The 72,089-nt window shown below is 29.2% G+C and overlaps 2 protein-coding genes across 2 annotated transcripts in view; both read left to right on the plus strand.

The window, feature by feature from the left end:
* The first annotated feature begins 10,457 nt into the window (after positions 1 to 10,457).
* LOC107454530 (uncharacterized) lies at positions 10,458 to 46,394 on the plus strand. Its single transcript, XM_087162867.1, has 4 exons — positions 10,458 to 10,659; positions 29,578 to 31,461; positions 41,903 to 41,954; positions 43,678 to 46,394. Exons 2-4 carry the CDS (start codon positions 29,669 to 29,671, stop codon positions 45,553 to 45,555), a joined length of 3,723 nt encoding a protein of 1,240 aa, XP_087018993.1. The 5' UTR covers positions 10,458 to 10,659; positions 29,578 to 29,668; the 3' UTR covers positions 45,556 to 46,394.
* Positions 46,395 to 63,233: 16,839 nt separating this feature from the next.
* Positions 63,234 to 72,089, plus strand: part of LOC147809533 (uncharacterized) — a 12,622-nt gene continuing 3,766 nt past the window's right edge. The window contains exon 1 of the mRNA XM_087164327.1: positions 63,234 to 63,420. The gene's annotated coding sequence lies outside the window, so the exon portion shown is untranslated. The remainder of the gene's footprint in view (positions 63,421 to 72,089) is intronic.

Raw genomic sequence — 72,089 nt, forward strand, 5'->3', positions numbered from 1 at the left:
TTCTTGAAGCTATTCGTATCATTCAAAAGGCGTGGTCAGAAGTCACACAGCGACAGTTGATTTTTGCTTGGCGGAAGCTGTATCCATCCTTCGTTCAAGGTGACGGAGGTGATCAGGGAGACACCCCTGAAATTATGGATAAAATTTTGACAACTGCTAGAGATCTTGAATTGGAGGTGAACGAGGATGACATAGAAGAGCTCATAATGGGACATGTAGATAGACTAACGACAGAAGAACTCCAAGAAATTTTAAATGAAGAACACCAAGAAACACAGCGAAATGTGTCTCCTTCTGAGCAAAAGGAAGATGAAAGAGGATACCAATGCCGACATCTGCCGTTAAAGATCTTTTGAAAAAAAGGGAGGATGTCAGAGCAATGGTCTTAGAATGGCACCCAAACTAAGCTGATGTCAGTAAGATTGGGGATTTTTACAACGACAATGCTATTAATTACTTCCGGAAAATCCTGAAAGAGAGAGAAAAGCAATCGCCATTGGACATGTTCTTCAACGCCCCATAAGCAAAAAATGAAAAGGACTGATTAATATGCATGACTATATGTATGTATTCTTTTTTAAAAAAACATAATAAGAAATTATACATTTCTTTAAATTTAATTTTTAGGGTCTCCAGAACGAATTAATCGATTTCACATAGAAGTCTATGGTAAATCGATGATCGGTTAACGAACAATTCGGATAGCGAACATAGTCTTGGAACGAATTATGTTCGTTAACCGATCACCCAGTGTATATATATATATATATATATATATATATATATATATATATATATATATATATATATATATATATATATATATAACGTCGTTGCCGAGTGGAAGGATTAAAACAGGTCATAGGTCGGGAAGGAGGGTACAAATTTTATTTATTAATTATTAGACAAGAGCAGTCATGAGAATGAGTGAAAGTGCACATGAAAAGTTGCGCTCCTTGGTTATATGTTAGGGAAAATCTTGCAAAGTAAAATCCGTAAAATGTCTTAATTTAGGGAAAGAGGGAAATCTTAGTAGTTGCTATTGGTTTATGAGATAGATCGAACGTTTCCCACACAAGAGCAAAGGGGAAAATGTCCTGCTCTTAATTACATGCATACTTGAGCCAAAAATAGATTTAAGAACAGGATGTGGCTTTTAAAAGTGTGAGAAAGTATTTCGTTTAGAATAATTAATTAGTAATAAAGTAAGAGTTGTTTTATAGCAAAGAAACTAACGTAAAAAGATTAATTGAAGATTTTTATGTTACATCCCCCCTCGCCAAAAATGTTTAGTTAGAATCCCAAAATTTTGAAATTATCCATTTGCAAAATCTTCCCTATGGTAGAAGTACAAATAAAATAACCAAATTTGTAATGGTAACAATATATAAAAGTAATATAAATTATATAACATTTACATATGTTCTCACTGTAAAAATTTTAGCACAATCAAAAATCTGTAGTAGCATTATCAGCAATTTCAAGATTTTAATTTTCAAAAAGTTTTTTTTTTGACTTAACAGTTTTTTCAGTTTTATAAGTATTTCGTTTAAATATCACATTACAGTTTTTTCGCTATAAGAAGTATTCTTCATAAAAACACTATTTCAGTTAACTCTTCAATCATGATGACAAAAATTTATAAACATTTGCTAGAAATGTGTAATTTAAAATGTAAAACACAAAAAACATTTTTACAGGAAAAATTTCATTCTGGAATTAGACTTGAGTATTGTTTACCTTGTTTGAAAACAAAAAATAAAAAAATGACACAGTGATTGTTATTGTCAAGTCCAAGATTTCAGTATTGTTTTTATTTCACTTTATTTACCTTTCATTTTTTGACCCTTTAATAGCAAAATATTTGAAATTTTTTTTTTTTTTTTCAAAATCACCTGAAGTTAGGAATTTATTAATTTTCTTGGATTTGCACAATTCTGTCAACATAATTTTGACAATGTTACGCACCATTATCATATTTAGTCTCAAGAATATTAGAAAACACAAGATAATTTTCAATTCTGCTATTTGAATTTTTTGTTTTTTTGTTTTTTTTTTTTTTTTTTTATGTCCAAAATTTACTTTCTGTTAAAAATTTTTCTTTTCCTTTTCTCTTTTATTTTTCTTTCTACTTTCTTTCTTTTTTTTCTCTACATTTATTTATACTTTTTCTTTATTGGTATTTTTATTGCAATTATTAACCCGGATTTCAGGAAATATGTAAAGACAAATTGCTTTTATAATCAGAAAAGGTAATCAGTCTTCTCAGATTTTGCATTACAACCTGTTTAACACAATCACTAATTGAAATCCAAAACAAAGCTTTCAAATTTAATATGGTATTAAGGTAAATCAGTTTTTAATTTTTGACTGATCTAGCTATTTTCCTTATTTTTAATCTGTAGTGCAAGTTTGGTTAATTTGCAAATTACCTTTTTTTTTTTTTTTTATTTCTTTTTTTTTTTTTTTCATTTATACCTTTCTTTTTGGACATAATTTTTTTTTTTCTTCAAAAATTTTAGTTCGGATATTTTTTAAAGTAATTTTTGTGCAGAGATCTTAATTAGTAATTTAATTTGTCACAATTGTGTGTTAGAAAATTCAAATATTTTTATTTCTATTTCTTACGTGTTTTTGAAGTGAATTTGGTTACTAATACTTTTCAATTTTTGTTTGATCATTTTCCTATCTTTATGTTGTTTGTCTATGGAAATGTCTGAGCTAGAACTGAGCTATGAACTATTTACCAACGTTGAACTAAAGCATTAATGTCTAGTTGTACTTCAATTTAAATTCTAACAACAAGTATTTTATTCATTTTTCCAAACTATTTGCATTAGTTTTAACATTTCTTGATTTAATTTTTGCCACACCGTAATAGCATTCATATATCTAAATTAAATTTCAATAATTATTGCAGTTGCATTACGAAGAGAAAAAAAAATTTAAATGGCATTTTCATTTAAACCCTAATCACTGTAAAACAAAAATATAATTTCTACTGTTCAAAAAATCATAGAAGCTGTAACACATAAAACAATATGAAAATAATTTCTCGAAACACTTTTCAATCAAATAAATCAATTAACTGAAAATAAAAATTTAAAGAAATAAAAATTTCAACAGTAAATTCTATCAATATATAAAAAGTAGTTTCACTTTGAAACATCAAATATGGGAAAAATTTTAAATCATAATCATTTAAGAAATTGATTTATGAGAAATGTAAAAAACTTTAACTCAAAGGATACCTGAAAAAGTTCGAATTAGTCCGAGATATTTTGAAAACCACAACAGAGATGGGAATGCTTTGAAATTCCGTAAACACAATTCCAAAACCAAAGACGTGAGCTGCTAGGGAAAAAATTTGTTTCTTCGTTAAGATGAATCGTAAATTAACACCAATAGTGACGGAGAAATTGAAGCTTATTTTTCTTTTGAATGTCGAATATTTAAGTAGACCATCGTGGGTGTGAGAACAATTATTCATCGACGATAAGATCCAGCTCAGCACTTAAGAGTGGCAAAATCAACGCTTTCTCAAAGGGATAGTTTCAATAAAACATTTTAATTAACAGGAATTCGATGCAGTTTTTCTTTTTAGTTCAAGGAAGGAATTGAAGCTCAGCTTTCTAGTATTCTCAGGAACGTAGACAAAATATGCAGCATAGACATGGAAAACGGATGATCGTTTAGTTCCACTGTGCGTAGGTATCATTTATAATAAACAAAAAGTTTTGAAGAGTTTATTTTTTTGATGAAGATACTGGGTGAATTAATTATTGTCATAAGTTGAAAAAGAATTAGACTGCTTATTTACCAAATGTCCATTTGAATAAATGATTTGAAGTTATTCCATATTTTTTAAGTACCCTCTTCCGAAGTTGATTTATTTAATTTTAAATGAGATATTAAATATCTTTAATGTACCGTACGAACTGTACCCCTTCCCGACCGTTCAATCCTGGCGACTTATAACGTCGTTGCCGAGTGGAAGGATTAAAACAGGTCATAGGTCGGGAAGGAGGGTACAAATTTTATTTATTAATTATTAGACAAGAGCAGTCATGAGAATGAGTGAAAGTGCACATGAAAAGTTGCGCTCCTTGGTTATATGTTAGGGAAAATCTTGCAAAGTAAAATCCGTAAAATGTCTTAATTTAGGGAAAGAGGGAAATCTTAGTAGTTGCTATTGGTTTATGAGATAGATCGAACGTTTCCCACACAAGAGCAAAGGGGAAAATGTCCTGCTCTTAATTACATGCATACTTGAGCCAAAAATAGATTTAAGAACAGGATGTGGCTTTTAAAAGTGTGAGAAAGTATTTCGTTTAGAATAATTAATTAGTAATAAAGTAAGAGTTGTTTTATAGCAAAGAAACTAACGTAAAAAGATTAATTGAAGATTTTTATGTTACATATATATATATATATATATATATATATATATATATATATATATATATATATATATATATATATATATATATATATATATATAGAGAGAGAGAGAGAGAGAGAGAGAGACGTATGTGTGTGTGTCAGACCGGCCTGTGTAAGGATCAGAGTACTGGCCTTGCATCAGAAAGGTTCCGGGTTCGAATCCAGGGCAAGGCATGTGTGTTCTTTCATTCTCTGTCTCCTTACTGTGGGAGCAACGATAGCCCACCTAATATGGTGCCCCTGAAAGAGTGGCCAACAAATCTGCCCTGAAGATGCCTGTATGACGAAAAATCAATCTCCAGGTTTGCATTGAAAAAAAATATTGAAATAACTTATTGATATATGAGTCATTCTCACAAAAACAGTCATTTTCATGTCCCCAGTATATTTTATGTTTGTTTTACAGCTTACGAAAAAAAAAATTTCAGGGAAAGTGTCCTTCAGAATGCAAGCTAACAAAAGAATAAAAATAAAATTATCAATTTTTATTTTTTATTTATTTTAGGTAATTAAAATATACCAATATGTCACTCCCTCACTTGTCCCCACTGCTGATCTAAAAAAAGAAAAAAATTGTTTCCGAAAAAAATTTTTTTTTTTTACAAATTCGTGTTTTTTATTTCAGAATACTGAAATATAGAATTCAGAAAATCAATTTTAAATTTAATTTCTGATAAAAATATTAACACAGCACTATTTTAAATTTTGTCCCCAGTGTTTCGCGTCATTCCCTCACAACAATGTTCTTATCACCTGCAATTTTCTTAGAATAAAAATATTTTAATAAAAACTTCAGAAGTTAACAACTGGCATCATAGAATAAAATTGCAGTATGTTTCCATCTTCAATTTAAAGAAGCTTTGCTGTGGAATAAATTTGAATGTATCAAAACAGGTAAAATTTTTTACATTTGTCATTCCCTCATGTCATTTTTTAGAGTAAAATAAATTACAACTTCATCGAGAAAGTGGATAATTATATGTTGCTTTCTTGTATGAATATAATTGTATGTGATTGACTTCAGAAATTAATTAGGCCTAACTGTTATTTTTAAATTTTATTGAATTCGTCATTCCCTCACTAGTGTATAAAGTGAGGGAATGACGCTGAAGTGAGGGAATGATTCAAGATGAGTATATTATTAAAATTTTTTGTTCAATCTTGCCAGCCATTTTTTTTTCCCAAACCTGTAAAAACTATTAAATATATAAGACTAAATTATAATAAATATTAGATATACTTAGTATGTTATCATTTTCAAACTTTAGGTAGATGTAACTTAGATAAAAACATGTATTAAAATAAAATATCATTCTCTCACTATTAGTGTCATTCCCTCACTTTTTAAATAGTGAAAATAATTAATTTACTTATTAATTAATTTGAAAAATGAATTAAAAAATTAATAAATTATATTATTAAATTAATTAATTTATTTATAAATTAATTAATTAATTTTTAATTATTATAAATTAATTATTTAAAAAATTAATTAATTTAAATATTAAGTGTAATTTATAGGATATATACTTTCTTTATAATGCCATTACATATTTCTATTAATATAAAAAGTTTAAGAGCTTTTTATTCACTTTACTTTTTTGGGATTTTATGAACTGAAAAATCACAGTTTTCGTGAGAATGACCCATATATAAAAGACATCTTAAGTATGTTTAAAAATAATAGTCTATTTAATAATTATTTTATAATCACTTTAAACATTGTGTAGATCTTGAATTTCCGGACTGATTATTCAACAACTGTGTTATGGTTATATTATAAACTTGTTTTTGAACTGAAATGGTAACATTGACATAATAGTTATTTGTCTTAACTGTTCATTAAATATTTATAACATCCGCAATTGTTAATGTCTATTAAGGCTTAACCTTGAACTTACCAAGGAATAAAATATCTGTGGTTTCTAGTGACAAGTAACTAAAGTATAGAAAGAGATAATAAAATGTTTCTTATGGGAAAACGTGCTAAGTAAGGATCACGTGGTATGTTTTTTTTTTTAATCTGTCTTTAGAAGACTGATATTTAACAGCAGCAACTTGTCTACTGTACTCTCTTTGTTTTCTGTTCATCTAATAAATGTAATAACTAATATTTCAGATTAAATAATAATTACATATGAATTTTTGTATTTTTTTAAAAATTGATCTTTATAAGTTTCATTCGTTTTTACTACTCTGGTAAGTGATATTATTTTATATATAAATATAGCATTTTCATTTTTAAGTGCTTTCTCTTTTATTATTACCACGCTTATATCAACTTGCCTTCGTGTATGTCTGTTCGGGTGGAATTTTGTAATCGATTTTAAACTAACTTCCCGAGTAGCTACAAATTTGGCACATAGTTCAGAATTGGATGACAATGCATGAAAATGAAGAGAAAAAAGACTTACAAAGTAAAATAAAATTAGAATTAAAGAAAAATTAATATTTTCGTGATTGTCTTTTGTTGTCGATTCAATTATTTCAAATTAGTGTCACTTGTCAGTTGAAAAGTTTTGTGTTCAGTGAGTGAAAAAATTGAGATTTTGGAAGTGAGTACAAAAAATGAAATAAGAATAATATTTTTAAAAACCACGTTTTTGTAGTGGAGAATAATAATTAAAAAACAAAAATTTGAAAAACGAAAAAACGTGGGGAGCATGAAATACATAACAGTAACAATAAGTGCGCTCATGAGAATATGTGTATGTATATCTGTAATTGTATTTGAATGTGAATGTGTATGTGGTTGTGCATGTGTATGAGTAAGAAAATGTGTATATATATATATATATATATATATATATATGTACTGTTATGTATTTCATGCACCCCACGTTTTTCGTTTTTCAAATTTTTGTCTTTTAATTATTATTCTCCACTACAAAAGCGTGGCTTTTAAAAATATTTTTATTTTGATTTTTTTTAATATCACCCTGAGAAATATCAGATTTGTTAAAATAATCATAATTAAAAAACGATAAATTGTAAGCTTAATTAATAAATTTTAATAGTGGTAAATTCAGATGAATTAATATAATTTTATTCGTATAGTTGAAAAATATCATAAAGAAAGGATTAAGAAGTACAGTGCAGTAGTTTATTTAGGGCAAAAATTTCAAGTAGTCAGTACTTGAAGTAGTAAAGCAACACATTTGCACCCAAATTCATAATCTATCTATATACAGTCGAACCTCGCTAACTCGAACCTCGATTTCACGAATTATACGATATCTCGAAGAAAAAAAAATTTCCTTCAAATTTCCTATACACTCAATGTTAAAAAAACCTTGATTTCTCGAATTTTTTTTCTAATCCCTCGATAACTTGAATTTTTTTCCCATGAATAGCGTAGATTTTTTTTCCGAAAATAAAAAAATATTCCAAAAAAATAATTTTTAAGAATGGAAAACTAATTCTCATAATCATAACCAATTCTCAAACAAGCACTTTCTGCAGTAGACACTGTAAGGAGATTTATTGAGAGACAGCCGAATATGTCAGAGGAGACATTTAAAGCTAAAGTCTACTTAGAAAGTGTTATAGACAAACTTTCTTACACATCTCTAAAGCAAACAATTGAATCTTTTTAAGTGTAAAAGGTGTTCTTAGAATAAATATGGAATAGTAAATAAGGTATGTAAAGAGCAGTTTTCTTTATTCTAACATCGATAACATGCGATTTTCGACAATTCGAATTTTCGATATCTCGAATTTTTTCTCCTCTCCCTTCAAGTTCGAGATATCGAGATTTGACTGTATTTATCTCATGGGGAAACATACACTCGGCTCTATGTATTGGAAACACTATAGTTATTATTCATTTTGTTAATAATTTAAGCAGTCTTAATTAATGATTTAATTAGTATTGTTTTTAATTAATAATTTAAACAGTGCCATCAGACATGAAAGTCTTGAAAATGGGCACCTATTTTTATTGCTAGTCTTGAGGTAGGCATTCACGTCTGACAAGCCTTGAAAATGGATATAAGTCGGATATATTGGATATAAGTCGACTCTTATATCCAATATATATATTTCTGAAGCAAGTTTTTTTTTAATCAATGTTTTACCGCCACAGTTTCTTGGGATTATTCATTTAATAGCTTTATAATCTTAAAATACTGTTCAAATATAATAAATATAACCTACAGGAATAGGTCATACATATTATATTTGAACAGTATTATATTAGAATAGTCGCTCCTGAAAATTGTTTTCAAAAGTTCGAATAAAACCAAGTTCTGATAATTTAAGAAGGGCTGAATGATTTTTTCCGGTCTTCTTTTATAAAATAAAAAGAAAATTAAAACAAAAATTTATTTTTATTTCAATAGGTTTATCCTCAAAATATTTTTCAATGAAGCGAGAATGTAAATGATCATAAAAATGAAACTTTGAAAAAATCGTTTAAGGGCCACCCACACTTTTGAGTAAAAAATATGCCATCAGTAAGTGGCGGATCCAGCGGGGAGGGGGGGGGGTCATAGGGGTCATGACCCCCCCCCCCAAAAAAAAAATTTAATAATATATAAATAATATTTTTTTTAATAGTTCACAAAAGAAATAACATATTTTAAAATTTATTTAAGGGGGCATAAGGGAAATCTGAGTCTATGACCCTCCCCCAGAAAAAATTTCTGGATCCTTCCCTGCCATCAATCCAAAATACTGATCTTACGGGTTCGCGATTATACACTGAAATATTTTTCAGGGCATTCGTTAAAATGGGTTTCGTAGACGATTAAATAAGTTTAAAGAAAAATCTGAAGTGCGACAAAAATTTAATAAATTAAGGAAACATTTAATGATGATTTATAATTATTTTCATCAAGTTAGATGGGATTAAATATTATTCAAATTCAAATAAAAATTACCGCTCTTAAGAGACATTCGTTCGTCATTCCGTTGATTTTTTAATTTTCTTTTCTTACACAATATTGACCTATTAATTTCATTAACTTCATTTTTAATCTAAAATGTCAAAGAGTAAGTTAATAATAGCAAATTAAAATATTCCTATTATATAAAATTTCTTAAAGTAAAAAGGGGGATCTCCCTTTAAACTTAATATATTTATTCGGTAGTTTGCTTTATTCCGTATGCTTTTGATCACCTGCTTCCAAGTCAACAACGTAAATATTATGCCTCGTTTATCTTTCAGTATAAAAAGCAATAAATCGAGTGAATTTTTATTCCATTTCTCGGTATTCATTTCTAAGTTAAGATTTCTAAAAAGACAAAATTAAAAAACGGGTGAGTATTAAATTATTATTTATTTTATTATTAGATAATTAATTCTATTTTAAAAATATATGAAACTAATCTGAAAAATAAATAGTATTTATTAGTGATTATCTCACGAGCGTTTTCTTCAGCTGTAACAGGCCTATTTTATCTATATGTCTACTACTTATATTCAACATGTTGTGAACCTAGATTTTTTTTACTTAAAACTGTTACATTGCAACAGTAAACTAAGTAAACCGAGTAAAAACGTCTGGGTTATAACTCATATTTCGGTATAACTCATATTGACATTTTCACGTTTATTGGTTAAATATAACAAAATCTAGGTTCATTGCATTATTAAGAAAATAAAATGTAATTTACTAAATTTTGTATTCTCCACTTGACTCGTAATGTAATTGGCGATACAAAAATTTTAATTTCAAAGGGGCAGCAAAAAAAAAAAAAAAAAAAGAAATTCGTAACTTCTACATTAGATTATTAGCAACCATTTTTAAATTTTCTAAAGACCATTCAAACCCTGTACAATAGAGTGAAATTTGATAATTTGAAAGTGATTATACAATAAAGTGTTCATTTTTAATAATTTAAGAGCATATCAATGCTTTGAAAAAGTTATGCTAATAAATACATGTGTTTGAATTTTGTTACTTTTACATAAATCGCGTTTCGTTTATTTTTTTTTTGCATGATCCTCAAATATATTAATAATATAAAAATTAATTATTAAATTAATACTATTACCTTTTTTTGCATCACCGTCATCATTTCATCATCTACTTCCTCATTGGAAGGCGCCAGCCCCGCCTGCCAGGCCAGAAGGGAAACCCCCGATACTAACGGTGCCATCGAGTCCAGACGGGACAAGTCCCGAATTTATAGTTAACTCTAACTCTTTTCCATAGAGCATTCCAATTTCACAATCATACTTGATCCGGCACTGCAAGTAGACAACTCTCACTGGTAATGAAACTGTTGTTAAACTTATTTCCTTATTTCTATTAAATGTTAAGTTTGATTATTAAACTATTGTCTTTATGTCCTCTTATGCTCCACAAACCTCCTATATATATATATATATATATATATATATATATATATATATATATATATACCATCATGCTTGAAACTTTGAGAAAAAGTTGGTTCTTTTAACCCAAGTGAAATTTCCGAAGTTATAAGCTTTTTTTTTCCTTTTTCAATGCCACTATGACTAAAAAGGCATTATAATAAAGTATTGTAATCCTACGGAATAATTATAAAATAACTGATAATAAAACTAGAAAGATGGTATTATTTTTCTCATTTTGGATGATCCAAATATTGCATAGGTAAAAATGACAAATTTTTTAAAATGGTTCAAAGCATGAACTTTCAAGTTGTACCAATAGTTTTAACATGTAAAACTTTCCAAAATGTAAGTTACATGAAAGATTGTTCACAAAGAGTTAGTATTTTTTTTATTCCCCTGTTTGACTCAATACTTTCTAAACAGAATCCGTAATAAATGTGGATAAATTTGTGGGGATGATGCACGTTGAGACATTTATCAAGTTGCATAATGAATTAAATATAACTATTCAGAAGTAAGAAAATTTATTTTAGTTCTAGAGCTTAATCCTATAAGAGCTTATTTTTTAGAAATGTTTGATTATAATATTTTTCAACGATGAATCATCAGAGTAAAAAGGAAAGAAATGAAAAATAAAAATATTTTTGATAAGTGATCTGTGTTATATCTTGATATATTCATCTCATTCAAACGATATTTATTGCCAGTTAAAAACATAATTTATTCACTAAGAAAGAATCAAAAACTTATGATGATGAAAACATAAATCAAATAATCGTCCATTTAAGTACACTTAAATAAACTTTTAAATATCGTTTTATTGACTTAATGTTGTGCAGGTGGTTTCTTAGAAATTATCCAGAATTAGTGTCGAATGTGAAAAAGAAAACTATTTTCCTGGTGTCTCTGAAACTGGCACATGATTTAAAGGTTTTATTTTCATTAAATATCTCAACGGAATCGGAGCTGTCGCCAAAAGGATTAAATTTTTATCACAGTCCAAGAACATTTTGGTAAAGTTGAAAAACCGTTATTTTAATAAAAATAGGTAAGTAATTAAGGCAGAGATGTAATTTAAAAATTTAATGATGTAATTAATTAATTGAAGTATTAATATTGTTATTCAAATTTATAATTCTACTGCTATTTGCATTATAAAATGAACACGTTTTACGGTAAATACATTTTATCAATTTCATTTAATGTTATCCCATGTTTTTGAAATGATAAAAAAAAAAACTAAATTTCTTGTTTCGTTTTTACTCTCTTCTAAGAATTTGGGGGAAAAACTATTTTATTTGTCGGTCTAATGACACTAATTGTAATATCTATGTTCATACACATATTGTATTTAATGAAATTGTATTTGCATAATTATATATTTAGAAGTTCTTTCAAACTAATTAATTCTTTCAAACTTTTCAAACTAATTAATAAATATTGTTAAATGACAAAATAAAAAAAGGAATCAATTTATACACTTTAATAATTATTTATAGAGAATGATTACTTTGGTTTGAATATTTGAAATATTTTTTTATTGGACACTTGCACTTCAAAAAGAAAAAGATAACGGATACTTACTCATGTGACTTATGATATCAGCTCCAGCTGATTGTTTATAAGTAAAATGATGTGTTTGAGTTGAGCTAAATTTTGGCACTTGAAGTTAGTTTCTTAATTGAATTTAATTAAAGACTGTATCTATTATTGAATTTTTCGAAATGTAGGCTCCTATGCTATCAGAGCTGACCTATCAAGCAATATTGGAGCAAACAAGTTCGCAAGTTAACGTTATGTTAGTATTAGTTATGTCGGACTGTCTAATTCATGGGCTCTATCTAAATGTAATTCTTCGTCTACGTCGTCTACTTAACTTAGATTTATTATTTGTTAATGTATTTTATTGTTTGTTTATGTACTATTTTATTGTAATTGTGATATATTTTTGTTTTGTGTACCTGGCAATTTCGTTGCGTATCTAGTTTGTTTATGTTCTACATTGCTTCAAGCCTGTTTTCGTGTTAAGCAAGCAGGGTTGCCACAGGAGACTAAAATGCAACTATTTTTGGCATGAGGCGACTATGGCAACTTTTTTTGCCTGAAAAGGCTTAAAAAGCAACTATTTTCAGGAAAAGAAAACTATTGGGAGACTTTTCTGTACTCCTAGCGATATATATATATATATATATTTTTTTTAAAGCAAAAATTGGGTGGAAAATCTGTACCCCACAAGATAGTTTTGGAACATGCTGAACTTTTTTTTTCTTAAAAAAATAAAAAATTTTGAAAATTTTGAATTTCAAATTTGTGTCTTCACTTTTTAATTAATTCAATCTGCACAGACTCCATTGTAAGTCTATTTCATTTCTCGATCCCCTTTCTAATGATTATTGCTACGAAATTCCGTGTGATTTAAAAAAGCAATTTTTGATACGATATTACGATGCGTGAATTTCGAATTTGAGTAATCACTTTTCATGTGTGTGTATATATATATATATATATATATATATATATATATATATATATTCACGTTTACATAAAAATTATCATATTTGCCACCAACTTGACTGAATGGATCATGGTATATGACAATTAAGTCAATAACAAAATTTTAGTCATATTTTTGATGAATTTTTGTTCTTATTTAGGCAACTATTTTCCTAGTTCTTGGCTACTATTTTCATGCTTTAGGCTACTAAAAGCAACTATTTTGTTAATTTTTTCGTGTGACAACCCTGAGTAAGAAATATATATTGAAATAATCTTCATATAAGATTATAGAATGTGTCACTTCAGAGAATTGATACTTGACGTCATGTGGGGGTGTTATACCCCCACATTCAGCCCAACACCAAGTGCCTTGTAAATTGCTACAGAAGCAGTAGTTCTCAAAATATGTACTACATAGTTATAGGGTTCCAGTGACGTGTTAAATGGGTTCCAAGAGTAAGGATTGATTAGGAATAGTAAGGAACCTTTCTTTTTTTAGCATTTGTGTAATTATACCTTTAAATATATGTAGATCCAATCAATAATCTTTGCAATTTTAATATGATAATTTATTGAATATTTTAATTACCTTTATGCAATTATATAAAGTTAAAAGAAAATAAAAAAATAATATTCTTTTTTTTTCTATTAAAAATATATGGTATACATAGTGAAATTAACAAGTCAATACCTCTGGGGGTAGGGGAGAGTGATGTCAATTGTAACAGGGTACGATTATAACAGAGCAAAAATTTCGAGTGTCGGGTTCTAGATTTGGTTCCTAGGTGGCGTGCAAAGTGTATTTAATAAATCTACATGTACACCCCAACTGGTAACCATTTTTATGTACTTTTGAAAGAGTTACATCACAAAAGATATTTCCCCGCTACGTAAGTACTTTTTTTGGTATTCGAATATTATAATGTAACAAAGTAATTTTGTTTAAACAAATAAGAATTATAAACAGAATATGTAAGTGGACACCTTAATTAACATTTAAAAAAAAAAAGAAGATTAGTTTTGTTAATTAACTAGCATTGCTTTTAACAAATGAAGCTGAAATGGCGTCTTGGGGATGATTGTAACAATAAGTAAAGGGATGATTATAACAGCTGAAAATAAATAATGTTATGTTTACAAACCATTACTTAACTCTTTAAGAACCACCAATAGTTTCCAATATCATTTATATTATGTTGTATGTGCACATTATTTTATTTGTCACCTTTCACAGCATAAATTAAAGTTTAATAAAATTGTACTGTAAAATTATATAATAAAAAAAATTACATTTTCAAAAATAAACAGCAATTGCTGCTACTAAATTAAGAGATGCAACATACATATATTTGATATTTAGCCTATACTGCTGAACGATAGAATATTCATTTCCGACGAATAATGAAAGAATCGTCTGCCGATGACAAAACTTAATTCGTTTACATCCATCTTTCTTGTTTTCTGCTCTCGGAAGGGTTTATTCAATTAACAAAACAATAATGAAGATAAACGAATTAATGAAGGGTCCGATTAAAGGAAAAATCATTTTGAAAAGGGTCCATTTTTAAGTTCGTCAAAATATTTTGTGAAGAGTCCGTTTTTATGAAAAAATATTTTGTGAAGGGCCCCAAATTTCTTCTTAACAGACCCCTGTATGTATATATATATATATATATATATATATATATATATATATATATATATATATATATATATATATATATATATATATATGTAATGGTATTGTGGTCACCATTAAATAAAGTCAATCAACACCACTAATGATTATGCTTATTCTTTAATAATAGCATGAGTCACACAGACTCTTAATTAAGATCGAACCACACAGGTTCCTGTTTCACATAGAAACATACTTCAACTAACTAATAACATAGTCACTCAGAGTCTTAACCACTAAGATAACCAATTTCATTTAGAAACTACTTCAACAGACTAACTCTTCTTTTACATCGAGAAAGCTCGTTGCATTTCGTTAAGGCGAGCGACATCTGGCGTGATAACTCAGAGGCTGTTGTCTCTCATGTTTGAAACTCGGTTATTTTGACGGGTTTCGTCCTCGAAATCTAAGAGAATGACTCAAAAAATCTGAAAAGAGAAAAAAAAACAAAGCAATATACAAAATAAACATGACAATTAGATGAAAAATTTTTGAAGGAAAAAAAACAAAGCTGCACCGTTCCATCAGTAAATATGCACTAATAAGTCCATAGCTTCATATAGTCTACAGCAGTGGTTGTTAAGTTAGGACCTTCATGTTGCCCAACTTTCTCTACTTTATATCGGTCGTTGTATTTCACTTTAACAATCTTATAAGGACCATGAAACTTTGGACGCAACTTTAAACCAGTTCCACATTGTGTTCTTTGAATCGCCACTAAGTCATCTTTTCTGTACTTGTGGGGTTGTTAGCACTTTCTGTTGTGGGTTGATTGATTCTGCTCTTGAATTTCCATAAGTCGTTGCTGTGCATCACTTCTAAGATCTTATCATTATTTCATAAAGTAGTTTTCATATTCCCCGGTTAAAATTTCTTTAATCCATAAATTTTATTTTCATTGTTTTTCATGGGTATTCCTGTTATCAGCTGAAATGGCGTTTTGTTTGTACAGGTGGAAATTTTACAATTTATAAATCGCTGAACATCGTTTACGTGTTTATACCAGTCCATTGGGTTATCGATGGATAACTTTGTGAGAATGGAAATGAGAGTTCCGTGCAATCTCTCTACTTGACCATTTCCACGAGGTACTCCAGTAGTAATAAGAATATGTTGAATATCTTCATCTTGACTATAGTCCTTAAATTCTTTAGACACATACGCTCCACCACGGTCTGATATAATTCTGGAGGGATTACCAAACGTTGTCTGTTGTAACAGCAATTTCTCTAAAGCAGCTTGAGCACTTACATTTTTGACGGGGTAAAGCCATACAAATTTAGAAAAACCATCAATCACAGAAAAAATATGCTGATATTTCTTTTTTGTTAAAGGCAATGGACCTATAAAGTCAATGTGGTATGTACTTAAAGGTACATCTTCTTTAGGAATAGGGTGTAAGAAACCTTCTTTCTTTCCTCGCTTATGGTTGCATAGAATACAGTCAACACACTTTGTTAGGACAGATTGTATTTTCTCTTTTAGACCAGGAATATAATAATTTTGTTAATAGCTTCCTCAGTTTTAGTGAGTGCATGCATAATGTCCCTTACTATGAGCTTCTTTAATGATATCATTTTGCATCGCTTCTGGTATTACTAAAAGATGCCTACCATTATCGTATCGATAAAGAATGTCATTTTCAGTGATCCGGAAGTTTCCGGAGATCGAAGGGACCAGACGTTTCAAAAAATCATTGATCACAGAAGTTTCCGGAAATCAAATTACAAAGATGGAACTTAAAAACACAGTTTATTTTATTTGTTTGTAAGGGAGAGCCAGAGAGATACTTTATAAGCTTATATTCGTGACTAATATTAATTTTTTATCAGTTAATAGTTGTTATAATCATAAACTCAAGAAAGAAAGACATATTTGTAAATTTTAATTATTTCCAATTTAAAACGTTTTTTTTTTCACTCAAGAAATTTTCCGGAATTTTGACTTGGACTCACAATCTCCCCTGAATATGAGACGTTTTATTATTGTTAATCAAAATAAATAAATTCTCTCTTAATATATTTATTACGTATGTGAGATAAATCTACTTCATCGAGGTCAATAGCATTAAATATCTGAGTTAAGAAAGAAAAAGTTTCCCATTTGGGCGAAGCCTCATTAATATTCGAATATTCCGAAGTCAAAATATAATCAGAAAACTGAGCCTTTCTTTGATCATAAATTAGCATAAGAGGGGAGGGGGGGTTACTGCGTATTGCTAACCTTGAAAGGAGCCCGTGAAAGAAATGTTTGCATTTTGATTTCCGCTTTGGTGGGGAATAAAATGAATGTTTTTACTTTCGCAAGGAATTATGCGATTTATATTTACTACTTTCAGTATGCTCGAATTTCGAACAGTGAGTTGACCGTTGGAAAAATGAATGTCTAAGCAACTTAAAATATCCATTCCCAAAATAAAATAAAATTGCATGTTTTCTACTACATGAATATTAGCATTTAAAACAAAATTATCAATGCTTACATCCGCATTAAAATATCCAAGGGGGGGGGGAATTTCTTCTGAACTGATACCTGTTACAACAAAAGTTAAAGAGGAATATACCCCAAATTTTGACAGAGTGCCGGGCTACACATACTAATTTCTGAACCAGTGTCACAAACTGCTGAAATTTCATAATTAAAAATGAATATTTGTTTCAAAATTCTTGTATGTATTTTGAACACTGTGATGAAGTACTTTCTTTTCTGCGCATTCATTGCTTTTATGGCCAGTTTTATTACAATGTCTAGATTTAACCATATTTTTATCACAATTTATACTTATATGGCCGTACTTATTACAAGAATAACATTTTGTATTCAAGGGTCTGTTTAGAAGAAATTTGGGTCCGTTAACGGACCCTTCACAAAGTATCTTTTCCTAAAAACGAACCCTTCACAAAATATTTTAACTTAGAAACGGACCCTTCACAAAATAATTTTTCTTTTAATCGGACCCTTCACAAATTTGCTTATCTTCATTATTGTTTTGTTAATCGAATAAACTCTTCCCAGGAAGGAAAGGGGGGGGGAGAAGAAGGACAGATGTAAACGAACTAAATTTTGTCTTCGGCAGACACTTATTCCTTTATTCGTCCGAAATGAATATTCTGCGTTCAGCAGTATAGGCAAAATACCAAATATTTCTATGTTGCATCGCTAATTTAGTAGCTGCAATTGCTGTTTAGTTTTTAAAATTTAATTTTTTTAATTATAATTTTACAGTGTTGAGCCTAATCTTGTATGTCTTTACAATCTAAAAATTCCTTGAAAAAGTTATTTTGCAATAACGGACCCTATTTGCACAAATTCACAGAAGCGGACCCTGGTTTCTGTGAATTTGTGCAAATAGGGTCCGTTAACTTTCCCTATTTCCCTTTCCCTCTTCATTGAATTGTGTGACGTTAAGTCACACAATTCAGTGAAGAGTGTGACTTAACGTTTATTTTATATTCACAAATTACGAGTAATTTTTTCACAATTTTACAAAAACGGACCTTTCACAAAATGTCTGGACAGACCCCTGGTATTCAACAATTTATTTTTGGTATGGTAAAAACATGATGCATTGATATTGAAAGGTGGAGCTTGAGAGGAGGCGGTGAGATCTTTGTTTTGTATTGGTTGTAGGTAGTTTTTAAATTTATTATCAATTTTGTTTACTCGGATTCTTGCGGTTTCATATGTTTCTAATTGCTCTATGAAAGGTTTCAGTTCAATGATCTTTTATAAATCATCTATAAAATGATCACGAATTTCCGACGGCAATTTTCGCTTCAATTGATCCACTATCATTAGTTCTTTAAGCCTTTTAAAATCTGTAATTTTGATGCCGGTTATCCATTCTTCGAAATAATGTTGTAGTTCATAAGCGAAATCTCGCCAAGAAACATTCTGTTCTTTTTTGTGGTAAAGAAATTTTTGTCTCAAATTGTTCCGGGGTCAAAATTAACAAAACAATAATGAAGATAAACAAAAACAAATTGTGAAAGGTCCGATTAAAAGATAAATTATTTTCTGAAGGGTCCGTTTTTAAGTTAAAATATTTTGTGAAGGGTCCGTTTTTATGAAAAGATATTTAGTGAAGGGACCCTTCAATGAATTTTTGTTGACGCACCCAAAATTCTTCTAAACAGACCCTTGATAAGGATATTGGTGTTCACACGGTAAAGAACTTTGCCATCACCACTTAATATTTTTGCATCAAATTTTTCAAAACAAATTTAAGTTTCAGCTCATTTTAGGTGTTGATCTGGAACTAATGCAGCATTTTGGACATTAAGGTGAACTGTTATATCGATAGTTATTAAAAAATTGCTGATGCATAAAGCAGGGTGCGTAGCGTTTTTAAAAAGTGCTTGAAGGTGCTTATTTTCGTTTTTTTAAATGCCCTGTGCTTTTTTTCATTGGGTGTTTTTAAAAAGTGCTAAATTTTCCTTTTTTTAAAATGAGATTTTTCCATGTTGATTTTCGGTACGAAATATGCAAAAAGACACAGTTCATATTGTTCTATTCAACGTTTTCACAATTTATTCTACCCCAATCAATTTCGGCGTATTGTCAGTCGTATCAGTGTAGCGCATGAAAACGCCATTTGTTTTACATGATTCAAAATTTCATGATTTTTGAAAATTGTCAAAAACAATGCCAAAAGTTTTTTTTCGTGCTTAAAAACATTTTTTTAGTGCTTAAAAGGTGCTTATTTTTTGTTGAATAATTTAGCTACGCACCCTTTGAAGGCCTATTTACGGAAACTAATTCCTGGAAATAAACATTTTTAGAAAGTAGAGGACTTATACCATCTACTTAGCACGAAATATGGCACTTAAAATATATTTTGTTTCAATCTCTGATATACATTATGATAAGTGTGACAAGTTACAAAAAAGTCAAGCGCAATTACATGAATTTTTTGTGGTCTCCTCCAGTGAGATATATTTTTATAAAAACGGACCCTTCACAAAATATTATAACTTAAAAACGGACCCTTCACCAATTTGTTTATCATCATTATTGTTTTGTTAATCGAATAAACCCTTCCCAGGAAAGGGGAGAGGAAGAAAGACATGTAAATGAACTAATTTTTGTCTTCGGCAGGCGCTTCTTCCTTTATTCGTCCGAAATGAATATTTTGCATTCAGCAGTATAGCCTAAATACTAAATATTTATATGTTGCATCGCTATTTTAGTAGCTGCAATTTCTGTTTATTTTTTAAAATTTAATTTTTTTAATTATAATTTTACAGTGTTGAGCGTAATCTTGTATGTCTTTTATAATTTAAAAACTCCTTGAAAATGTTTTTTTTTTTTGCAATAACGGACCCTATTTGCACAAAATCACAAAAGCGGAATGTGATTTAACGTTATTTTATATTCACAAATTACAAGTAATTTTTTTCACAATTTTATAAAAAACGGACCTTTCACAAAATGTCTGGACAGACCCCAGGTGTTTTCTACAAAAAAAAAAGAACTCAAAATGCTTTGGATTTTGAGCTTCTTCGCATTCCTTGTTTCCAATTTTACTGGGTACTTGTTGTAGAATATTCTATCAAAATGGACAATATTTTAAGGTATTTTGATAGCTGATACACAGAGTCTGGCTAATATATTTCTGTCTTTAAATTACTCTTGAAATAACACTTGTTAATAACACTTTTTTCAACAACAAAAAAAAAATAATAAAAAAAAACGTGTATTAATTGTTCATTAAATTTCATTTATAAAGGGATATTTTTGTAGTATAAGCAAAGCATTTATCTATCTTGAAAAAGTTTGCAAGTTTTTTATACGAAAATTGCATAGTATGAACATTGTTGTCGTTGTATTTAACGTAAGAGAATAAAATTATAAATTGATTTAATTATGAGCATTTATGTTACAAGCAATAACAAATAGCAATTCGAATTAAGAGCATTTATCGCAAGTTTATAATTGAGTATATCCTACTGTATTTAATCACAGATGTTTAAAATCTTAACTTATTTCATTCGTTTAAACTATATGAAAGTAAAGTGAATTCAAGTCTAAAATAGATATTGTATCATTTTATACTTTGCTCTTTATTTTTAAAGCCGATATGAATAACTTTAATTATTCCTAAACATAATTCACGATTAATTAAAATTTTAATCTTTTTTTACATTATTTTTTTATGTTATTAGACAGAAATAAGGTATTCGCCAGTTCAGCAAGACAAGAAATTAATAATTAAATTTTTTTTCAAAAGTGTTACATCGAAAATAATTATTACTATAGGTATTTGTCTTTAAATACAAAAAACGGGATTATAAAAAATCGCTATTATTTATTTTCATTTAAGTCAATGAAATTTTTATCATCAGATTAAATGCATGGATTTTTAAAAAATACATTTAAGAAAACGATATAATCTGAATTTATTCACTTTTTCTTGTCATTGTCTAATATTTCTTACCGATATAACAACAAAATCTGAAATAACTATTATACTTGAGCCATTATACGTTAGTTTATAGAATATTTACATTTCTTTCAACAATTTTTCAAAAATTGATTTTACTGGAAGGGTTATCAAAATCTTTCAGTCTATTTGTTCTAGAAGTGGGTTTCATTATAAAAAAGTTGAAAACATATATAAAAACAGCTATCTATAAAAACCACAAACCAGTCGATAACCAACAGTTCGGATTTTATAGCAAAATAGTGGGAATTTTTTCCGGAAAATCATGTTTTATTCGCACACTGACAATCGGGTGCAAGGTCTAAATACTATTGTATTGAGTTAACACTTTGAAAATGGTATTGGTTTTAAATCGAATGATTCTTCAACAGAGAGTTCCGTGAAAGATTCGATGAAAAACAATTATCCCCAGGTAATAACCCATTCACGATGATTGCAAAATCTCGGCGTCTGCTGTCGAAAGCTGTACTTACCGATTCGTCGGTAATAGATGTCGAATTGAAATAACGGAACAAAAAATTAATCAAGGTAAAAAATAAAGTAAATAATCTCATAGGTTATTTAACCAGATACACCAGACGTGTAGTAAGAGACGTCCAATGGATAAGTCGATGTCAAGTATTTATGAAAACCACCTTAACGTGTACATACAAGTAACTAGATTTATAATATAAAATGGTAACATAAAACATACATAATTTCAACTTTTGGTGGAAGTTACTTAGGGAAAACAAAGTATGACATAAAAAATTAAATTGAAGAAAAAAATATGTAAAATAATCCAACTATATGCTGGATTAACCACATGAACTTGGGCAATTCTTACTTCTTATTAGCAATTAGTAACCCACCAAATCCCTAAAAATTATAAAATATGCTGTTTAATCAAAAGGCTGAAATTTCTGACCAGCTTTCTTTCCAATCCGATAACTGTGCGGCGATGAAAATTAATGTTAATAATTTCTAGTGTTCCTGAAATAAATTAACATAATGCAGCTTGAGACAACAACTAAAACAATGATTGAATAAAATTAGTCACAAAGAATTTTGAGGTTGTTTATTTATGCCAAAAAATTAAGTAACAAAATTGAACAGTATAATATCATCTAAAATAAATATATGAATTAATCTGATGTAACATATGAAGTAATCTAAATCTGATCTAAGCTTTTCTTATTATTTTCTAGAATTCCTTGTTTTTTTTTAAGTCTTCTTTTTTTTTTTAATTTTTATTCTTATTTGTTTTTTTTCTTCCGAGACATGAGACAGTTTTCTAAACAAAGGACATTTTTCCTATTTACTTTTTTTGAAGCGTTTTTATTATATGATTTTTTTTATAGATTTTAGCAGAGCATACATATATGTTTACTTTTACGATTTATCTCACGCTGACAATTTTCTTTGCGGCCGAAACTCGAAGCATTTGATGTTTTACAGGACGTCTTCAATCTGCCCCATTCATGTTCAATCTGTTTTTTTCTTCTTCTTTTATCTCTTATTTGTTTTTTTTCTTACGAGACACTGGACAGTTTTCTACACCAAGGACTATTTATTTATTTGTACTTTTTTTGTAGTTTTTTTCATTACATTATTTTTTTGATAGGTTATGCACAAAACATGCTTTCTCTCATAACTGCACCTCGTTGACATTTTTCTTCGCAATTGCGACCAAGCCTCAAAGCATTCAATTCTTTTTCAACGTCGTCAATCTGTACCAGTCTTAATTACCTTTTCTTGATGTTTCTTCAATCTAAACGTGTCTTATTCCTGATGTTTAATCAACCTGAGAGAGACTTATTTATCCATTCCTGATGTTTCTTTATTCTGAACGAGACTTATTCATATATTCCTGATGTTTCTTCAATCTAAACGTGTCTTATTCCTGATGTTTAATCAACCTGAGAGAGACTTATTTTCCATTCCAGATGTTTCTTCATTCTGAATCTTATTTTACTCTATTCCCTGATGTTTCTTCATTCTGAACGTGTTCGATTGTTCTCTATTACCTGATGCTTACTCAATCTGAACGGGATATATTTATCTATTCTTGATGTTTATTCAACCTGAGAGAGACTTATTTTTCTATTCATGATATTTCATCCATATATGCACCACTCATAATTATCGCTTTTCTGTTGTTTCTTCAAACTGCTCCAGTCTTGACTATCTATTTCCGATGTTTCTTTCTCAAGGCAGGAAAGTTGTTCTTCAAGTTAAGCTAAACTTTCATCAGATATTTTCGAAATTTTTTTCTCTATTTTAAAAAAAAATTGTCTTAATAAGGTAATTATATACCTTAAAGCATAGGTAAACATATACCTAAATCTGTCTGCTCTTATGAAATTCTGCTATGCGAATACAGTAAAAAAATCAGGTACAATACTACCTGGTACATCAAAAAAGCTAGGTAATAATTACCTATGAAGCAAATTTTGAGTTTTTTAAGATGTCATAGAATTTAAAGTTAGGTTTCCATAAAAAAAAATCTGCGTGTTAATTTACGTTCGTTATTGCTCTTCATTTTCAACTATTCCTCTTCTACTTTTACTCCATTTCTCTTCAAATCTTTCGTGTTCTAAGTTCTTTCCTTTTCTTTCGATGCTCAGTCTCTTCAGATTTTCCTTCGTTTTAAAATTCAATTACCTTCAAATCTCTACGTTCTTTCTCTTCTTTTTCATAATTTTTTTTCAAACTCTCTTCGCTCTCTTTAAATAGATTTCTTCTTTTTCATCATTTCTCTTTCAAATTCTCATAGCTCTCTTTAAATAGCTTTCTTCTTTTTCATCATTTCTTTTTCAAACTCTCGCTCTCTTTAAATAGCTCTCTTCATTTCTTTTTCAAACTCTCTTCGCTCTTCTTAGCTTTCTTCTTTTACGCTGTTCGTATAACACTTCTATAGCCAAACATGTTTCAGCTCTGTGATTGGTTCACACCTTGTTCTTGTGCACGTATGGAATTTAAATAAAGACATAAAATTAATAATGATAAAAAATAATTACACTGACAATTATTAATTTTGCTTCGTCTTGAATCGAAAATATTTTGTAAGTGATTTCAACTTTAGTTTCAACGATTTCTTTTTCGCTTTTTTGATTTCTTTTATATCTTGAAATATGTTTTCTTCTTCAACCAGGACTGACAGAATGGGTGGATTTGATCGGTTTTCTTTTTTCTTTCTTTCTATTTCTGCATCAGCTTGTCTTGCTTTTACTATTACTTCGAAATAAAAATCAAGGTTTAGTGTTGATCCAAAATCTCTGAATATTGCATCTCTATTGCATTGCCAACTGTCGGGGATTGTTTCCACCGCTGATTCTTGGTAAATTAGATAATCGGGAGAAGAACTGCTGAAAATATCTCTTGATGTTTTAGTATCCACGTCAGCATTTTCCTCCTTCGTTTCTTCGTAGGATGGTAAATTGGAAGAACTGCTGAGGATTTCATTCGATGTTACATTTTTATAGTCTGCATTTTCCTCTCCGTATTTTTGGTAGGATGTTAAAAAGGTGGAACAGTTGGAGATTTTGTTTGATGCTGCAATTTTTACATCAGCACTTTCCTCTTTGGACTGACAGGATGGTAAAATTAAGGAACTGCTGGAGATTTCGTCGGATGTTTCGAAATGAGTGTTAGAATTTTCTATGCTTTGATCTTGTTTTTCCTGTTTTAATATCTTCTCTTTCATGGCGGGACTTAAAGTGAAGAATCGCTCTCTAATTTCGTTCCAATCTAGGGGCATAAAATTTTCTTCTGGAATAGGAGGCGTGAACAGTTCGAGATCTTAGCATGGTGTAAGCTGCGGTTCGTTGTTGATACTATTGTAGTATGATATTGTTTCAGAAGGTTCTTTGGAATATTTATCATTTTCAAACAGAACAAGAGGAGTTTTGAGGTGAGGTTTTTTCTTTGGGAATCTGAAAAGTTTTAATTTTTTTATGAAATATATCTTATATATACTTTGTCTATATTGCACATAAATTTTAATATTTCATTAAATTCTTGCACATAAATCTTCAGTTCAGTGTAATTCGGGTTGTTTTGCATTTTTTTAAACATTTGAATGCTTTTTATGTATGTTTTCTTGACCGTATTCTTGATGTTACAAATTCTGAAGTTTTGCTCTGGAAGCAGAAAGCTATAGAAATACAATATTAAACATATCGGGGTTTCCAAAGAAAAAAAATCGAATTTTTTTAAGCTTTTAGGACCCGACAAATTCTGTTTCATTTTGTTGATATTATTCGCTATAATCAGCTTAAGTTTGAGGTTCGGAGAATTTAAAGTGAATGGTTCACTCAGAACAAATGTGTATTCATTGAAACGTTCGTTTAAACTGTATATTTATATTTAGTTTCTCGATATCCCTACTGTTAATCTTCTACATGTTTCATAACATATTATTAAATATTGAAAACTTATGTGCTAAATTAAGCATAATGTGATTTCTCACTTAGTTTCTCCAGTCATTTCAGAATGAAGTAGCTTTTAATATTTAAGTTCCAATAGATAAATATATATATTACAGGTGATTCAAATATCACTCAAAAACTAACAGAGTATGCGAAATAAAGTTGTCAATAATTAAAACATTATTGACAACTTTAATGCTGCCATGAGCAACAAGTAATAAGTGAAAAATTTTAAAGTAACGGCTTTCAAAATAAATGAATTATTACTTACAATTTGGACCAGATAATTCTGAAGAAGTTTTTCATATTTGGGATTTTTTAAGCAAGTTTTAGAAGTTCGGAACAGAAAGATTATTTGTCGCTATGATTTGTCAGATAGGTACGGAAATAAACGAAATGCATTTTTGAAACTAAAGAATTCTTCAATTTAATTGTTAACAGTTGATTCTTTCATTGTTACACTTTTTTAAAAAGAACTTCAAAAAATTTAATGTGTTTAGATTGTTGTTAAATAATGACAAGTCCGCAACAATACCTACATTTTAAGGACATAGAGATGATGCCCCCCCCTCCCAATAATATTCCTAAACTCGAGGAATTTTTCAAAATCCTTTTAAATCATCCCAAACTTTTTCTATTTATAGCTTATGTCTAGTAAAATTTATAATGGCCTATGTATAACTTAACAAAATAACTTAATGATTATTTAAATGTAATATGAAATCTTACTAGTTTAAAACTTATGTACAGGGATTGCATAAAATACTTAAACAACTATTTTATAACTTTAAAAGTGTTTGAGTAATGCAATTTCACATACTTTTCAAAAACGTTTTAAGCTTTAAGAGGTTTGCGGGAGCGACAAAAAATTATAAACGGGAAATAATGTTTTTGGACACCCCAAAAAATGTGGCAATAAATTTTTAACTTGTAAAAATTATCTTTGTTATTATATGCAATAAATGCACAAAATTTCGTTAACTTAGCTTAAATATTTATAGAGGTGTGGGCATTTTTATCAAGAACTAATTTTTTTGTCTTGCCTTTTTTTGGCTAAAGTTTTAAAAATATTCAATAAGTTGAAACAAAAATTTCAGAACAATTTAAATTAATTACAAAATTACTGCTTTGAAATTTGAGAAATATTCGTTTCAAACTGTGCAAGATATGAATAATTCAAGTAATTCTTTTTACTGCACATGCGATGGAAAAATGTGAATTTTTTTTCTTCTTTAATTTGTAAAAAATCGTGTTTGGCAACTAATAAGAAAAGCCAGATTTTAGTATCTTAAAAATGTTTAGAGTTTCAAGCAATATTCTAAGTTGTTTTCGTACTTTTTAAAACAAATCTCAAAATTATAATCGGTTTTTCACAAATTTCATTTTATACTATTAAGCAAAATGTATTAAAAATGACACCGATATTGTTAGGGATCATCCCCTTAAAAATATCTTCTCCTTCGCCTCTATTATTTGTTATGTAATTTTGTCGTATGTTACAAAATAATATTTGTAGAAAATCCCATATAATTTTTGAGTTTCTTTTAAAACGTATTGATTAATCGTGGTTTGGTTGTAATCGCATTTTATGAATATAGGCTTTTTCCATATGAAAACAACAAAAACAAAAATCCTTGACCACAATTTTTTTTCACATTATACTTTTGTTAAGTATTATGTTTTTCAATATAAAAAAAAATCTAAGGCGTTTTTTACTTTTAGTCATTAATGAAATAAATGGTAGGTCAAAATATTTCAGGATTTAAAATACGAAAGCCTATACAGGGGTCCGTTTAGAAATTTGGGTCCGTTAACGGACCCTTCACAAAATATCTTTTCATAAACCGACCCTTCACAAAATATTTTAACTTAAAAACGGACCCTTCACAAAATGATTTTTCTTTTAATCGGACCCTTCACAAATTTGTTTATCTTCCTTATTATTTTGTTAATCGAATAAACCCTTTCCAGGGCAGAAAACAAGAAAGATGGATGTAAACGAATTAAGTTTTGTCTTCAGCAGACGATTCTTCCATTATTCGTCCAAATAAAATTTTTTTTTCCAATTTCAGGCACTGAATTTGAATCTTTGCCTATACTATGCCAGAATTGTTGCTCATTTCGCGTTACCCAGTGGGCACCTGTGAACCAAAGTCACGGAGGCGAGCAACATAGCCCACGCCACACTGCCACAAACCCGTTTTATAAGGTGGGCCACATTCACACATCATACACACACACAACAGAGGACAGCACAAAGAGAGAGAGAAACATTCATGCCCAGAGCGGGATTCGAACCCGCTACCTATGGCTTCGCAGTCAGGCACGCTAACCGCTCGGCCGCCAGGCCGGCTCGTCCAAAATTAATATTCTGCGTTCAGCAGTATAGTCTAAATACCAAATATTTGTATGTTGCATCTCTAATTTAGAAGGAGCAATTGTTGTTTATTTTTTAAAATTTAATTTTTTTAATTACAATTTTACAGTGTTGAGCATAATCTTGTATGTCTATACAATTAAAAAACTCCTTGAAAAAAAATTTTTTTTTGCAATAACGGACCCTATTTGCACAAATTCATAAAAGCGGACCCTGGTTGAAAGAATGTGAGTAATTTTTTCACAATTTCACGAAAAACGAACCTTTCACAAAATGTCTGGACAGACCCCTGCTATATGACCATACAATAAGATTATATGGCAAAATAACAAAGTTCCTAGAACTCAATGATTTCACGTGATATATGTTAAATATTATACTTTTCAATAAAAAAGTATTTTAAGATTTTTTATGGTACAATAACGGAAGTTTCTTGTCCTTAATTTTTTTTTCGCATAATGTATTTTAAATATTACTCATTCAATACTGAAAAAAAAACAAGAAAAATTTTTTGGTGGGTCAGTAATAAAATAAAAATAGGCTTATGACCGAAATATTTCAGTATTTTATGGTAAATAACAAAACTATTAGACCTCATTTTTTTTTCATGTAATGAATGTTAACTACTACAATTTTCAATGCAAAAAATTATAAGTTGTTTTTTGGTCATTAATAAAATTAAAATATGTTTTTGTCCAAAATATTTCCAGATTCTTTTATTGGAAAATAACAAAATTCCTTATTATTTTACTATTAAATAACTATTATTTTATATTACAAAGCTAAAATAGAAATAATTAATTGGCATCTTCAGCCTTCTGTGGCAAATAAATTTCCATATTTGCTGTGAAATATCTATATATTAATAGAATGCCTAATGCTTAGTCCATTCTCTAAGTTGAATTTTCATGAGCATTATAAAGTAAGAATAATTTAAAATAATCAAATTTAATAAGTTATATGATTTTTTAATAAATAAGTTATATGATTTTTTTTAATAGAAGGTAAATATTTAGACTTTATTGTTCAGTTTCTTCTTATAACTAATAATAATATAACTAATAAAACTTTAGAATATTTAATATAACTTTAAATAAACATTTTTTCCATTTTTTTTATTTATATCGTACATTAAAAAATTATTGAAAATTTCAAAATTATGCCTCTAAAGTTATTTGGGTTACCTAAAGTCGTATTTCATTCTTCGTAAAATATTTTGTTAAACCAAATATTTACCACTTAGAAAATTTAAGTTCATCATAAAATTTGGTTTATAAATCATATTTAGTGTCCTTTGTTTATCGAATAGATATATGCTCCCTTTTATTAACTCGATATAGTGCTGAGTGAACAAATAAAGTCTCTATGTCATTGGCAAATAAATACACATTTAATATTTATTTTTAGGTGCATAATTTTACAAGAAAGGAGAGGTCTAGGAGTCCGTTTCTTTGCTTAAAGATAATTGAAAAGAAGGAAAGATCCTAAAAAAGCGAATATGACACTTCTTCATCTCGCCACCGGATCAGGCCAATCAGATGTCGTTAAAGATTTAATCGAAGCGGGAATTGACGTAAATGAGCCTGATGAGCATGGAGCCCGACCCATTCATCTAGCTTCAATGTTTGGTTTTGAGGAAGTTCTTAAAACCTTACTGGATAATGGTGCTATGTATAACTGCACTGATAAATATAATAACACTCCACTGAATCTCGCTGTCACAGAAAATATAAAAGCATTACTTAAAAGTATGAAGAACTTTTTTTTATCTGTCAAAAGCAACGATGTTTCAAGTGTAAGGTCATTAATTGAGAAAAGTGTTAACGTTAACGCCAAAGATGCTACAAATGCTTCACCATTGCATTATGCTGCCTGGAAAGGAAACTTAGAAATAGCAAAGCTTTTGATTAAAAATGGCGCGAATCCCGATTCAATCGGGAAAAATGACTACACAGCTCTTCATTATGCTTCAAAGTTCAACAATTATGAAATAGTAAAACTGCTGTTAGAGAATGGTGCAATATACAATAGTTTATCAACAAATAAAAAGGTCCCTCTTGAACTTGCTGAAGACAAAAATGTTATTGATTTATTAAAATTAATCGATTCTTCTTTTGAAAATTTGCAAAGTTCTAATTTTGATGATGTTTTGCTAGTTCTTGAAAAACTTCGTGGCGCAACTACCATGAAAGCTATAGCAAAAGCGAAAAACAGAGAAAAGAAAACAATAATAAATTTTGCTATCGGCAGTAATTTTCCTAAATTGCGGCAATTGTATCGGATCATTTTTGATGATAGTGGTACGCATGTTTACAAGACTAGAAAATGTGTCACTAATGAAGACTATGATAAAGCTTTAAACAAACAAATATTTCTACATGAGAAATTATCGCAAATAAAAGGTTTTGATAATGCTATCACTTTAGAAGCTGAAGATAGAATACCACTAATCCTCTATGAACAACAAAAACTCCAGAAAGCATTAGAAGTTTGTCAAAATATTTTACAAAAAAGAATTAAGATTTTTGGATCAGATAACAAATACTCCCTACGAATGCAAGCGTTTTTGGCTCAAGTTTTACATAAACTAGGACAAAGCTCAAAGGCGATCGAGATTTTCCAAGAGGTATACAAAAAGCAACTTGAATTATTGGGTTCAGATAATTTAGAAGTTCTGTCTACTTTATCTAATATGGCCGGAGCTTTTTGTAATCTAGCTAGACATGAAGAAGCTCTGGAGGCTGATGAGACTGTTTTTAAAATGTACCTTAAACTATTTGGTCCAAAGGATTCCAGAACTTTAATTGCGCACGGTAATGTTGGACGATCTTTAAAGCAAGTATGCAAACTCGATGAAGCTATTTCTGTCTTTAAGTTTGTTCATGAGGAAATGAAAGAAGTATTAGGTCCATTTCATGCAGAAACTCAGGACGTACTTGGCAATTTACATGCTGTATTGCATATCAAAAACTTTTCGCACGATGCTTTGGAAGGATTAAGAGAAGTTTTTAAAATACAAAAAAATAACTTAGGCTCACACCATGATCTAACGTTGAATGCAGAAAAATATTTGTGTGAGGCATTATTTCTCGAAAAGAAATTCAATGAAGTTCTGAATATTTTAGAAGAGAGTGTTATAGAACGAAAATCTTTCTTCGGAGATAATCATCAATTTTTTCATTTCGCAGAAAAAATGATAAATGCTTCGAAGTTAGGTTTATTGATGGGAGGATTACAAGGTTTCCCTTTTATGAGTGCAAATAATTATTTCCATTCTCAAGGATATTTTTAGTACGTTTAAAAATTTTATTTTTCTATTCATAATATTTTACTATAACATATGAATGAATGATAATAAAATTTAAATATGATTTATTCAACACACCTATACCCAGTTTTTCTGATGAAAAGCCAGTTTCAAATTATAGCAATGTTGACAATACAAATGTAACTTTCTTTTTTTAAAGATTAAAGCAATGAGATATGTTCATAGTTAGTTGATTATTTCTGTACGTCTAATGTTCATAGTTAGTTGATTATTTCTGTACGTCTAAAGTAAATTTTATATCTGTGAACAGAAAAAATGATATCTGTTATGTTGATATATATTATACGAATATACTATAGAAAATATTTTATTCAACAATATGTTGTGGGTTATTTATGATTTGTGGTAATGCTAAATCGAATGAGAACATACAATGTAGAAAATTCTACTTACAAATTATGTATAAATTTACAATATGTTAATTGAAAACCAATAAACTATGCTTCAGGGTTCTCAGCGGTAATACAGTACAGAACCCGTTATCCGGAAATCAGAAAACCGGAACGAAATTCAATAAAATTTCCCGTATTTTTTTTTTTTTTTTTTTTTTCAATTTTTATTTTCCTCATAAGATTTTAGGATTTTTCTTTCCTTTTTGAAAGATTACCATCACTTTGGAAATAATCATTAGTGTATTACTCCATCGTTTTTTCTTCTTTTTAAGATTATTTCCAAATAATTTTTTTTTTGGTTGTGCTTAAAGAAAACTGCTTTTTGTAGCGATTTAGAAAACCGGAAAAATCAGTTATCCGGAATACCGATCGTTCCGGATAATCGGTTCCCTACTGTATCTAAAAAAATTTAATGAATCGATAAAGCTAGAAAAAAGTTTCCTTTAATTATTAAAAGTATCATACTTCGAAATTTTTTATTTATATAATAGTTTTAAACCATACATTATTAATTTACTGGTCCCATCAACCAGTGCCCGTTTCCACCAGTTCAAATTTCGGTGAATAATTAAAGGTAAAGGTAGTTTTAACAACTCACAACCTTTTTACTGCTCTATTGGCTTCTAACCAAATGTCACATTTAATGGTAAAACTTTTTTTTTTCAATTTTCGGTTACTTAACTTTTTTTAATGTATAATTCTCAATAATTGTTTCAATCTAAACTAAGCAAATATAGTAGTTTTCCTACAATAAGTTTTTGATCGTGAAATTGCTGCAACCACTGCCTGAAATTTAAAAAAAACTCATTTTAAGCAGGATTTTTAATAAACATCGAGTGATTTGTAAATTCAAAATATGTCAGAAAATAATTTGCAAATGCTTTTTATTAATCTATCCTTGTTGACAAAAGCAACGCTCTATTGTTTTTTAAGAGATTCTTATGATAATATTGATAATATACTAATAAGGATTCGTATAGATAATGAATATTGATAATGATTTATATTGATAATGATTTTAGTTTTGTACAAGTGTTACAGACCGAAGAACAATTTCTTTTTTAAAAATTTAAATCTCATAGAAACTTTTTTTTTCATTATAAGTTTTGTTACCCTCTCATAGATAATTTTTATATTGCATGACTGTTTGATCAAAATTAAAAAGCTTGTTTATTACCATTTATATATTTCCACCTAAAGAACTTAGTGGATGAAGGAGGCAAATAACTTTTTTCAGATGTACTTTATAATCTGGGAAAGTAACATAAAATTGTTGAATCAATGTGATATGTTTTATGCAACAGAATATTTTTGTTTGCTTTCACTTCAATTTTAACGTACGAAATCATATTAATTTTGTTTATGCTTGCAGGTATATTTTTTTTCTCAAATTAGGTAGTAGTGCATAAAATAATACCAGTTCAAAAATTTTTTTAGTAGATTTAGTGGAACTTAAACCAGTAAATTTAGTGGAACTTAAAATAACTTGCTAATACTTACATAAAGAACTTAGTGGATGAAGGAGGTAAATAACTTTTTCAGATGTATTTTATAATCATTGTGAGTAGCATGAAATAATCAAATCAATGTGGATATGTTGATGTAACATAATTTTTCTTGCATTCACTTTAATTTTAAAGTAAGAAAGCATATTAATTTTGATTATGTTTGCAGGTATATTTTTTTCTCAAATAAGGTAGTGGTGCATAAAATAATACCAGCTCAAACTTTGGTAAATTTAGTGGAATTTAAAATAACTTACTAATACTTACATAAAGAACGTAGTGGATGATGGAGGTAAATAATTTTTAGGAGGTATTTTATCATCATGGAAAATAACATAAAATTGTCGAATCAATGTGGATATGTTTGATATAACAGAATTTTTTTTTTTGCTTTCACTTTTATTTTAACTTAAGAAAGCATATTAATTTTGATAATGCTTGCAGGCAGGTATGTTTTTTCCTCAAATTAGGTAGTGGTGCATAAAATAATACCAGTTCAAACTTTGGTAAATTTTGTGGAACTTAAAATAACTTATTAATACTTACATAAAGAACTTATTGTAAGTAACATAAAATTGTTGAATCGATGTGGATATGTTTAATGTAACCGTTTTTTTTTTTTTTATTTAACTTTAATTTTAACGAAAGAAAGCATATTAATTTTGATTATTCTTGCTGGTATATTTTTTTCTCAAATTAGGCAGTGGTGCATAAAATAATACAAAGAATTATTAACGACGCCTTCCAATAAGTCAATAAAAAAATTGAATACCACTCTTCATCTTCTGATCCAGATTATAGCCACTTTTGAGAATTTATTCCTTGGAAAGGATAAAGTTGGTAAGTAGGCGGGGGGGAGGGGAATGCATTTTTAATTTTAAAAGCATTAAGCTCAAAGTTCGTAAGTAACACGGGTAGGTAGCTAAAATAGTGTAATTAATAACATTTTATAAAAAAATTCTGATTAACGTTGGTGTAACTTCTATGTACTCTCATAAAAAAAAATTTAAAAATATTTTTCAGCGTTTGAAAATTGCAAGAAGCAAAACATATTTTTTTTCTGATTATCCTACCGGGTAACCACTACCACGAAAAATTTAAAAAGTTGTAAAAATAATGCATGATGATTACGAAACTTTTAAGACTTTAAAAGCTTACTTTTAAATTTTAAGAACAACTTAGGCCTGTTTTAGCGTCTGGAAGTATTTCTCTTAATTTAAAAATATGTTTTGGGAAATATAATTCTTAGAAACGATTTGTTTCATTAGTTTTTTTTTCAATCATTAGTTTTTTTTTTTTTCAATCACAAATTTTTTTTCACAGTCTTAAACAATTTGAATGCTAATAACCCGAATTCTCAAAACATGACTATCAGAAATCCAGAAACGTTAATACTTATCCTGATTCTTCAACTGGACGTGTGGAGCTGTTGTTGACGTTATTTATATTTGTCATGGACTCCGTAAGTTGTGGTGTTCGACTTAAAGATTGTTGAAATGCTAATGAAATAGAAAATCATTTTATCACGATATATCCAATAGAGGACTTTTTCTCTCTTTTTTTGTATAATTATGGACAGAGACACCACAAAGTGGGCTGCTGTAGGTCGTATTGTCATAGTCAGTAGGTTGTTCGAAGCTTTTAGACTTGTCGTTTGTGTATTTATCGATATACTTTCGGAAACATTACAGTTTCTTAAAATATTATGTATCATTTCATTGAGTCAACAACTAGTATGCATTGTAATTCAAGATCGAATTCAAGGTGGTTGCACAGACATGACTTTTGGGGGAGTTAGGTCACATAATCAGGATTAAAATTGCACATTCTGATGCCACAATAGTCATTTAATATTTCCTAGATTTTAAAATTTCTTTTATTTCGCAAATTTTATTTTCTCTCTTTCTTAATCTAATTTTACTTATATTAAACAATTTTAATTTTTTCACATTTTATGAAAAGAAAAAATATAAATATTTTATTCTCTTCTTAACAATCAATCTAACGGCTGACTTACAAAATAAATGTAAAACTCATTAATTCATTGTCGCGACTAAATCGAGCATCAAAATCTAACTCTTTATTTCTTAAGTTATTTTTCTTTCTCTAGCCGCAAAAAAATTTCAGTTACAATGTTATATTAATCTCACGGTGTTTTTGACAATTAAGCCCTAATTATTTCAAATTTAATGAAAATTATGGGGGGTTGGTTTTGTGTTTAATTATTTTATTTCTCAATAAATTGCCCACTAATGATCTCGTTCCATGCTCCTAACTGTCAGTTGGGGTCAATTCAATTACTTTTAAATTTGAATTCTTAGCTTTAGGATTGGTCTGACAGTTAAATTACTTAACGAAAATCTTCATGTTAGAAAGAATATGCTTCTCTTTATCTCTATAAGGGAACGCTTTTTATACCATTTTACACATCAAAGTAAATAAATTAAAAGGCATATAAAGAATGCATGGTGGTCACACAACGATATACTTTAAGCTCTGGCAAAATGAAAATCAGTTTCTCTCATCATTTCAATTAATATAATCCATTCAACTATTACTTGGGAATTTTTTCTTTGGAAAGGTTAAAGTTAGTGCGTATAGGGGTAAAAAATATTTTTAATTAAAAAAAATAATGATAAAGTTTGTGCGAAACACAGGTCTAAGTGGCTCAAATAGTATAATTAATAACATTTTGTGCAGATGAGTTTTATAAAAAAAATTTCTTGATAACATAGCTGTAACTGTAATCTCTCATTAAGAAAATTAAAAACCTTATGCATTACAACTGTTCAAAAGTTGCATATGGCTTAAATATAACAAATTTGTTCAATCAATTGTTTCCACCCAATATTATATCAATATATTTATTCAAATCATTCAATCGATTGTTCACATTATAATTATCAGTTATTGAAATTTACGCTTATTTAGTGAAACTTTAACCATGAGGTCGTTATTAGATCTACGAAAATAATCAAAAAAATAATTTGTGCCATATATTTCAAAACACAATGTATACCAAATTTCGAATGATATAGTTTCATTTTATTTCACAGTCGGCATTTAACAAACGACATACTTATGATTATACGGCTATCAATGTTTTCTATTGTAATTGCAGTTCAGGATTCCTCCTTGTAAATTTGAACACAACCAAAAAGGCCAGGAAACTCTTAAAAACTCAATCGAAGCAAACTAGCCTTCGTTGATTACTTTTTGATGAAACTAACTAGCATTTGCTTGTAGAAAGCCACGAAAACCTCCCACTGTTACTCAGACAGCGAGAGATAACTCTATTCCATGATCCGTCTACCACTGAGAATAAATTTACATCAGCACGGTGGTCGGTGCTAGTCGTGAGCAGAACTAGAATCTATCAACCATTGCTGAGATTTGAATAATGTATCCCACAAAAGTGGATTTATTGAGATACTTAGTTAGTTAATTCTAATTAAAGCAAAAAAATAAACTCGTGTGTTTATGGAAAATAATAATCACAGGTTATAAGTGCGCCAGTTACCATGCCAAAAATGAAGCCTATAAATGAACGCATGTAAATATTTAAGCGAGAAAAACAAACACAATCGAAGTCTAATGAATTACAATTGAAAAGATATAAAATCTGTTCTGTTTGTTGGATAAAAGCTGAGGAGGGGGGTGTCTGAAAACCGCCTTTCAATTCCTCTCAGTTTCCGGCAGCAAACAAACAGGTTTTGATGTGTTTTATATTAATTTGTTAACCCCAATCCTTATATTTTTACTTCATATTTGTCAAGGATTTTAAAATATGTATGAAGAAGAAACAAATTATATATATATCTATATTTCTATCATAATTTTTGTTTAGCCCTCTTTAGAACAAGAGTTAGAAGATAGGTTAAAAAATAGGCTTTGAAATGTATATGAATTTATAGTAAATTTTTTAATGTTTCTCGAAAAGACCCAATAATTAACAACTTTTTTCTTCATTGAATTCTGATTAGTTCATTGAAATCTAATCAATTCAGCTTTACACTATATTAAAACGGTATTATAAACTTTTCATTGTTGAAAAATGAGCACTTATAAAAGTAGCTTCATTATAACCTGATTAAAAAATTTCATTCTCTACAAAAATATACCCTTTGAATAAAAGAGTCAACATGTCAGCTCAAACATCGGCTCCCATTTTCAAGACTTGCCCGACGCGAAAGTCTTGAAAATGGGCACCTATTTTTATTGAAAGTCCTTAGCCAGGCATTCACTTTTAGCAAGCCTTGAAAATGGGCACCTAATTTTGAGCACTTATATCCAGTTTATATATTCCTTAAAATGAATGAAGTTTTTTTAATCAATGTCTTACCGCTTCTGTTTCTTGTTATTATTAATGTAATAGCTTCATTATGTTAGAATACTGTTCAAATATAATAAGTAAGACCTATTCCTTTTCAGTCGCTTCAGTAAATTGTTTTCATAAGTTCGAATAAAACCAAGTTCCGATAATATATGAAGGGATAAATTATTCTTTCCAGTCTTTTGTATTAAAAAACTTACTTTTATTTGAATAGGTTTATTCTCGAAATGTATCTCACTGCAGAGAAAATGTAAATAATCAGAAACAAACCGGTCGAAAAATTGTTTAAGGGCGACACTTTTATTTGCGTAACTAACTAATACACCAATTGTCCAAATTACTAACCTTACGGGTACGCGATTATACACTAAAATATTTTCCGCGCCTCCGAGAAAATCGGGTTGTGAAACATTTTTAGACGATTAAATAAATTTTTAAAAAAATCTGTGCTAGGACAAAAATTTATTAAGACAAATTTACCATGACGAAAGTTACAAAAATGTATTAAAATTACTTATTAAGGATAATTAATTGCCGATTTATAATTATTTTCATCAGGAATAAGTTCGATGTTATTAAATATTTTTCACATTCGAATAAAAATAATAGTCGATTAGGAACCATTATTTCGCTGTTTCATTGTCTTTTTTAGTTTTCATTTCTTGCACAATATTGTCTTATTAATTTTATTAATTTCATATATAATCTAAAGTGTCAAAAAGTACGTTAATAATAGCAAATTAAAATATGCTAGCCTTTTCTTAAACTAAAGAAGGGGATTTCCCGTAACACTTTATCTATTTATTCGATTGTGTAATATCATATGCTTTTGATCACCTGTTTCCAAATCAACAACATAAGTATGATACTCAGATTATCTTTCAGTATAAAAATCAATATTAAGAGAATTTTTATTCCATTTCTCGGTATTATTTCCAAGTGAAGATTTCTAAAGAGACAAAAAAAGTGAGTATTTAATTTTTATTCTATTATAAAATAATTCTGTTTAAAAAATACAAACTAATCGGAAAAATAAATATTAATTATTAGTGATTATCCCACGAACTTTTCTTTCAGCTGTTATAGATCTATTTTATCTAGATAAACTTATCTTAACTTACATTCAACCTGCTGTGAGCCTAGATTTTTTTTCCCCTTAAAGTAACTATATTGCATCAATAATCTGAGAATACCGAGTAAAAACGTCTGGATTATAACTCATATTCACAGACTTTTTTACGTTCATTGGTTAAATATAACAAAATCTGGGTTCGTTTGATCGTTAAGAAAATAAAAATGTAATTCAGTAAGTTTATATTCACTACTGTGCTCGTGATGTAATGTGCGATACGGAAAATTTTAATTTCAAAGAGGCAGCTAATATAAAGGAAATTCGTAATTTCTATATTAAAACATTAGCAGCCATTTTTAAATTTTCGATACTAATAATTTGAAAGAGATTGTGTAATAAAGTTTTTATTTTTAATAATTCAAGATATATCAATTCTTTGAAAAGTTTATACTAGTAAAACATGTAATTGAATTTTGTTACTAAAACTTAAACTGGGTTACGTTTATTTTTGTATGATCTACAGAAATATTAATAATAAGAAAATAATTATTTAATAAATACATGATACAGCCATTTTTAAATTTTCGATAATAATAATTTGATAATTTGAAAGTGATAATATAATTGAGTTTTTCATTTAATAATTTAAAAGTATAACAATGCTTTGAAAAGTTTATACTAATAAATAGATGTGACTGAATTTTGTTACTTTTACATAAACTGGGTTACGTTTATTTTTGTAGGATCTACAGAAATATTAATAATAAGAAAATTAATTATTTAATAAATACATGATACAGCCATTTTTAAATTTTTTGATAATAATAATTTGATAATTTGAAAGTGATAATATAATAAAGTTTTTCTTTTAATAATTTAAGAGTATAACAATGCTTTGAAAAGCTTATACTAATAAATACATTGTGATTGAATTTTGTTACTTTTACAGAAACTGGGTTACGTTAGTTTTGTATGATCTACCGAAATATTAATTAAGAAAATTAATTATTTAATAAATACATGATACAGCCATTTTTAAATTTTTGATAATAATAATTTGATAATTTGAAAGTGATAATATAATAAAGTTTTTTATTTAATAATTTAAGAGTATAACAATGCTTTGAAAAGTTTATACTAATAAATAGATGTGACTGAATTTTGTTACTTTTACTTAAACTGGGTTACGTTTATTTTTGTATGATCTACAGAAATATTAATAATAAGAAAATTAATTATTTAATAAATACATGATACAGCCATTTTTAAATTTTCGATACTAATAATTTGATAATTTGAAAGTGATAACATAATAAAGTTTTTCTTTTAATAATTTAAGAGTATAACAATCCTTTGAAAAGCTTATACTAATAAATACATGTGATTGAATTTTGTTACTTTTACATAAACTGGGTTACGTTTATTTTTGTATGATCTACAGAAATATTATTAATAAGAAAATTAATTATTTAATAAATACATGATACAGCCATTTTTAAATTTTCGATAATAATAATTTGATAATTTGAAAGTGATAATAAAATAAAGTTTTTCTTTTAATAATTTAAGAGTATAACAATGCTTTGAAAAGTTTATACTAATAAATACATGTGATTGAATTTTGTTACTTTTACATAAACTGGGTTACGTTTAATATTTAATAAATCGAATACTATTATCTCTCAATAAAAAAAGCTATAAATTTATAAATTAATAGTTTTAGCCGAATCAAGCCGAATATTAATAATATTAATTAATAGCCGAAATCAAGAGATTGCCGACTTTCACCGTTGAATGTCAACATAGTCACTTTGGTGAATGTCCGAAATATTTGTTATATCTGATTTGATATTAATTAATTCGTTGACATTATTATATTTATTCGATATTTCAGATTGTGCTGAGGATATATTAGGAGAAACATCAGTAACGGTTAAATGCATACTGGAAAGTGGCACTTGACTGCAAATATTAAAGCTAACAATATAAAGCTTTTGCTATTTTTTTATTAACTATCCACCAACACAAGTTACAATGCTCTTGAAACAGAATATGTTATAACTGTTGATAAGTCTTGATTCTCACTTCCCATAAGGAATATTAAAAGAAATAAAATCCTCATAAAGAGTAAAAAGATACCAAACCATTCTAACCATTCCTTTACCGGGAAACTACCATTTTTTTCTTTACCGTTTAAGCCATAAACCGTGATTATTCTTCTGACATGCAAGCGATTAAAATTGTTCGTAAATGCAAGCAAACGGTTTTATCGATGACTTTCGAAACGAAAAATTCGAAAGGAAATAAAATAAAAACTTTTTTTGTGAATTTATTAACAAAAAACAAAAAAAATAATAGCATCACGTCTGCTATAGCTATACGGAATAGAAAAAAAAACCTGGTTGTTAAAAATTTAACATGAATATTTGTTTTACAAGGAAAATAAACTATCCATAACTTAAGTACTACTACTCTTACAAATAGAACAAGTGAATTAATAGAAAGTATGTATGCAAATCTTGCAACTTTTACGTATTTTGTGCAAAATTATATTTCTACATTTCAAGTGGAGGAAAAATTTATGTGTCCTATTTATTTCTTGGATTTCTAAATTTAATTTTAAATTATTTTACCACCAATACATAGAAATAGATTAAGGTTTATGCAAGTAAATGATAATTATACGCTGGGTTGCCACAGGCGACTGAAAATGTGAAAGATACTGACTTATAAGTTTCAAAATATTATTAACAAGAATCAAAGAAAGCGAACTTTTTATTGAATATTTTTTCCAGCTTACTATTGAATGTATTCCCGCCATCTTGTACTATCATTGCAGTGAGATGAAAAAAAACGTTGAAACATATTAAATTATATAGTAGTTATAACGAGCATGTTTTTTCCGAAGAAAAGAGAGAAATGAAAAAAAATTTAATAAATTACATTTTTAAGACAGTCCTTGTTTTAATTTTTATGTAACATCCACTTCATCATTTCTTATGTATTCATAAAATAAATATAATGTGAAATATTTACTATCTCATATATGGTGTTGAAATGAACTATCAAAAAAGTGCATTCCTCAATAGCAACTTATTGCAGCGGCATTCTTAGGTATTTTGATGGCAGAGACACGCTGGCAAATAGAATACAAGTAAGAAAAATGTAAATTTAATTTTGAAGAAGAAATATTTAAAATCAAGAAGGATTTAAACTCACATTTTTAATATCTGATTAAAGTAAACTCAGATATTAAATTTAAAGGGAGAATTATTCTAAGATGGAAAATTTAATATTCAACACAATTTTTTTCTTAAGTGCAAAGAATATTTAAATTTGTAAGATTTATGTTTCAAAAAATTTCAGTGTACCACGTCAACAATGGTGGTATCTATTTAATACCAGAGTGATGTACTGAAAAGCGATACATAACTCTTGTATTTAGTGGTTTACTATAAAAATTTTCTCTTCCGATGCTTGTTTTAAAGTAACCGCCATCATTTTCTTCTTCAAAAGCATTAAAACTTATAATTACAGTAAGATAAAATACGCCAGTAAAAATATTTTTGCAATAATATATAAAGTAAGCTTCATTAATTTCGAATACATATAAACAAAAATTCTTAAAATAAAATTAGTTTGTAAATCAAGCACCCAACCGCGTAATGCAGAGACACTCTTAAAGCGGATTCAAATTAGTCTTAACAGAGAGGAAGCTGATAGGCAGTGTACATTATAAAATTATTTAATTCTCAGAGATTTAAAAAATAAATTACAATTGTCCTTATTGCACAACTGGAAACAGTCATGCATATTTAAAAGAAAATTTTTGTTTACGTTGATGAAATTCAGCTTTAAAAACGGCAACAAACTGTCGCCAAATCATTTCAGTTAGCAAACAAACTACTAGTTTTATTCTACTTGACGTTTCAGGAAATTCAAATAGTTTAAACATTGGTGTTTTCAGAAGTGTAATAATTATCGTATGGTGTAAAAGCATGAGAGTTTAGTGTAAGAATATTCAATATTATGTGTTTAGACTGCAATCTTTAAACCATATACGAACGCTCGATTTAGTGTTGAACCAGAATGAAGAGCACCTTCACACAGTTTTTTGGGTTGTTGAATGTCATATTCGATGAGATATAACATCAAAAATTTTACAATGTAAAACTTCATTAATAAACTACCTTTTTTAACCCAATTTTGAACAAAATATCATTTTTTAGATAAAATAAAAATACGATTTTTCTTATTTTAAAAGCCATTTTAGTTTTATTTCTCCGTCAAAAAGAATAGAATTTAAGAGGATTTAAAAAAAAACATCAATGTTAGTTATTAAAATAATAACTGTGTCATTTTCGTTCTTTTTCTGAAAACGAATTTGTCAGTTATTAACATTTATTCGAAATACAATATCTCAAAATATTTTGGTTCAAGTTTTGTGATTTTTTTTGTTGAAAAAAAGTTACATTTTTGGACTTTCTTTGGTCAAATTTTCTTTCATATCTTTTAAAGAGAAATGAGATATTTTTTTTGTATTCATTTTGTACATTAAATAATTATTGAACGTTTCAAACTTTTGCCTCTAAAGTTATTTGGGTCAAATAAAATCGTATTTTAATCGTATGACATTAAATAGTTTGCTTAATCCAAATATACCACTTACAAAATTTAACCATTTACGTAAACCACTTACAAAATTTAAATTCAGATTTAAAATACGGTTTGTTCATCATTGTTCTTAGTTTATTGTCATACATGTAACCTTTCATTAACTCGATATAGGTCTGAGGAGACAAACTAAGTTCCATTTTATGTTATTGGCAATTAAAGAAAAATTTGAAACTTATTTTTATTTTATTTTTAGGGCATAATATTACAAAAAGAAAGAGATCTGGGAGACACTTACGTTGCTTAAGGATCCTGGTAAAAGAAGGAAAGGCCCTAAGGAAGGGATGATGACACTTCTTCATCTCGCCACAGAATCAGGCCAAACAGATGTCGTTAAGGATTTAATCGAAGCTGGGATTGACGTAAATGAGCCTGATGAGCATGGAGCCCGACCACTTCATCTAGCTTCAATGCTTGGTTTTGAGGAAGTTCTTAAAATCTTATTGGATAATGGTGCTATGTATAATTGTACTGATAAATATAATAACACTCCTCTGAATCTTGCTGCCACCGAAAATATAAAAGCACTACTGAAAAGTATGAAGAAATTTTTTTTATCTGTCAAAAGCAATGATATTTCAAGTGTAAAATCATTCATTGAGAAAGGTGTTAGCGTTAACGCCAAAGATAATACAAATGCTTCACCATTGCATTATGCTGCCTGGAAAGGACACTTGGAAATTTCAAACATTTTAATTAAAAATGGCGGAAATCCTAATTCGATCGGGAAAAATGACTACACAGCTCTTCATTATGCTTCAAAATTCAACAATTATGAAATAGTAAAACTGCTGTTAGAGAATGGTGCAATATACAATAGTTTGTCAACCAATAAAAAAGTCCCTCTTGAACTTGCTGAAGACAAAAATGTTATTGAGTTATTAAAACTAATCGATTCTTCTTTTGAAAATGTGCAAAGTTCTAATTCTGATAATGTTTTGCTAGTTCTTGAAAAACTTCGTGGCACAACTACAATGAAAGCTATAGCAAAAGCGAAAAACAAGGAAAGGAAAACAATAATAAATTTTGCTATCGGCAGTAATTTTCCAAAATTGCGGCAATTGTATCGGGTCATTTTTGAAGATTGTGGTTACAAGACAGGAAAATGCGTCACTAATGAAAACAATGATAATGCTTTACACAGACAAATATTTCTACATGAGAAATTATCGCAAACGAAAGGTTTTGATAATGCTATCACTTTAGAAGCAGAAGATAGAATACCACTAATCCTCTATAAGCAACAAAAACACCAGAAAGCATTAGAAGTTTGTCAAAATATTTTACAAAAAAGAATAAAGATTTTTGGATCGGATAACAAATACTCCCTACGAATGCAAGCCTTTTTGGCTCAAGGTTTGCATGCACTAGGACAAAGTTCAAAGGCGATTGAAATTTTCGAAGAGGTATACAAAAAACAACTTAACTTATTGGGTTCAGATAATTTAGATGTTCTGACGACTTTATCTAATATGGCAAGAGCTTTTAATTATCTTAATAGACATGAAGAAGCTCTGGAGGCTGATGAAACTGTTTTTAAAATGTATCTTAAACTGTATGGTCCAAAGGATTGTAGAACTTTAATTGCGCAGAGTAACGTTGGTCGATCGTTAAAGTACGTAGGCAAGCTCGATGAAGCTATTTCTGTTTTTAAGTTTGTGCATGAGGAATTGAAAGAAGCATTAGGTACATTTCACGCAGAAACTCATCATGTACTTGGCAATTTACATGCTGCATTGCACATGAAAAGCCATTCGCACGAGGCTTTGGAAGGATTAAGAGAAGTTTTTAGAATACAAAAAACTAACTTAGGCTCACACCATGTTCTAACGTTGAATGCAGAAAAAAATTTGTGTGAGGCATTATTTTTCGAAAAGAAATTCAATGAAGTTCTGGATATTTTAGAAAAGGGCGTTATAGAACGAAAATCTTTATTAGGAGATAATCATCAATTTTTTCATTTCGCAGAAAAAATGATAAATGCTTCAAAGTTTAGGTTGATGATGGGAGGATCACAAGGTTTCCCTTATGTCCGTGTAAATGATTTTTTCCAACCTCAAACATATGTAGAGTACATTTAAAAATTTTATTTTTCTATTAATAATATTTTACTACAATATATGAATGAATGATAATACATTTTGAATATGATTCATTCAACGCATGTATATCCAGTTTTGCTGATGAAATTCTGGTTTCAAATTATAACAGTGAGGACAAAATAAGTGTAACTTTCTTTTTTTAAAGATGAAAGCAATGAGATATGCTCATAATTGAATATGTCTTTACGTCTAAAGTAAATTTAATGTGTGTGAACGAACAGTGAAAATGATACTTATTATGTCTAAATATATTATTCACCGATATATTGTGTATCATTTATGTTTTATTGTAATGATAAATCGAATGAGAACATAGAATGTTAAAATTTTCATTTAAAAATTATGTATGAAGTTACAAAATGTTAAGATTAACAAAAAGAGTTAGAAAATGTTAATTGAAAACCAACCAACTATGCTCGATAAAGCTAGTAAAATGTTTCCTTTTTATATTAAAAGTCTCATACTTTGCAATTTTTGATTTATATAATAATTTTAAACCAGACATTATTAACTTGCTGATCCTACCTATCAGTTCTCGTATCTACCAGTTAAATTCCAGTGAATATTCAAAGTAACAGTAATTCAGTGAATATTCAAAGGTAAAGTTAGTTTTAACAGCTCACAGCCTTTTTATGGCGCTATTGTCTTCTAACTAAATGTCACATTTAATGGTAAAACAACATTTTTGTAATTTTTGGTTGCTTAACTTTTTTTAGTGTCTACTTCTCAATAATTGTTTCAATCAAAACTAAGCAAATGTAAAAGTTCTCCTACAATAAGTGTTTCGTCAAGAAATCGCTGCAACCACTGCTACAAAATCTAAACACATTTTTTTTAATTTCCTATTATCGGAATTTCGTAGTAGAATTTCAAATAAAAATCAAATGATATATAAATTCAAGATATGTCTGAAAAGATTTTGTAAATATATTTTTTCATCTATCCTTGCAGACTATATCCACACGCTATTGTTTTTAAGAGATTCTTATCATCATGTTTATGTTATTGCAATGATTATATTGATGAATTTATCGTTGTTATAATGATAATTCTGTTATTTTAATGACAAAAAATGAAAATAAATTTTTTGAACAATTACCAAAGATGACTTATGTTTGAGAGATTTTTATATTTCAAAAATTAAATTTATATTGAATATTGTTTGAACCTTGATATAAAATACAACCAGTTTAAACTTACCTGTAAATTAACTAATTTTAAGGCAATAACGATTGTTTTAGTGTTGCTTTGTTAATCATTAATTATATAGTTCAAATTACTTTTTAATCTAAAAGTAAAATGAAAATGTCGTTTTCAGTTTGGTACAAGTATTATAGATCTAAAAAGAGTTTTTGTTTTAAATTTTTATAAAAAAATTTTTATCATCATTAGTTTTGTTACCGTGTTATGAATTTTTTTTTATATTGCATGCAATTTTTTATCTAACTCTTAATAAAAATTAAAATGCATGTTTATTGCCATTTATTTCTTTCCCACATGAAGAACTTAAGCAGGAGGTAAATAGCTTTTTCAGAGATATTTAATAATCATAGAAACTAACATAAAATTGTCGAATCAGTATGGCTATATTTGACGTAACATAATTGTTTTTGCTTGCATGTTAATTTTAACGTAAGGAACCATATTAATTTTGAGTTAGCTGGAAGTAATATTTTCGTTTTGAAATTTAGCTTGTGGGATATATAAAATAATACAAAGGATTTTCAACCACGAATTCCAATAAATCCATCATAAAATAATTTCAATACCACACTTTATTATTTGACCCTGATTGTAGTTTTTATATAAGAAGTGGTATAATATATTTTATTTAATCTAGATCTTCATTAATTTAGTAAAAAATTATTTCATACCACAACTAGCAAATAAGTTGAAAGATATGTAAAAAAAATGCATGGTTGTCATACAACGGTATTCCATAAGTTCTGGCAAATTGAAAGTCATCTTTTTGCAAACATCATTTCAATTAAATAGTATTAAACATAAATGGCATTCAACTAAAACTAAGGGTAAAGTTGGTGCGTAAGCGAGAGGTGACAATTATCATTTTTAATTAAAAACAAATTAAGCATAAATTTCTTAAAAAAATACAGGTCTAGATGTCTCAAATAGTGTAATTAATAACTTTTTGTGCTAATGAATTTTATTAAAAAAATTCTTAATAACATAGCTGTAACTTTTATAATCTCTCATAAAAAATAAAAAAAACATTTTGCATTGGTTGAAAATTCTAAAAAGAAAAAAAATTCTGGTTATCCTGCTGGGTGATCACTGCTGCGAAAAATTTAAGCAGTTGTAGAACTAATTCATGATGCTTACGGAAACTTCAAAGATTTTAAGTTTTCTTCAATTTTAAGAACAACTTTGGCCTGTTTTAACATCTAGAGATGTTTCTTTTAATTTAAAAATGTGTTTTGGTAAATATAACTTAATAGAAACAATTTGTTTGTTCAGTTCAGTTACAGTTAAAACTTCTCCCGGCTTTGATCCCCTTGAATGCTAATTACCTGATTCCTCAAAACCTGACTGTCAGAACTCTAAAAACTTGCATACTAATCCTGACACTTCAGAGGGGCATCTGGAGCTGTTGCGACGTTATTTATATTCATCAGTAACTTCTCATGTTGTGGTTTTCAACTTAGCGTTTGTAGAAATGCTAATGAAATAGAAGAGCATTTTGCCACGATATATACATAAGACTTTGTTTACTTTTTTTTGCATTTTGGTTAGAGATGTGCAAATCAAAAATAGGCTATAACTATAGGCTAGGCTTATACTGTGGGTCGTATTGTCATCGTCAATTGGTTGTTTGGATCATTTAGGCTTGAGGGGGCCTTTTACCCCTCCTTCATGCAATACTTAATGCTGTATTGAATATTATACTTTCCCATCTCTGTTCATCAGAAACACGTTGGCGTTTCTTTGCCATTCTGTTGTTAATTCTAATTTCCATAATTGCTAAAAAAATTTCTACATTTATTACTTTCGTTTTCCGAGCACGTAACACTGGAGGACATTTTTTTTGCGTTGAGATTTGATAGTTCTTACTACCAATTAGCATTCATGATTTCCAATTAGCATTAAAACTATAGCCAGGATAAGTCATGTAATTATCGTACATACTTTCGAAAGCAAAACCGTCTGTTAAAATATTATGTATCATTTCATTGAATCAACAACTATACATTGTATTTAAAGAATGAATTCCAGGTGATGGCACATAAATGGGGCAACAGACTTCCAGGGGAGTTAGGTCACATATTCAGGATAAAAATTGCATAAAGGGATGCCACAATAGACATTACATATCTCTTAGCATTTAAAATTTCCTTAATTTCATAAATTGTATTTTTTTACTTCTTAATCTAATTTTAATTAAGTTAAACCAATTATTTGACTTTTATTACATTTTATGAAAAGAATATATAAATATTTTATTCTCTTCTTTATATTCAATCTGCCGGCTAACTTACAAAACAAATGTAAAACTCATTAGTTCGTTGTTGCGACTAAATGGAACATCAAAATCTATTCATAACTCTTTATTTCTGAAGTTAATTTTTTGTAAAACTCATTAGTTCGCTGTTGCGACTAAATGGAACATCAAAATCTATTCATAGCTCCTTATTTCTGAAGTTAATTTTTTGTAAAACTCATTAATTCGCTGTTGCGACTAAATGGAACACCAAAATCTATTCATAACTCCTTATTTCTGAAGTTAATTTTTTGTAAAACTCATTAATTCGCTGTTGCGACTAAATGGAACATCAAAATCTATTCATGGCTCCATATTTCTGAAGTTAATTTTTTTTTACCGCAAAAATGTTTCAGTTACAATGTTATATTAATTCTCACGGTGTGTTTATATCGATTCAGCTATAGCCAAATCATTACAAATTTAATGAAAATTATGGGGGTTTGTTGTTGCTTTTGGCTATAATGTTAAAAATTAATATTGCATCTCTATGTCTCTATTAGGGAACACTTTTTATTGTTGACATATGATGGCCATGACGTCTCTAATAATAATATTTCTATAAATAAATCAACAATTCCTTACATGAAATAATTGTTTTTCAATTTTTTCGAATTAATCCACGTGATATAAGATGCGCAATGTAAAAAAGTAATTTTTACTTCGTCCAAAATCTTCAAAATGATTCTACCTCCATCAGGGGCGGATCCAGAAATTTTTCCTGGGGAGGATCATAGACCCCCCCCCCCCAATTAATTTTTTTTATAAAAAAATTTTTTATTAATATTTTTGTGAAAATAAATGGGGTTTTTAATGCTAGTCTTCTCATTTATTTTTTTCGTAATGGACAATAGAACAATACATAAATAGTTCAAGTATTCAACATCTTTAAGTAATAAATGTAACGCGTTTTCTAGAAACTTTGGCAAATCTGTCAATGGTTTTTGCAACATCCAAATCAATTTCTCGATGAATGTTTAATAATGCAAGTCCATTTAATCCTTCTTGATTTTGAGTTGTTCTAAACCAAGTTTTGAGACGTCGAAGAGTTGAAAAGGAACGTTCTGCTGTTGATGGCGCGAAAAGAATATAATTAGGTGGGGGGGGAATTGATTTTTTCCGCCCTATGTAGGTGTATATACCCCCTTAAATAATTTTTAAAATATTTTATTTCTTTTGTAAATTACTAAAAAAAAATTTTTTTTTCAATTTTGGGAGGGGGGGGGTGGATCCGCCACTGACCATCATCACGCTAACTGGACAAACTAACATCAAATTAAATAAATAACTAAAATGGACCAAACTTCCTACAAACAAAGGAACATAAGCTGCCAAAAGTGCCTCACCGTTATGAAATGTTTCTTCATGTGCTTCCGGACAAATCATATAGGGAAAGTACCCCTCGCTGCGTGCAACGACGTACTTGGACTTGGGTTTATGTGCAATTTTACTCTTGATGATGTTCCCTAACTTAAAAGTGTTGTCCAACATTTACGAGACACACTGTTACATTCTCATGCTTGTACATTTCAACAAAAAAAAACAGACTAAAAATATCTTTTTTAAACACGATCTGTAGCTTTAGCTGCAAAACTAATTTTAGATTTGTTATCCTCACACCCGAATTTCGCAAGATTAAATATTTTTATAAATGCAAGAAAAAGTTTTCTCTTCAAGTAATCTGACTCTTCCGATTCCGAGCTTAACTTCCTTCACTCGCTTGCTGCAAGTTTGGATTGTATGCTTATTCCAGGATTTTTTCCTTGTTCCAGTAATTACGAACTACTGTTTTAGATCTCTTTATTATATTTCCCAACCACTTAATCCACATTCTAGAGAAGCAACTATGTTCCTTTCTTTTCAGAATCTGAAAGATGTAATCCTTTGAGCATCGTTCAAATTCCTCGATGAAAGTCGACGAGTGTGAAATTTCCTTCACAAACCGGTCTTTTAATCCTGACTGATATTTTCTATTGCTCAAAAATGCAAATTTTTCAATAACTTGATAAAAAAAAACAATACCCTTCTATTTCTTTTCCAATGTCATTTGAATATAAAAATTGAAAAGTAATTTTAAGCAGGCTTATATTTGGAAATTTTTATTAATTTACAAAAGAAATAATTTAAATTTACTCCTGTTTTCATTTCAAAATTTGGCGATTTTTCGCATGGTAATACTTTTTTTCGCTCATTGTATGAAGTTGCATTTTTTATGATGCTTCGAATTTTTGATAGGTCATAGCTAAAGACTACTTAAAGTGAAAAACAATCAACAAAAAATAAATTAAATTGCGTTAAAACGGAAAATATTTTTTACAAAGCAGAGCTAAATGGCATTTCTGCAAATGGCACCTTTTTTTGGAGATGTTGTGAAATATTTGATGAAAAAAAATTTTCCCCATCAGAAAAATTAAAATGATAAAAATCATAAATCATTCAAAAAAGTTAAAATTATTAAAAAATTATAAAATGGGCAGCAACAAAAAATTTTTAATCCAACTATATATTCGATTAACCAAAATGAATTTTACAATTCTGACTTTATATGCATGACCTTCCAAATCCCTAAAAATTATAAAATTTACCGTTTAATCGAAAAGTTTATATTTTTGGCCAACTTTCTTTAGATTAAATTAACTGTGCTGCTATATCAACATTAATATAAATTGATAATTGATTATTTTGTTCCTGAAATAAAACTGCAATATGTTACATAAGTCAATGACTAAAATAATGAATAAATAAAATTAATCACAGAGAATTTTGAAGTTGTTTATTTAAGCCTAAAAATTAAATAACATATTTGAACTGTAAAATTTCATCTAGCATAAATATGTGAATAATCAAATGTAGTATATGAATGTAATCTAAATCTGATCTAAACTAAAATTCAAGTTCTTCTTTGATAAAAATCCTTGTTTTCATAAGACTTCTTTTTTTTTCTTCTTTTTATTCTTATTTGCTTTTTTTCTTCCGAGACACGAGACAGTTTTCAACACAAGGGACGATTTTCTTTTTTACTTTTTTTGTAGCGTTTTCATTATATGATTTTTTTAATAGATTTTATCTGGTGCACACAATATATATTCTTTCTCTACTAACACACGGTGACAAGTTTCTTCGCATTTGCGACCAGAACTTAAAGCATTCGATGTCTTTTTAAACGTCTTCAATCGTTACCTCTCCTGATGTTTCTTCAATCAAAACGAGCATTATTTATCCATTCCAGATGTTTCTTTAATAATTACCAGATTTATTTCTCTCTTCTTGATGTTTTCCCAAACTAAACGAGTCTTATTAATCAATTCACAATGAATCAGTCCTGATGTTACTTTCTGAGGCTTCTTCATTCTCAAAGAGTCTTATTTATCTATATTCAAGATGTTTTTCTCTAATCTGTAACAATTTAAATTCTCCATTCCTGATGTTTCACCAATCTGAACGAGTCTTACTTCTCAATTCATGAAGATCCAGTCCTGATGTTTCTTTCTGAGGTTTCTTCAATCTCAATGAGTCTCCTTTATCTATTCAAGATGTTTCTTTAATCTGTACCAATTATAATCTTCTACTCCTGATGTTTCACTAATCTCGACGAGTCTTGTTTCTCAATTCATGCTGTACAAGTCCTGATCTTTTTTCTGATGGGTTTTCAATCTCAACGAGTTTTACTGATCTCTACATGATTTTCCTTCCTGATGTTCTCTTTTCCTGATGTTCTCTTTTCCTGATGTTCTCTTCTCCTGATGTTCTCTTTTCCTGATGTTCTCTTTTTCCTGATGTTTTCCAGTCTGAACGAGACCTATTCTTGCATTCCTGATGTTTCCTTCATCTAAACGAATATTATTTATCTATTCATGCTGTACTAGTTCTGATGTTTCTTTCTGATGTTACTTCAATCTCCACCAATCTTTTTGATCCAAACCTGATTTTTCTTCAATCTATATCAATTTTAACTCTCTATCCCTGATGTTTGATGTTTCTTTCTCTAAACAGTGAGTCAAGTTGAGCTAAATTATTCATCATTGCACTAGTTGTTTTTTATTCTTCCTATTGCAAAACCTTTCCTTTAAAAGGTAATTAAATACCTTAAGACATAGGTAAAGATATACCTAAATCTGTTGCCCTTATGAAGCTCTTCTGCGCGAATTCATTAAAAAAAGTCAGGTACAGTACTACCTAGTAAAAAGGCTAGGTAATAAATACCTATGAAATTAAATTTTAGATTTTTGATGCTGTTATAGAATTTCCAGATAAATGTTGATCCAGACATATGCATGACCCACTGTTTCGCTCTGTTTTTTTTAAAGGCACTTGACTCAATTGATCGCATCTCTCTTCAAATATCTCTTCTTTTCCCTCTTCTTCATTAAACGCACTCCTTTCTTTCTTTTTTTCTCTTAATCTCTTCTTTTTCTTCAAAATCTTTTCATCCAATTTACTACTAATTATCCATTTACTTATTTTTTTCTCTTCTTATACATTTTCTCAAACATTCCTCTTTCTCTTTACATTTTCCGTCTTCTTAAAATTCTGTTTATCTTTAAACCTCATTGATGTTCCTTATTTTCTTTTCCTTTTCATCATTTCTTCTCTCAAATTACAATCTCTCTCCTCTCTCTTCAAATAACTTTCTTCTTTGATGTTGCACCCATATCACGTTTTTAACCACACAAGTTTCAACTCAGTTATTGGTTCACAGCATGTGCTTGTGCACACACAGCTTCTAGATACAAATACTAAACATTAAATAGAACCAGAAAAAAAAGAATGAATTTTTGATTACACTTGCAATTATTAATTTTGTTTGGTCTTGAATCGAAAATATTTTGTAAGTGATTTCAACTTTAGTTTCAAAGATTTCCTTTTCTCTTTCTTTATTTCTTTAAGATCTTGAAATATGTTTACTTCCTCGACTAGAACTGATACAATAGGTGGATTTGAGCGATTTTCTTTTTTCTTTCTTTCTATTTCTGCATCAGCTTGTCTTGCTTTTACTATTACTTCGAAATAAAAATCAAGGTTTAGTGTTGATCCAAAATCTCTGAATATTGCATCTCTATTGCATTGCCAACTGTCGGGGATTGTTTCCACCGCTGATTCTTGATAAATTAGATAATCGGGAGAAGAACTGCTGAAAATATCTCTTGATGTTTTAGTATCCTTGTCAGCATTTTCCTCCTTCGTTTCTTCGTAGGATGGTAAATTGGAAGAACTGCTGCGGATTTCATTCGATGTTACATTTTTATAGTCTGCATTTTCCTCTCCGTATTTTTGGTAGGATGCTAAAAAGGTGGAACATCTGGAGATTTTGTCCGATGCTACAATTTTTAAGTCTGCACTTTCCTCTTCGGATTGACAGGGTGGTAAAATTGAGGAACTGCCAGAGATTTCATCTGATGTTTTAATTTGAATGTTGGAATTTTTATATTTTGATTCTTGGTTGGATAGTAAATAAGGAGAACTGCTTAAGATTTGTTTTGATGTTACACTATTGTTTTCATCATTTTCCACTTCTGAGTAAATTGGTAAATTGAGGGAGCTGCTGGATGTCTTCTTTGCTGTTACTATTCGAATGACAGCACTTTCCTCCATTGGTTCTTGGTAGGATGTTAAATTGGAGGAACTGCTGAATCTTTCGTTTGATGTTGCAGTTATTCCTTGACTTTGGTCATGATTTTCCTGTTTTAATATCTTTTCTTTCATGGCGGGACTTAATGTGAAGAATCGTTCGCGGATGTCATTCCAGTCAAAGGGTGTTGTTATGTCTTCCTCTGAAATGGTAGGCGTGGGCAATTCAGGATCTTTACTGTATTTATCATTTTCAAAAATAACTCGAGGAATTTTATGTTGAGGTTTTGTCTTTTGGAATCTGAAAAGTTTGAATTTTTGAAATATAGATCTAATAGTTACTTTGTCTATGTTGCACATAAATATAGATGCTGTATTTAATTATTGCACATAACTCTTCCATTAAGTGGAAATCGGCTTGTTTTGCCATTTTTAAGTTTTTGTATACCATTTATGTACGTAAGCTTAAATCATATTTTGATATTATAAAGTCTTAAGTTATGCTCAAGAGGCAGTAAGTTATAAAAATACAATTTTTAAGCATTCAGAGTGTCCGAAAAAATGCGGAAAGTTTTTTTAGTATTTTAAACTTCGCAAACTTTATTTTATCGCGTAACACTAACCCGGTATATTTAGCTCAAATTTACGTTTCGGTCTTCAGAAATTTCAGTGAGTGGCTCAGTCAGAGCCAAAAGTATAGAGCGAGTACTGTTCTGACTGTTCCACAACATGTTCTTAATTCTTGTGATCTTAAAAATTAAACGATATATGCTTCCTCACTGAATTTTTTCCAATCATTTCGAAATGAAATCACTTTGATCACTTGGGCTTCAATATACAAATTGATTTAATAGGTGATTCAAATGTCTCCCAAAAACTGGCTTTATTATATAACATTGTTAACAATTTTAATAGTGCCACTGAGAAACCAGTAATACATGAAAAAATTTAATTAATTTCCTTTAGAATGAATAGAATATTACTTACAATTTGGACCAGATGGTTCTGAAGAAGTTTTTCATATTTAGGATTATTTCAGCAAAGCTTTTGCAGTTCGAAACGGGAAAATATTTATCGCAAAGATTTGTCGGAAAAGTTAGGAAATGAAACGAAAGGTATTTTTGTAAAAAAGAATTCTTTGTTACAATTGTTAACGATTGATCCTTTTATTGTTGCACTTTATTAGAAAGAATTTCAAAAAGTTTTATGATTTTATATTGTTGTTAAACAATGACAAGTCCCCAACAATACCTTCATTATTTTAGGCGTAGAATTGAAGCACATAGAGATGATGCCCCCCCCCCCTGAATAATATTCCAAAACTCTATGAATTTTTCAAAATCCTTCTTTTAAAGCATTTCAAATTTTTTTTTCTTCTTAGGCCTAATGTCTAGTAAAAATTTTCAATGGTCTATGCGTAATTTAACAAAATAATTTTATGATTATTTACATGTGTGCGTAATATGAAATCTTAAAATTTATTTCATTTATTTATTTATTTTTACACAAACATGTTATAGTCTAGGCCAGGGGTGGCGAACCTTTATATACCAACGTGCCATTTTTTCTAAAAAATTGTTTGATGAGGTCATACACGTGCCGTCAAATAATTTTGACTTCGTGATTATTGGGAAAACAATAATACTAAATACTATCAACTCAAAACTCTTTATTTACATTGGAAAAAAAAAACATTTTGTAATGTCTCAGTTATACGCGTAATTCAACTTAAAGTAACATCAGTGTAATTTCTGTTGTTGCAAATTAGTTGACAAATAACTTATACAGTAAAACCCCGCTATAGTGAACACGGTTTATAGTAAACACGGTTTATAGTGAACTTCCGGATATAGTGAACGAAATGTTAGGTCCCGTGCCTTGCTAATTTCCAACCCTGGCAGATAATGCACCTGCAAGGTGTCAGTGGGATCAATATGCATTTTCTGTCAGGATTGCTCATCAACTAAAGATTACTATTTTTTTTTTTTTTTTTTTTTTTTTTGTAAGCAAGACGAAGAGTAATGAAAAATAACTCATTTTCGCTACTAAATAATATCTTTCAGTTATTTATTTAAATAATGTGTAATAAAAGGGAGGAGTTTGGGACCCATTAGTTAAATTGCCTGCGTAACGGATATAGTGAACTCCCGGTTATAGTGAACCAAAATTTCGGTCCCTTGAAGGTTCACTATAGCGGGGTTTGATTGTATTAGGTTGTAAGATGTTAGTTTAAGCAGGATTGTTAATTTTTTTACTAGTTATTTATTGTTAGCTTGTTTTTTATGGTTATTAATTGTTTTTTAGCATTAATTGTTACTTTTTTTATTAATAACTGTTTATTATTTTGTGTGTTTTTTGTGAATTTTAATTTAATTGTTACATATGCTTCATAGTGTAATGCCATTTGTGTAATTACAAATGTGATCGGTGGCGTGCCCGAAATATTGTGTCCGGTGCCATAAATGGCACGCGTGCCATTGGTTCGCCATCCCTGGTCTAGGCGCAACGTTTTTTTAGAAACAAAATTTAAGTTCCTTTACTAGTTTAAAACTTATATACAACGGTTGGACAAAATAATGGAAGCACTTCTGTACTAACACATTTTCTAATATTTCACAAAAAATATTTAGAAAATTATTTTATTAATTTAAAAGTGTTTGGGTTATGCGACTTCCCATTCATTTCAAAAATAATTTTAGCTTTTTGAGGTATGAGGGAATGTCAATAAATTACAAACGGAGAATAATTTTTTTGAAAACCCTATGCAATAAATTTATAACTTGCTAAAATTATCTTTATAAATACATGCAATAAATGCACAAAATTTTGCAAACCTATCTTAAATATTTATGGAGATATGGGCATATTTATGAAAAAAACTTTTTCTTGTTTAGCGTCTCTTGGCTATACTTTAATTTTGTAAAAAAATCGTACTTAGCAACTACGAGGGAAAATCCGATTTGAGTATCTAAAAAATATATAGAGTTTCAAGCAATTTTCAAAGTAGTTTTCATAATTTTTAAAACAAAGCTCAAAATGATAATTGGCTCTTCACAAATTTCATTTTATACTATTAAACAAATTTTATTTAAAAATGACACCAACATTGTTACAGAGCATCCCCATAAAAATATCTTCTCTTTCGCCTGTATTCTTCCCTTATAGAATCATATTTCGGCATATGAACGTTTATTGCATGGTATTATCATTTGTTATTCAATTTTGTCTAATGATACAAAATAATATTTGTAGAAAACCCCTCATAATTTTTGAGTTTCTTTTATAAAGTATCGATGGATCGAGGTTCGATTGTATTCACCTTCCTAGGCTTATTCTATATGAAAACAACAAAAACAAAGATCCTTAACCGATATTTTATATCGCATTTTATGTTTGTTAAATATTATGCTTTTCAATATAAAATAATCTAAGAAGGCGTTTTTTGCTTTCGGTCATTAAAAAAAAAAAATTGGGTTTTAGGTCAAAATATTTTAAGATTTGATTATATGGCACAATATCAAAGTTCCTTGTCCTCAATTTTTTCATGTGATGTAGTTAAATATCATGCTTTTTAATACGAGAAAAAGATCAAGTGGGTCTTTTAGGTCATTAATTATATAAGAAAAGGTTTTTTTGGCCAAAATATTTTAATATTTCTTTTTGGTACAAAATCAAAGTTTCCTGTTCTTATTTTTTTCACCTAATGTAGTTTAAATATTATTCATTCAACGCGTAAAAAAATCAAGACGGTTTTTTTTGGGGGGGAAGGGGGTTCATTAATTAATTAAAAATGAAATAAAAATAGGTTTATGACCAAAATATTTCAATATTTTTAAGATAAATAACAAAGCTCCTAGACCTCAATTTTTTCGCGTAATGAATGTTAAATTCTACTTTTTTCAATGCTAAAAAATTATAAGTTGTTTTTTTCTTTTTGGTCATTAATAAAATTAAAATGTGTTTTCGGCAAAAATATTTGCAGATTTTTTTATAAAAAATAATAAAGCTCCTTGACTTCAATTTTCAAGCGGATAGGAGTTATACATTATAAAATCAGTTAATAAATTCTCAGATTTTTACAACACAATATAAAGTAAGAATTATTAATTTAGGATACATGTAAACACCAATTCTTAACATAATATTTGTAAATCAAGCATCCGCATAACGCAGAGAGAATATGACGAATTCGAATCAGGCTTAACAGAGCGAAAACGGATAGGTACTATACATTAGAATATAAGTTAGTAAATTCTCAGAGATTTAAAAATTTAAATACAATTGTCCTTATTACACAACTGAAAAGATCCATACATGCAACTTTTAGCTTATGTTGATGAAAATCACCTTTGAAAATAGCAACAAACTCTCGTCAGATCATTTCAGATTGTAAACAAACTACTAACTTTATTCTACTTGGTGTTTCAGGATATTCAAATAACATAAACTTTGGTGTTTTCAGAAGTGAAAATATTTCTCTTATGGTGTAAAAGCGTTAGTGTTTGGTGTAAGATTATTCAATATTAAGTGTTTATACTAAAATTATAATCTTTAAATCATATACGAGAGTTCGATTTGGTGTTGACCAAGAACGAAGTGTACCTTCACACAATTGTTTGGTTGTTGAACGCTATATTCTGAGAAATACTACACCATAGTTTTTACAATGTAAAATCTCATTAATAAAATACCTTTATTAAGCCAATTTTTGACCAAATTATCCTTTTTTTTTTCCTTTTTTTTACAAAATATAAAAATATCCGTCATAAACAATTGAAGTTATGAGGATTTAAAAAAAACATCTGTGTTAGTTTCTAAAATAATAACTATTATATTTTCGTTCTTTTTCTCAAAACGAATTTTTCAGCTATTTACATTCATTCTAAATGCAATATCTTAAAAAATTTTAGGTCAAATTACATGAAATTTTGCATGAATATTTTAGATACATGTATCTAGGGACCAGGCAACGGACTAATGAATTAAACTATTATTTGATATGCCACAGCTAAATTAAAATAATTAATTTCCTTCTAGTCATCCATCTTCCGGTTTCTTTTTCAAATCAGGGCTCGATCAGGGCTATTCGTCCGCCCGTCCTCGGAGGTCGAATATTTCCCGCGGACAACGAATTTCTCGAATCAGACGTCCGCGCGGACGGCCATTTTCCCGTTAATGTTCATGATACACTTTCAATTTTTGTTATCTTACAAGAGTCTAGCGCCTCACTTTTAAAATGACCCTCTTATCTAGAAATACCGTACAGCAACATACTGCCCATGGTGGACTGATGTTTTTTCCGTCTGGGAGGACTGCAGCAGTTGAAAGGGACTTTTCAGCAATGAACTTACAAAAAAACACATTACGTAAGCGTTAAACGCAATTATGAACATTCACCTAAATGGAAAACCCCTTTCAGATTTCTGTGCAGAAACCTCTGTAAATCATAGGCTTGATTGTGGAACTGGCAAACGTCATATTTGATTCATTTAAAAAACGCAGTACCCTCGGATAAATTGACGTTCCAGATAACTTGACCTTTGTCATTTGAATTATTTCATAAAAGAAATACTAGGTTTTACTATTAGTAACCTAGTATTTCTTTTATTACTGTACAATGTAATCCTAGTAGCTACTAATTCATTGTGTAATTTATATAAATGTTTGTAATAAATAAGAAAAAATAATCATTTTATTTATTTAGAAGCGATGGGTTAGTTTCAAAGGAGGACGGGTGCATTGTTGGACAAGCCGTCCTCGGGGACGGGTAAAATTTCTGAGTTTTTTCGAGCCCTGTGGCAAATAAGTTTCTACATTTGCTGTAAAATATCCATATATTAATAGTATGTCAAATGTCAAATGCTTAGTCCATTGTCTAAGTTGAATTTTCATGAGTATTATGAAGTTAAAACTAATAAATTTTCTATATCCTTCCTCCTTTGAATATATATAATTAAAAATAATAAATTTTGACAAAGTTATGTTTTTTCCTTTTTTATAATATTAATTTTTAGACTTTTTTTGTCCAGTTTTCTCTCATTCATTTCATATTAAAAAAAAAACTTATTTTTTTCATATTTTTTTTGTATTCACATCGAAATTTCAACACTTATTGAATATTTCAAAATTCTGGGTACAGCACTATCCGGCGATTCCAGCCAGAATCTAACCCCATAATTAAGCATATCACACACCTGCTATGGCTTAACTCTTTTCTATTAGTTCAAGATAGATTGTGACAGAAAAATTTCATGCGTTTGCTCAAGAATAGCGAAATGAAGCCAAATATAGATGGAATGATATTTCATGGGAAACGTTTTTTTTTCTTTAAAATTGATGGCCGCCTTCTTATGAATGAATATTTTGTTGTTAATTTTTCTAATAGTCCTTACCGAAGGGCTTCGGTAAAAATTACTGTACTGTTTAATGCCCCGTAGCAGCAGTAACATGGAACATTTTACAATATTTGGGTTGTTTTGTCCAAACTTTTTACGTCTGTGTGATTTTTTTCTAAAAAAAACTAGGAAAGAAATCTAGTTTTCATTAGTTTTAGACCAGAACTTTAGACTTCGAGTTTTCAGTCCAGAAATCTGGAGACACAATGATTTACTCTAAAAAGCGACTCGTTTCTGAATAAATAATTTTTCCAATCGAAATGAGGAAAATACTGTTATTGATTACGTTATTCTGTAAATTCATGTACACAGTTTTGCAAACATTTCATGCAAACATATTTTGAAAAGGTAAATTTATTTGGTTTAAATTTATGCACTTTTGTTTATAGTTCAGTAATTGCTGCAACAACGAAAAAATGATATCTAGGATCCATAATGATTCGTTATCTCATAATAAACAATGTCTGAAACTTCAGTTACTCTCTCCTATACGCTTTACTTTTTTTAGAAGGGAAAGGGGGTGATAGTTTTGAAGTTATAAGGTTTTTATGTAAAAACAAAAGTACAATTTTGTATTTGTTATTTTTTATGTGTCGGAATCGTCGGATATTGCTATTCAAACAAGTAGGGTATTTTGTTCTATGAAATTATTTTTTTATTTTTTTCCGTTTAATGGTTTTCTCTTTTATCTCATTTCCAAACTCAAATTAAAAGGGTTAATATTTCAAAAGGTGAAATGAATTTCTTTGTAAAATATTTTTACTTATTTTGAATTGCACTTAGGAAGATATATATTTTACTCTTATGAGGATATATAATTTTGAACTTATAAGGGTAAAAATATTATGAAAATATATATACTTTTACCCTTATGAAGATATATAGCTTTGAACTTATAAGGATAAAAATATTATGAAGATATTTACTTTTACCCTTGTAAGTTCAAAACTAATAATCTTATCAACTCTTATATTATCTTATTTATTCATCATGAAACTTTTCACAGGAAAATGTACTTCACATATTCAGATAGCACCGGTATATAAAATAAAAAGTGTACATAAATCTTGTCAAAAGTGCTATTTTTATGCTCTCAAATGGTATTTGAAAATGCTCACAACTTTTGAGCTATTCGTTCCATTGATTTGTTTAATGTTTCAATCTTTTTAGCGAACGAAAATACATAGAAAACAATGTTTCTCTTGTCGATATATCAGTTGAGTAAATATGCATCATTGCCAATTTATACTTTTTGTTCATAAAACCCTTATGACTGCTAAACTATTAGTTCGATCGTTTTATTATTAGTTACATTCGATGAAGCGTTCAAAATACATAACAGAAACAATACCCCTCTTGCCTATCTAGATGAAATTCCAGTTTTTCTCTCAAATCACCCTCTCAATCATTTCTTTACCAAAAGCGGGTCAAGCCTGCAGAGGGCTATTGGGTAGTTTTCAGGTGCGATTTGGAAAGAAATTACAAAGTTTTCTATGAGAACAAAATGTTGACAGTTAATTTTTCGAAAAAATATCTAATATTACTGGACTATTATCAACTTGTAAATATCATATAATGCAACTGTAACACAATGATATTTATATATCCTGTGAATATCATATAATGTAACTGAAACACAATGATATTTATATATCCTGTAAATATCATTGTAAATATCATATACCAGATTTATAGGGTTTATTTAAATATTTAATATTTGAAATATAGATTTTAATGAACTTTCGTACATTGAAAAGAAGTCTTTACTGAAATAATTAAAATGGCATCGATTAGAATGATAAGTGTCATGATGTATATTTTATTACGTAAAATGAGAACTTCATAAAATAAAAGTGCAAACGTGAAATAATTTTTACACTTTTTTTTCGTAATGATTGTTTTCAGCAGTATGTGTGCTTTTATATTATCCTTTCAGTATCTCATCAACAAATAACGTAAGCTTAATATTGAATTCTCAGGTAAGGGATAACTTTAGATCACTTTTTGCTTTTTTCTATTTTTAACGAACTTGTTTTAGAAAACTTTCATACATGTAAACGTGAAATATAGCCGTAGATTAAAGTTTAACAACAATTGATTAGCTTCTGATTAAAATCTCTTTAATTCGCAGATGCCTATCATTGAATAAGTGCATAAATAAACCCTTGGTAAAAATAAATAAATAAATAACTGCGGAAACAAATAAAAGATAAGATGGAGTACCTGGCCAATGACGCCACCACTGCACATTGTGAAATGTTTATTGAATCAATGTCTGTGATATTAAAATTAGTTGCCTAGTTAAATTAAAAGTTTGTAGTTAATTAAAGTAAAGTTAAAGAAGAAGGAAAGGACAACACAATCAAACAAATAAAACATAAAAAAGTAGGTAATTAATACTTGATACTTAAATACTTAAATACAAAAATGATTGTCTTCGTTCATAATTTATTGACGGTCCCTCAAACCTCTGAAAGCTTTAAAATTTAATGATAAGTATGAGAAATCGTATGATCTAAACCAGGGGTTGCCAAACTTTTTTGATCATCGACCCCTGCATAATTTTTCGAAATCTCCATCGACCCCCCATAAAAGTAATTTTCTGTTAATTAAAATAAAACTCTATTAGATACTGTGTTTGTACATTTATTTTATGACTTTGAACATTTATTAAAGTAATAGTACATAGTGTAACAATAGTTTTATGAAAAATATATTAACGTTGAAATATAAATACCTTAATATTTATGAAATAATAAGTAATTATAAGTAAGTAGAAATAATAAGTAAAGTAACTACGGATTTATTGCTTCTTAATCAATGACATGGGTGTGCCTGGTGTTTCTTTTCCTGCAAGGTTCGTTATATTGGGTTCAAAATTGGTCAATTTTAATCTTAAATCCCCTCGAAACTCCACATTCAATTTACTTCTGTTCTTAGTTAAGATTGAATTTACGTGACTGAAACCGGCTTCAACCATATAGGAACTTGGAAATGCTATCATAAATGGCTGAGCTATTTCGTAAAGTCTTACATATTTTTGCATTATATTTATATTTGTCCAAAATTTGCTTATTGTTAAATTTTTAAAAAGCGTCTTTGCTTCAAATCCCCATAATGATTCAGCAAGCTCATCTTGCAGGTTGATGTCCACGTTTTTAATTTGAACAGAAAATGGCACAATAATCTAATCAGGGATGTCAATGTTTTTCAAATCAACAAAACGCAGTTTAAAATCGTCGCTCAATTTTTGAAGATTACCTGTATATATTTCCGAGTCTTCTTCTTTTATTTCTAATTGTCACATACCTGAAAAATACTGATAATCCTTCGACCAATTGACCTTTCCGGTTCGGATCGACCCCATTCGACCCCCTGGCTCAGATCGACCCCCGCTTATGTTAAATAGACCCCTGGGGGTCTATATAGACCACTTTGGCGACCTCTGATCTAAACATATCTAAAGTGATAAAATAATCCGATAAGTATTTCTTGGGAAATTTAAGAAAATACCAAAAACTGAAAGTTTCTTTTCCAATCTGATTGGGTGGTGTGTACGTATTATAATGAATAATTAATGTAAAACAATATAAAAAATTATATATATTAATTTAATTCATTTTTATTATAGATATATCACTTTTATGTAATTTTTATCAATTTCATTATAAATTACTGATTCGAATTAGTGATTCAAATTACCTAGGTGAACTGATTATATTGATTCATTTTGCCTAACTCTAATTTGTTTTTTTTTTTATTCTAAGTACTTATTGCCTTTCATTATTTTATTTAAACATTTCGTTTAAATATTTTATTTCTAAAATCACAACAATATCGATTCGCTGTTCATAATATTTAATTTCAGTACTTTTACCAATTCTAGAATACTGACTGATTGTTGAAGACTATTATTTCATAAATATGTCTACAATGCTCGGAATTTTTCTATATTGTTAGAAGAGTACAATGAAGAGAGAGCATAAAAATATGCTCATTCTATTTTTGATGCTTGCCTGTGTAACATTAAAAACATGAATAGCTTTCTAAAACTGTTTAAGAAAGGAAAATCGGATGATGATCCAAACGGTAAATTTATAACTCAACTTATCTTCTTTATTTTATCATTTTCAATAAGAGGCGTTGTTATTTTTACATTAACAATATTTTACTTAAGAATGAAAATATATAAACACACAAAAGGGGGAAACATTAAAAGTCAAAGTTAGTTAAAAAATAAAAATAAAAAGCGTGTTGGTAATTTCGAGTTTGTTTTTTGTTGTTGTAAAATAATGAAACCGCTCTCCCGTTTGGTTTTATTGTTTTTCGACTACAATGTTCAACATTATTTTTATGAAGCATGACATTTTTAACTGATCTAAAGTATTTTTACAACTCTGATCTCGATTCAGCAATAGGTTCCTCTCTCTAAACTACAGTTTTTAATGACTTTTTTAGTTTGCTTTTTGTTATGAATTGTTCCTTTATGTGCTTCAGAACAAGTCACAATAGAGTGAGCCCCTAGTTGCGTACGACGATATTTCAGGACATGAGTTTCCCATCCAATTTTTATCCTGATGCTGCACCCTAACTCCTCCAAAGATTTGTCGCAGCATTTCAGTGACCCTCTGTTATATATAATATTTTAAACTCATGCATTTCAACATAAAAACTTTCCCAAGTTTAATCTTATGAATTTGATTCAAAAGCAAAGAAAAATTTCATTTTAACTATTAAATTTTTTTCATTGGTTAGAGAGGTGAAAACCATGAACAGCTGTAGCAAGGGGAATATTCTTCCTTGAATTGAAAAGAAAACTAATCATGATTAATATTTTTTTTTGTTTCGTTTTCACGGTTTTTAAATTAATTTTGAAATATAACTTCATGCCTTTCTGTGATATAACGTATAATTTTTCCTCCTTTTCCCTTCTTCACTCAGATACTTCCCAAAATCACAATTGGCCAAATAAATGGTAACCAGTTAACAACACAAATATTTATTAACAAAGAAAAAAAAACGAAGTTTGAAGAAAATTAATATAACCAATCCACCTAAACAATTCGCTTCCGCTCTCCATCAGAGCGTTCCCTCCTCTGTCTTTTTACAACCTCTACCTTGATGACAGCGCCATCACAACATGGAGGCATGACACCCCCCCGACAAGATTGCGCTACACCTGGTATAGCGAAATCTGATCCACACAATAGGATAATGCATATATAAAAATATATTTAACACTTAATTGTAAATAAAACATATGAATAGAATACTTGTTACAATTACTTACATATAAAATATGCAAAATGAAAATAGTAGAAATATGACAGATGTATAGTTGCCTGGCTATAACACATAAGATATACAATAAACAAATCAAATTTCTATAAAACTGGTATGTATAAACAATTACAGATGAAAAGAATCCTTGATACAATTGATACGATATTGCAATAGATATTCAATTTCAATAATACTCATATATATATTTACAGATGAAAAGAAGCCTTGTTATAAAACAGGTTATTATATATGTAAATTTTTTTTTAATAAGCACACAAAACATTTAATCACTTACTAGTCTTGATAGACCATCAGCATTTTTTAATTGAGCACCTGGGCAGTGTGTGATATGAATATTGTACCTTTGGAGAGCTAAAGCCCACCGTTGCAACTTAGCAGATTGGGGTGCTGTCTTCTGTAAAAATATTAAAGGATTATGATCAGTTATAATGTCAATATTCGCACCAAACACGTAATTTTCGAACTTTTTAATCGACCATACTACAGCATACGCTTCACGTTCAATCGTAGCCCAGTTTTGCTGCACTTTGTTCAGTTTTTGGCTAGCAAAACTGATGGGGCAAAGTTGACCGTTATCATCTCTTTGGGATAAGCAAGCACCAACACCATAGGAACTAGCATCACACTGTATAACATACGGTTTTTTAGGATCTGGAGTATAAAGAGAAGGAGCTTCAATCAACTTCTTCTTTAGTTTTTGGAAGGATAATTCCTCTACGTTAGTCCAAGGAATAAGCTCTGGAACTTTCTTTTTGGTTAAATCAGTCAATGGTTTTGCTATCTCAGCATAGTTTTGTATATAATTTCTGTAATAATTAAAGAGACCTAAAGCACTTTTTAAAGCTGACTTGGTTTTAGGTGTTTCGATGATTTTAATAGCACGAAGCTTTTCAGGATCTGGTTCATGTCTACCATCTCCTATAATATGACCTAAATACTTGATTTGTGTTTTTGCGAAAACACATTTCTTGACATTAACGGTGAATTTTAGATTAGTTAATTTAGACAGTACCATATCTAATTGTTTAAGATGTGTATCCCAGTCACAAGAAAATATTGCTATATCATCGAGATATGCTTTGCAGAATTCACGATATTCACTTAAAGCACTGTTCATCACTTTCTGAAAAGAAGCTGCTGCGTTGCGGAGACCAAATGGCATTACCTTCCATCTATATTGGGCTTGATGAGTTTTAAATGAAGTAAGATCGCGGCTTTCCTCTTCTAAAGGAATTTCCCAGTACCCTTTTAATACATCTAGGCAGGATATAATTTTTGCATGTCCAATTTGGTTGATGAGGTCTGATGAATTTTCCATTGGGTAATCAAAGGGTTTTGTTACGGCATTTAATTGTCTGAAATCGATGCATAAACGCATACTACCATCCTTCTTTGCCACGCAAACTACTGGGTACGCAATGTCTGCTTCACTGGGCTCAATAAGACCTAGATTTTCTAATTCTGAAATTTGTTTGTCAACTTCAGTCTTTAAAGATTCGGGGATTTTGTAAATGTAGGGTTTCTTCCTCTCAGCACCTGGTATTAATCGAATTTTATGTTCACCTACATTAGCTACTTGTACTTTACCGGAGAATAATGATGCATGCTTGTGCAAAAGTTCAAGCAACTCTGTTTACTTTCTTCTAAATGACTAACATCTACCTCAATGTCATCTTTTCCTAACGAAGGTGTTATAATTGGTGTGGGATGAATTTCACCAAATTCAACATCATCTTCAAAAATAACTCCCACGGTTTGTGTTCTAGCATGAAAATGTCTTATTTTGTTAGCATGAATATGTCGCACATTGCCATCTGGTAATTTAACCTTATATGAATTAGGATTAACTCGTTCTATTATTTCGCCTGGTCCCGTCCATCTTGCGTATAGTTTATTCGAAGAATCCGGAATGAGTAAATAGACTAATTCACCTTTCTTAAACTCTTTCATTCTTGTACTTCGGTTAAAATAATGAGCGTAAGAATTTTGTTTCTTAGTAGTAGTCAAAGAAGCGAGATCTGCGGCCTTTTCCAAATTTATTTTTAATTCCTGTAAATAATCTACAGCCGAATTGCTAAGATTTAAGGGTAATGGAATCTCACCTGACCAAGAAGATTTTAGAACTGACAAAGGGCCTCTAGCTTCGCGTCCATACATAAGTTTAAAAGGAGATATTCCCGTTGTACAATTTGGTACTTCGCGGTACGCAAAAAGTAAATATGGAATATGTTTATCCCAATCGGTAGGATCTGAACGGATAACATGGTGTAACATCTGTTTAAATACCCTATTCCATTTCTCTACTAAACCATTCGAAGCTGGGTAAGATGGAGTGGAAAATCTAGGACTTGCTCCTAACCTATTTTCAAATTCTTTTGTCAATTGCGAAGTAAAATTAGTACCCTGGTCACTGCAAATTACTTCTGGAATTCCGGTACGCATGAATATCTCTAAAAGGGCATCGCATGTTGTCTTAGCAGACAAATTTTTTAGTGGGACGACTTCGGGCCATCTAGAATTTTGATCAATTAAACATAAACAATACTTATGTTTTCTACCCGAGGGTGGAACAATTTCTCCAATTAAATCTATATTTACCGTGTGAAAAGGATATGGAGCTCTAACGACAGGGGTTATAGGAATTTTATCAGATTTTCGCTCCGGACTTTTTAATTGACAATTTTTGCAAGTTTTACAATAATTTTCAACATCTTTTGAAACATTAGGCCAATAAAAAGATAATTTTATGCGTTCCTTAGTTTTTCGCATTCCTAAATGATTCTCATTATGAGCTAATTGAAGAACTTTATCCCTATAAATTTTAGGTAATACTAATTGATATATTGTATCGCCACAAATTTTATCTTTATGAAATAATAAATCATCTCGCAAAAAGAAATTATTCTTTTTCAAACTAGCATCTTTAAAAGAGTTCTTTAAAGTTAAACAATCTTTCTGCATTTCTCGAAATTTATTAGCCTCCGAATATTCATCACTAGAACTGCATAATTTATTAGTATTCGACATTAAATAAATACCGCACCCTGTTTCACTTTCTTCTGATTGTGAAAATGAATCCTCTGACCTTGATGAACTTTTATTCATTTCTTCCCCCTCGTCTACTGACGTGTCGCATTCTAAAACTAAAGTGTTTTCGATTTTAGCTGAATCATCATTTTGATAAATCAAAGAATTGTAAGCGTCCGGTGTAATTAAACAAGGGATGTTTAGTTTATCTGTTAAAGCAAACAAAATATTTGAACTATAAAATAGACAATCGTTAGGGTTTTTATAATATACTGGCAATATAGCTAATTTCGCCTCGACTTGTTCTTTAAATGCGGATTGTAAAATTATTTTTCCCTTAGCTTCTATTTCTAAAGACGGAAGTAGGGTCGTATTCAAAATAGAGATCTCAGCTCCGCTATCAATGATCGCGTCTATTTGTCTACTTGCAATAGAAATGGTGACTTTTTGTAACGGGTACAAATTAATTTCATTAAAAGTTTTAGAACTCTGCAAATGTTTCGAATTTACATTTGTAACAACTGCAGTATTATCACTGGATTTATTCATAGACGTTTGTGTGTTACTTCGCGTTTTGTTTTGAATATCATTACCGGTTTTATTTGAATGATCATAGTATTTATTTCTTCTATTTGGGCAACTCTTAGCCATATGCGAGCTACTAGAACAGATATAACATTCGCGTGTGTGAGGAAAATATTTGTTTTCTCTAGTAAATGGGGGTTTTCTCAAAGGTGGTGGAACATACTTAGTGTTTCCATTCGGATTGCGATTGTTAACCGAATTATCATACAATTCTGAAAAATTTCTACCTTTAGAGGTAAACCAATTATCGCACAATTCAGCGATCTGCCTAGGTTTAAGCCAAGTATCTAATTGTTTTATTCTAACATAGCTTCGCGTTTCGTTGTCTAACGCACTTAGTAATCTATCGCTAACTATTAATTCATTCAGCGTTTCAAAATCTTTTACATTTTTGAGTTCACAATAAAAGTCCCAATTGGCTCTTAGTCTACTAGCAAATTGCATATGGTTTTCATTTCTAGATCTTTTGGCGTTTAGAAAATTATCTAGGCAGGCTTCTGGGGTAGGTTGAAATTCTTTTAAAATTAAAGCTTTAACTTTATGATAATCTTTTATTTCTTCCGCGTTTGCATAAACTACCAAATGTGCTGCTCTTTCACCTAACAGATTAAATAATATTTCGACTTTAAATTCTTCCGGGACATTTTTTATTACAAATGCTTTTTCAAGAGATGTAAAAAATAAATTCCAAGATTCGGGTTTACTAGGAACGGAAATAGTTAAAGTTTTAACGCTTTTGATTAATGTTTCTAAGTTATTATTATTCGAACTAAAATCATTTCCTACATTTGAGTTAGAGCTATTACTCTCTGTTTGCATTCTAGTTAATTCTAATTGTGCTTTAACAATCTCAAGCCTAGTCTTCTCGAGTTCTAATGCTGCTTCAGTTGTTGTTTTGTTTTGATTCTTTTCTGCACTTAGCAATTCTGCTTCTTTTTTCTCTCGTTCGATACGTTCGGTAACTGTAGTAATTAAAAATTCTTTAACAAAATCAAAGTCATTTTTAAATTGATCACTTTTTTCTATCAAATCTTTTAAATCAACAACTTTATATTCCGATTTTACTTCTAAACCTAATTCTTCGGCAGCTACTACCAAATCTTCTTTTTTCATCCCCCTTATGTTAAACATAATTGTTCTATTTATTTCTATTCCCAAAATAATTATAATTTCTTTAAATCTCCTACAACTCTCTACTTTCTAATACAGTTATTCTCCTCTTTAAGAATATCACTTAAAATCAATACTTCTCATAATTCAATTCTTAAAATGTTTTTTATAAACAGAATATGATAAATCTCATACCTTGATTTATGCTCTGTTTCTCGTATGAGAGCGTGCTGTGATATAACGTATAATTTTTCCTCCTTTTCCCTTCTTCACTCAGATACTTCCCAAAATCACAATTGGCCAAATAAATGGTAACCAGTTAACAACACAAATATTTATTAACAAAGAAAAAAAAACGAAGTTTGAAGAAAATTAATATAACCAATCCACCTAAACAATTCGCTTCCGCTCTCCATCAGAGCGTTCCCTCCTCTGTCTTTTTACAACCTCTACCTTGATGACAGCGCCATCACAACATGGAGGCATGACACCTTTCTTTTCTTACCCTCAAAAATCCCTAGTAATAAAAGTATTTAAACATAATTTCGGTTAAAAATGTGATCTTAAAGGCCTCGTAAGATCACAAGGCCTAGTAAAGAGTGATCTTAAAGGCCTCGTACGTTGAATCTTCAAAACGTTTTTATGAGAGCTCTCCAAGAAAAGAAAACAGTTAATAAAACCCTTAAACTACTTCTGAGTGAATAGAGAGAGAAAATATTGTAAGACAGAAACTGGCTGTAAAGAGCAGTAATTTATACCTTGAATAAAGACTGCTTTTAAAAATTTTGTTTTCTTCTTATTTTTACGAAATTCCTCAACCATCCCCTTTTCACCATCAATCCAACAAGAACATTTTGAAATTTATGATCATTTAACGAAATGAAATCATAATTTATATCAGGCATATTATCAGGATGAAATTATTATTCTATCAAGGCTTGTACTGAATTTGAAATAATTTAACAAGATCATAAATTAAATAACTAAAAGTTGTTGTTTACAAATACCGTTCATCATTAATTTGGCAT

Source organism: Parasteatoda tepidariorum, chromosome 5 (genome assembly GCF_982258835.1).
Source record: "Parasteatoda tepidariorum strain Cologne lab strain chromosome 5, Ptep-v5.0, whole genome shotgun sequence".
Classification (NCBI taxonomy): Eukaryota; Metazoa; Arthropoda; class Arachnida; order Araneae; family Theridiidae; genus Parasteatoda; species Parasteatoda tepidariorum.

Excerpts from the sequence above, each read along its gene's own strand:
- LOC107454530 (XM_087162867.1), top strand. The coding sequence starts at position 29,669 with ATGACACTTCTTCATCTCGCCACCGGATCAGGCCAATCAGATGTCGTT. Across the intron at positions 31,462-41,902 it reads CATTCTCAAGGATATTTTTA|CGGCATTCTTAGGTATTTTG; the intron begins GTACGTTTAAAA and ends AACTTATTGCAG. Across the intron at positions 41,955-43,677 it reads CGCTGGCAAATAGAATACAA|TATTACAAAAAGAAAGAGAT; the intron begins GTAAGAAAAATG and ends TTTAGGGCATAA.